The sequence below is a fragment of the Phoca vitulina genome, unplaced genomic scaffold (genome assembly GCF_004348235.1).
Source record: "Phoca vitulina isolate PV1807 unplaced genomic scaffold, GSC_HSeal_1.0 scaffold24, whole genome shotgun sequence".
Lineage (NCBI taxonomy): Eukaryota > Metazoa > Chordata > Mammalia > Carnivora > Phocidae > Phoca > Phoca vitulina.
Window position 1 is genome coordinate 18,595,665 of NW_022589727.1, and position 52,687 is coordinate 18,648,351.

Consider the following 52,687-nt stretch of genomic DNA (forward strand, 5'->3'; position numbering starts at 1 on the left):
TGCTCCCCCTGCTTGTTCTCTCTCGCTCCGTCACGTAAATAAATAAAATCTTCAAAAAAAAAAAATGTGATCAGAAAAAAACTGATAAAAGACAAGAAAACTAAAAGGACCAATGTGGACAATCCATCTCCTTACAACTCAATTAAAAAAAAAAGTTAATCCAAATATTCAGTTAGAGTTTAGAAACTGATACTGAAAATCAACTGATTTCAGAGAAAGTGTTGCTGCGTCTTGTAAGGGGCTTTCCAAAACTTTTAGTAACGAATACCGACAGAAGGAAATCAGATTCTGCCTCTTCCCAACAGCTTTCACTCTACCAATGACGACGGTGACTACTTATAAAGGCAAAAAGGCCAAACGGTGCTCCAACTTTGAACGTCTGTTCCTAGGAGGTCAAGCATTCAAAGATGCAAGAAGTGAGTAAATGGAGCTATTCCAGGTAAAGCTAATTCACCAAGTTGCCAAGAATGCACCTCACATAATCTATGCTGCTAGCTACCAATCAATACAAAAAATGCCTCAGGCTCCAAATACTTAAAAAAAAATTTTTTTAAGTCAAAAATGACAAACTAAGGTCACGAGTATTTATCCCTTGAAATGTCTTTCTCCAAGAATTCCAAAGGCTTCAAATACAACAGAACCATAACTTTCATGGCATTAAAATAATAAAGGTCCTTTAACGCTGTTTTTTTGCAATTCATTCTCTTCTAAACATACTTCTAATGTCCTTTTCCTTATGCTATCTTTAAAGATAGGTCCTGGGGCACCTTGCTGGTTCATTTGAAAGAGCATGTGACTCTTGATGGGGGGGGTCATGGCTTCGAGCCCCACGTTGTGTGTAGAGAGATTGCTTAAATAAATAAAACTTGAAATAAATAAAGATATGTCTTACCACAGTCTTTGAGGTCCTCTGGACAGCCAATATCTTATTTTCTAAGGAAAACTTAATGCACTTCACTTCTCCTTTGTCTTCCATTCTTTAAGGAAAAAAAAAGTATCTTATGAGTTAAAGTTAATAACCGAATACTAGCATCTAGCATTTTGTGAGAAAAGTTATATACTCAGGAAGCAGCAAATCTTAGTTGAAAATTATGTTTCTGAAACTATCAGGACTTCTTTTCAAACAACAAAATCCAACTGGCAACAAGTTGCTGATGAAATTTACAGTTTTGTGGTTAACAAGTGACTGACGAATTAAGAACACGTGCATTTTCCCTTGAGAATCATCTTAGACATAAATAAGTAATACCCACACAGCAACCTTCTCCAGAAACTACCCTCTTTCCTCCCCATCGCTCTCACAGCAGAGTGTGTGAAGGAGTGTAAGCTTTCCTGTTTACTTCCCAATCTACAGGACCTCCAACAGACGTTACAAACGGAAGTCAAGGGATGGATTACAGGGCAGCACCAGCAAACTTTTGATTGTGGTGACGGTTAACACATGTCAAAACTCATCAACTGTATGTTAAATATATGCCGTTCATTCCACCACGATAAAACTTAAAAATACACAAAATTGCTAAAATTTTTACCAATAAAATTAAAATTTAAAAGAGGGTAAATCCAGTATCTTCCTCCTCAAGGCCTACTAAGCCCCCAAATCTGGATCATCACGGGCTCACTCTCATTTTCCACGCCCAAATGACCACCAAAACTTACCCAAGACCTTCCTAGGCACCTCCTGAGTGCCTGTGGGATAGCAGTCTACTCCGCCTTCGGGCTGCCCTTTAGTACGCCTGGCTCGGACTATCGCAATCACCGCTCACTGGTATCCCTGACGTTGATATGCTCCCAACTAACGCAGCTTCAATGGGGTGAACAGCATGATCTTTCCAAGCACTGATAAGATCATGCCATGCCCCATCTTACCAATTTTCAATAAGAAGATAAAACCCTAATTCCATCGTAGAATACATAAGGTTCAAGCTGACTCCTGCCTGTGGCCAGACCACCACCACCTCCCCTTCCCCGCAAGGACACCTGATGTCAGTTACACAGACCTGGAATTCCCCCAAACACCATGCTTGCTCGCCTTTACACTCGGTGTTCTCTCCATCTGAAAGGCCTGCTCTCTTCCCCATGTAGAATCATCCCATTCAAGCTTTAAAGTTTTGCTCAAAGGTTCCCTCCTCTCGCAGGCCTTCCCCATCCTGGGCAGTGGTGTTTCCTGGCCTACCCCAGGATAAATGTCTCAGCTCTTTTGTCTGCCCAAACTCTGAAGAGAGGGTTATTACAGCACTTTTCGCAATCAACAGAATGTGTCCACACACTTGTCTCCCACACTAAATTTATGAGTTCTGCAGAAGGGTGCCCGGCTGATTCATAACCTTCCCATGCCTGGTGCCTAGCACAGGGGCTACAATCAGAGTTTGTCCAACAAATGAGTGATTTGTTTTCTACTTCAAAAACTGTTTTCTATTAGCACAGGACACCTGCAAAAAAACTTAAGTCACCACTGAACTGAGGGCCCACATTGTACTTTCCCCTTCTGTAATCACAGGAGTTAAAGACCAGATAATTTATCAACCAAACTGAGATACTTCTGAAAGTGAAAGGAAGGGCTATTCATAATTATACTGGTTCAACTTGCATAAACTGGGATATCCAGTCACCTTTAGTGGAAGCTGGGATTTTCTTAAAATACATTATTATATAGGAAACACTAACCAGAAATCTTCACCTACCACACAGCCTGAAAAAACCAGGGCCAGATGAGGAAATGAAGGCCCTCCTCAGTCAAGATGCCAAAAATGGGCACATCAGTAAACTGACTCGCTAATTTCAAGTGCCAGGAAGTGGGTTCCCTATATCTGAGCATTTGATTCCCAAATCGAGAGAGAACGACTCTACACATTTCACTCTGACACTAAGTACTGATCCGTGCCACAACACCGCGCAGCAGGTGTCCGCTTCCCTCTCCCTACACACAGGGATTGGCAAGTGAGTATACACTTCAGGCCTCTTACAGCCAAAGGACAAACCTTTAAAACCACCTTCTGAATGAGAAACAGAAACACATCATTTTATTTACATGTGACAATTACTCTGGGAACGTCAATAGTTACCGAAATGAGATGGGATTCCTATCATCGGGGCCTTTAACTACCACCCCGGTAGCTCCACCTGAGCGAACTGCAAAAACCTGGGACGGAAAAGAAGCAACGTTAATGGTCTGAACTTTGAAAGACTTTAGACACATAGACCAGCCTACAAGCGATTATTTCTACTACACCCCACTCCTGGTTCAGCTGAACTAACGCGGCATCTAGCAATCTGCAGATGCTTGGTGTGCACATCAATTTTAAGGGACAAAAGCGTAGAGACCAAAAAGATTGCTATTCCGGGCGCAGCCCACTGGGCAAGACCCGGCCGGGGTCCCCGCGGCTACACATTTTAATCCGGTACGGCAAAGGCGCCCCTGATGCACTTGAGCACACCCTGCTACTCCGCACACTGCTTTTCCCCCCTTTCCAAAATCCCGAGAGTAAGGGCAGTCTCAACGTCTAATTCCTCGACTGCAAGGGTAACTAATGACAAAGACAACAAAGGCGCCGGGAAAGGGCTGGCGAGCTAACAGCTGACCACACCGGCCAAAGGGCGCTGCTGGGTGGGCGGCGCAGGTTCGGGGTCCACCTAGCTGTCACTTTGGAGAAGAAAGCCCCCGCCGAGGTGGCTCCCGGTCCCTCGGCCCACCCAAGAGCCCGGAGCTGCCGCCACTCCGGCGCCGGGACCGGAGGGGAGGCCCCAGGCCTGCCCCCCCCCGGCCGGCACCCGGCCTGGGTGCGCGCGGGACGCCCCTGGGGCGCCGGGGACGGCGGGCGTGGCGCGTCCGGCCGCGCGGGGGAGGAGGGCGCGGACCGGCCCGGACCTGCTTGTTGGCCTCATCGAAGAAGACGCAGTTGACCGGGTTCGCCTTCTCGAAGTGCACCGGCCGGTCGCACAGCTCCAGGTAGTAGTCCTCCTCACCCATAGCGGGCGCCGCCGCTGCGGCGGGGAGTCCGGGGGCGGCCGCCAGCGTGGAGCGGGGCGAGCGGCGCCCGGCACAGGGACGCTACGAGTCGGGCCGGGCGGTGGCGACGGCGATCCGACCGGGCGCGGAGGCCGCTTCCTGGTGCCACGCCCCCACCCCGTCCGGCACGTGACCCGCCGGCCTCCGCGCTTAAACCGGCGACGGCCGACCGGCCGCGGTGGGGCCTAGCGACCGCGACCGCACCCTGGTTGGCGCGAGAGGCTCCGCCCCTTTCTTGGAGGGCGGAGTCCCAGCACGGCTCGCGGGGCGAGGGCGTGCCCCGGAAGCCGCGCGGAGCCGAGGGCGGGTGTTGGTACCGCCCCTCCCGCCTGCGCCTTCCCCGGCAAGTGCAGGTCCTGGCTCCCAGTCCGTCCCGGGAGGTTTACGCCCGGCGCGCGCCTGTCTGGGGCAGGGCTGCCCCCGGTCTAGGAAAGGCTTACGCTGTCTCTCCCGCGGGTTTATTGAGCCTGTCTCTGGGAACTTAGTAAGTAAGGGAGGGGAGAGCTGTGGCCAGCGCCTGGATGCGTGAGCATGTAACAGGGAAACCCAGTTTAGATTGCAATCAGAAAGCCTGTTTTGAATGGCTTTGACATTTGAGGGAGGGTGGGGGAAACTCCTCATTCAACGGAGATGGAAGGGAGGAAGGAAGGGATCACGGATGACCCCGAGTTGAGCACCGTTCTCTAAGATAAAGAGGCTTGAGAAGTTTGGCAGGGAAGTGGTGAAGATCAAGAGTTGCGTTTTGGACATGTGAATCCGAGGAGAAATGACATCTACATAGATGGATATGTGGGGCTGAAGCTCACCAAGAGTGACAAGGCTGGAGATAGTAATCAGTGTCGGAATACTGATGGTATTTGAAGCCGTGGCATTGGATGGCATTGCCTCACACAGAGCCATAAAGTGAAAACACCGACCTGCAGAGGCTGAGAAGAGCCATCAGTAAAGGACAACAAGCAGAGCTGGCCAGAGAAGTACACAGAAACCTAGGGGTGGGGGAGGCCTCTGGGGCTGAGTGAAGAACTGTTTCAGGAGATGGGGTAAGTCCACTTTGACAAAGGCTGCTGAGAAGTCAGAGAGAGTGCTGAAAAGTGTCCCCCACTTTTACCCCAAGGAAGACACTGATACTTGCATGGGGGGACCATCACTGCAGGGACTGGGAGGCAGAGCCACAGGGCAGGCAGCGGGTTGGAAGTGAGAATGGGAAGTGAGGAAGAGGTGATAGGCAGCAGATCCCTAGTAACCGATCTGGAGAAGCTTGTCCCTGAGAGGAGCGGAGGAATGGACATGGAGGTGGCCCAGGGTGGGAGGAAGTAGGAATGAGTTAGGTTTTTCAAACGAAAGCAGCAGCAAGGCCGAGCATACTGTACTGAGCATAAGAACATTCCGAGTCTCTTGTGGAGCCCAGGAATCTGTAGAGGCCAGGGACCTCTGAGACAGAGTTGGAGGATTATATTTATGAACAGCGGACTGCGGCATCTTTGTGTGAGTGAGAATGGTTTAGCAGAGAGATAACGATGGAATATACAGAGAAGACGAGATATCCAAGTGAGGTGAGATGGGGCAGGACCCAGAGTGCATATGGAGCAGTTGGTCGTTTCTGTAAGCACAGGATAGAAGGAGGCTGGGAGATTTATGGGTGGGAAAATGAAGGCCTTCCTCTCCTTTCTTTGGTAAAAAGAAAGAAAGAATGGGGAGGGAGGAAGGAAGGAAGGAAGATGAAAACGAAGAAAAAAACCTATTCCTGTAAGGCTCCTACCATTGACCATACCTGTCCTTATCTCTGTCATCTACTAACCAGGATCACAGAATCCTTCCACCCACGTCCTGCCGTCACCTATCAGCATACCTGCGGAAGACCCATCCCACCCCGTGCTGTCCCCCCAGCTGCTCCCCTGCGACCATTCTTCACCACCTCCAGGACCCTCCTTTGTCCTACCTTTTCTGCCCAGTCTATTGCCCCCTCCTTCCCTTCCCTCCTCGTCCAGCTGCAATTCCGTGTTCCTCCATGCCAGTACTGGTTTTGCCGTTACCCTCAGCATCCGTGCTCCTCGGTCCTTGTCACACTCGCCTGGCAGAGCCTGAGCCCAGACGCGCTCCACCTGCGTTCCCTGCACCTGCCCCTGCAGGAGGGGCCACACAGCCAGGCAGCGGCGCCGGAGCGCCCAATGGCCCTCGGTCCTGCCTGGCTCTCCTCCACTCCCTGCGAAGACACTGCCAGGCCTTCTCCGCTCTCCTCAGCCTGCCTGCAGCCCTGCCCAGACACCTGCCTGGCCTCTGCTTATGGAGGAAAGTGAAGTCGTCAGATGGTAACGCATGGTCCAGCCCACCATTGCTGCCCCTCCGCCCTTCCTAGCCTCCATGGAGCCAGAAAAATGCCTGTCCTGCCCAAGAAAGTCTTCAGATCCCATTTCGCACTGTCTCGGAAAACTTAAGGTGTTGATTATCACACCTCTCCTCACAACCTGGCTCCTAGAAATGGTCTTTCACTTTGCTGCTCTCTTTCTTCTTAAAAACACAACTGAGCTGAAGACAAACACAAAAAAACTTTCCTGAAACCCTTATGTGTCTCCAGCTATGACCCCCTTTCTCTCCTTCACAGCACACTTCTCCGAAGAGCTGTGATGCTCTGCCCCCACTTCCCCAACCTTACCCCACTCCAGTTTGCCTTCGGCCCCATCACTGGAAACAAAAGAGCTCTCATGAAGGTCCCCAGGGAGCTCCATGTCACTATGTTCATGACAATTTTTCAGTCATTTTATGGACTCCATACCTTTTAATCACTCCCTCATTCTCATGAAACTTTGTTGATATTTATGTTGGTCATTACTTGAGTAAATCTGTTCCTGTTGTACACGAGATCCACGAGGGGAGGGCTGTGTGTCTGTACTGCGGTCTGTCCCTCGGCCCTTACATCCAGTTGCCTACTTCTTCTCACCTCCACTAGGGTGCCTCAGAGCACTTGGAAACCAGCATCTCTAAACCAACCCTCCTGACCTTCGCCACCAGGGTCCTCTCTCAGGGTCCCATATCCCCGTCAGTGGTACCTCCGCCCACGCAAGTGCACAAATCAAGAAGCTGGAGTCATCCTGGACACTTCTCACCCTCTTACCATCCCCCATGCCCAAAGGCCAATAGACCATCGATAAGGAAAGTCTGGAGATTGAGGAACCCCCATGGTTCACTACTCCAACCTTCCCTACAGAAGAGCCTATTTGGAACAAGAGCCCCACAAGAATGTTGGCCAAGAGCAGGGAGGAAGTAGTGCAGTTGGGGGCGGGGAGGGGACGAGGTGCTCAGAAAAGACTTGCCTTCCTTCGATGCTGGGCATCTTATCCCTCTTCCCAGAGGGTTAGATTCAGTCAGCTATGGCAGAGTTTTGTTCCCAACAGAGCCAGGCTTAATTTTTGTGCACCTCACCGTGGGTCTGCAAGCAGCACTGAGAAGTGCCTGGTGATGGGTGAGAGGTCCCCGAACACAGTGGTCTTGACAGTGGCTGTGGCCCAGGAAATGCAGAGCATCTGGGAAGCCACTGCAGGCCACGCAGAATCCAGACGATCTGGAACTACCTTGGCAAACCAAATCTTTGCCTCTCCATGGTCCATTTCTTTCAGTCACAAACGTATTTGTTTCTCTATAGTTGAGCATTAAAGACATTGATTGTTTGCCTCATGCCCATATAGAATTCCTTATTCTTCCCAGATTTAAAAAATTATCTTTTCCTTGGTAAACATTAAGACTCTGAAACTAGCCCATAAAAGTAGATCAACAGTCATTTCTAGAATTTTGAGTTTGCAGATATTACCAGGACTCAAATTCGTAAGTGCCTGATACCAGCTTGGGAATCACCATAAATGACAGACCAGAATTAGAATTAGGTGAGAATATTCTTTCCATTGTATCCCCATCCAGTCTGATAATTCTTTCATTTATCAGAAGGTTCTTTCTGTGGGTTTCCTTTGTTACTTAGGCAGATGTTTCCTTCCTCATTTCAGTTATTTCCATTCATAGTTCCTATTTCTGCTCCTTCTTTAAACATTAAATTGACAAAAGGTTGCAAAGCCATATCTCTGTTTTAGTGTCTTTTTATTGCTGCCACACTTTTTGTCAGCTCTAGATCTGATTTTCAGAGACAAAAATTTATATGCAAACCAGAGTAATGCAAATGTTTTATATTCAAAATTCACTTTTATTGGGAATAAAAAGTTTCATTTTTTAAGTGATTCATTAAACAATCTCAAAACATTGTTCTTTTAACTGAATTTCGTTGTTTTGGAAGATAATTTGAGCAAAATTTTTCTAAAAGCCTGTTTTTACATTGAAACCCGTGGAAAGACCAGTAGGCAACTTGCCCATCCCTTCCCATGACTACATTGGAGTAAAAGTTCACAGGGGTGTTTGAACTCAGACATTTCCCAAGATTCAATGGCTCCACAAACCAGTTGGTTGTCAGAATCAAAAGGTTTTATTTTATTTTTTTTTAAAGATTTTATTTATTTGACAGAGACACAGCGAGAGAGGGAACACAAGCAGGGGGAGTGGGAGAGGGAGAAGCAGGCTTCCCGGTGAGCAGGGAGCCTGATATGGGGAGAAGCAGACTCCCTGACGTGGGGCTCGATCCCAGGACCCCGGGATCATGACCTGAGCCGAAGGCAGACGTTCAATGACTGAGCCACCCAGGCGCCCCAGAATCAAAGGGTTTTTTTGTTTTTTTGTTTTTTGTTTTTTTTTTTTAAGATTTTATTTATTTGACAGAGACACAGCGAGAGAGGGAACACAAGCAGAGGGACTGGTAGAGGGAGAAGCAGGCTTCCCACGGAGCAGGAGCCCAATGCGGGGCTCGATACCAGGACCGTGGGATCATGACCTGAACCAAAGGCAGATGCTTAACGACTGAGCCACCCAGGCGCCCCTCAAAAGGTTTTAAAAATAAAAACATACTATATTGTAATTATGAAAACAATGCACACATGGAAATCAATATAATTTCAATAGTACAGGAAGATATCAAGTGCAAAAAAGCTCTCTTCTCCCTCCTCCCCCAAAATGCTCAAGGCCATAACCCAGAGAAAGCCACAGTTACCAAGTTCTATTTTTAGCTGTGACGATAACACTATAACTCATATACTCACCTCATTTTATGAGCTTCAGGTAGTACATGTTACTCTGCTATGAAAAGATAAGGAATTTAGCACACTGATCTGCCTCTCACCTCCCTTGCCCAATACTTCTCAATTTTTGTTGCTTTTATTATTTTTAGTTCTTCTAGTATTTACTCACATAACTTCATATGATACACCCAGACCTCCATTTTTGATCCATCAATGTTAAGAAGTTTCCAGGGACTCTACACTATGTAAGATGGGGAGGGGCACCTGGGTGGCTCAGTAGTCAAGTGTCCTGGGGATTGGCTCAGGTCATGATCCTGGGGTCCTGGGATTGGGCCCCACATGCGGCTCCCTGCTCAGCAGGGAACCTGCTTCTCCCTCTCCCACTCCCCCTGCTTGTGTTCCCTCTCTCGCTGTGTCTCTGTCAGATAAATAAAATCTTAAAAAAAAAAAAAGATGGGGAGATGAGGGCGCTTATACCAACCCCTCTCCTCTGCTTCCCCCTCCCTAGTCCAAACTTATATTGTCAAGGTTTGGGGCATTAACATTCTATAAATATAAATTCAGTTCCTTGTCTATGGATTATATCTAAATGTTGAAAAGTAATAGTATTAAAATACTACCATTATTTCTTAAAATATTATGATATGCACCATAGAACCATGTGGAATTATTGGAAAAGTAAATGTTATTGTTGGTCCCTACACTTGACCACTTAAAAAGAATGTCCCGGGGGCGCCTGGGTGGCTCAGTCGGTTAAACATTTGCCTTTGGCTCTAGTCATGATCCCGGGGTCCTGGGATCGAGCTCCACGTCAGGGAGTCTGCTTCTCCCTCTGACCTCCCCCATGCTCATGCTCTCTCTCTAATGAATAAATAAAAAATCTTTAAAAAAAAAATAATGTCCCAAATATCAAGGTCAAAATTCTCCACCATTTGCTCAAAAAATCATGGCATGTTTTTGTTTACTTCAACAAAAGTTGACTTTGTTTTATGTTTTTTCCGGAGCTTTTACTTGCTTTTCTTTTTGTTGTTGTTGACAGAGGAGAGTGTGTTCATTGTATCTTTTAGCTCTCCCTGGCTTTTGTTCATTATCCGGTTTGTGTGATGGACTCCATGTTGTTCTTTCACAGGTCCTACATGGAGCCCTCTCATTTCTTATTCTGTTGTAATTGTATAACTATTGTATCAGTTGGAATTGCATTTGCCCAAGTAACAGAAAACCCAACTTATAGTAGCTTACCCAAATAGGACTTGAATTTTTCTTAAGGAATAAGAAATCTGGAAGTAAGCCATTCAGGCCTGGTACTAGGGTTCCATGATGGTTCAGAGAGCCACATTCCTTCTTTTTCTCACGTAGCCATTCATCCTCAGTGTGTGGCTTTCATCCTCATGCTCATCACCTGATAGCTGCAGGATGGATGCTTACTTCTAACACAGGGTCTACAGTTCCCAGGCAGGAAGAAGGGGAAAGGCAGAAGGCAAAGAGCTGGTGCTGGCTGAGTTTGATCAACTTTTAAGAGTTTTCCCAGAGGTGGGGCGCCTGGGTGGCTCAGTCAGTTGGGCATCCAACTCTTGATTTCGGCTAGGGTGGTGATCTCAGGGTTGTGAGATTGGGCCCCGAGTCAGGTTCTGTGCTCATTGTGGAGTCTGCTTGGGATTCTCTCTCTCTCCCTCTCCCTCTGCCCCTCCCCTCCCCGGCTTGTTCTCTCTCTCTCAAATAAATTAATAAAATCTTTAAAAAAAAAAAAAAAGTTTTCCCAGAGGATCACACCCAGCGACCTCTACTTATAGCCTATCGGTCAAAGTTGTCTGATAGCCACTCTAGCGGCAAGTCTGGGAAATGTAGTTTGTAGCTGGGTACATTGTGCCCTGTAGAAAACAAGTTTTTAGGGGCGCCTGGGTGGATCAGTCATTAAGTGTCTGCCTTCAGCTCAGGTCATGATCCCAGGGTCCTGGGATTGAGCCCCGCATCGGGCTCCCTGCTCGCTCCACGGGAAGCCTGCTTCTCCCTCTCCCACTCCTCCTGCTTGTGTTCCCTCTCTTCTGTGTCTCTGTCAAATAAATAAATACAATCTTAGAAAAAGAAAAAAAGAAAAGAAAATACGTTTTTAGTAAGGGAGATGTAAATAGATACTGGATTAGCAACTAGCAATGAGCTTTTTTTCATTGCATTTCAAAGTTAGTTGTGCAGTTTCTTAAAATTTGGATTCCCAGGTCCTATCATTCCCACCCCGCATCCCCTTCCTTGGAAATGTTACTCTGCTCTTAGTAAACTCCTCAAATGAACATTTGCATGCAGATTTTCACCTGTTCACAAACATGTGGGGACCACTGTTTAGTTGTGAAGGTCAAAGCTGTATATGAACTCTTTTTTCCCTGTAGGGATTATTTAATCATCACATATTTCTAAAGCTCCCACTTTGTATCAGCATTTCCTTAAGCTCTTTGGAGAACATGAACATGTCAAGTATTTATTACCCTGGCTCCAAAAAGTGCATTATAATGCCACATACGTGATACACAAAAATCTAAGGAATATAATATTGTAATAGAGCTAAGAAGGGCTACAGGGGCTTATTGGCCTCGCCGTGCTTTGAAGACTGGTGTGGTCAAACACGGGAGGGGGCCAGTTGGAGGATGCAGAGGCAAGGTGAAGAAGGCAGGAAGAACGTGTGGCAACAGGTACACCATAACACTAGGGGCAGAAGAAACAGGCTACCCGATGCAACAGTTTAGAGTAACACCATACGATTTAGGGGTAATGGGAAAGGACGGCTACGTTATTACCATGTCATAACTTTTTGTGACTTAAAAGCTTTGCATAAAGTAGTATCTGATCTCTTCAGAGCTAACATTTGAGTCAAAATTTTCTTATATTAAAACTGCTATGGGTGTCCAATAGCATTTTAAAAATAAAATACCGGGGGGCATCTGGGTGGCTCAGTCGGTTAAGGGTCTGCCTTTGGCTCAGGTCATGATGCTCAGGTCATGATCCTGGGGGCCTGCTCAACGGGGTGTCTGCCTCTCCCTCTGCCCCTCCCCCACTCATGCTCTCTCAAATAAATAAAATCTAAATAAACTAAAATAAAATAGTGGGAGCAAGTTGTGCCCTAGAATTCACTCGGTTTTAAAGTGTTTAGGTAAAGTAACGCTTGCGTGCTTGTTGTTTTTATTAATGTGACATATTGGGTGATGGCTGGGCCTGGCAGCTCTCTCAGTGTGTGTAAGATTTGTATAAGAGCAAACTTAGAAAACTGCAGATCCCGGGTGGACGGGAACCCTCCTTGGCTATTTTCTGCATGTCATAGATAAAAGAGCTACTGCACAGTCAGGCTGTTTTCGCAATGTGTGTGCCACTTCTAGAACGTCCCACAGCTGAGTCATGTGTGCTCTTAGGAGGCAGAGGACAATGAGGGTGTCAGTTGGTCATGCTGTGTAGACGCGGCGGCAGAGCCTGCCACATGGCCCCCTCGGTTAACACAGGAAGATCAAGTCATGCATGGTATTGCTGTCTGAATACGAACTCTTAACAAATTGTTAAAGATTTTCTTATGGTTCCTCAACAATTTTTGGTTCATCTAGAAACTGGAAACACTAAAAATTGGAACAATTAGCAAAAAAAAAAAAAAAGATCTTTGTTTTCATTACTTTGTGAAAGTAGTTTTTATACCTTTCATTAAAGTGCTGGCGAGCTACCAAGGCAGCTGGAACTGGAGAAGCCTCGATCCTCAAGAGCAGGGAAGGCCCAGAGAACAAAGTCTGACATTCGCTGTCACTTTGTTCCACAATGAATTTGCTGCTTTGAAAGCGATGGCTGAGGAGATGAGGCACTGAGCCGAAAAGGGAAAGATCAGAGACGCTGAAAAGCTGAGCAAAATGTCTGTTTAGATCACTCAGGGCTGCTGTGGGAGAGCAGTCCTGGTAACCACCAGGCCATCAGGGGTTCCTTAAGGGCACCCCTACTGGGAGTAGGTAAACTAAAAAAGGAAGTGCGGCCTCCAGCCAGTCAGCCCTGACTGCCCCTGGCTGTTAGGGAGTCAGTAGTAAGTTCATTAATTGGTTTGTTTTCTTCTTTCTTGTTTGATTATGGACCTGTATTTTCCAGAGCCACCAAAGCTCAGGGTAACTCCTGGTGTTTTAGATAAGCAACTTCACGGGCGTGTTTTCCTCCTACAGTGGCTGAAAAAGTGTTTCTGGCAGTTTCTAAAACCTAAGCACAACACACAGGCTTTTCTGGTTTTCTCTCTCTCTCTCTCTCTGTGTGTGTGTGTGTGTGTGTGTGTGTGTGTGTGTGTTTTAATTCCTTTTCAGACTTTATAACATGTCTGGAAGGACAGGTACCAACATTTTTTTAGTGGCTCTCACTGGTTGGCAGGTTTTCATGTGACTTTCACTTTCTTCTTTGAACTTTTAAAATTCCTTTTGGTTTTTAAAATGGATCAATACTCCTCTCCTTTTAGAAGTCAGCCACTTGGTCCTAAATCTTTTCTAGGCCAAGCAAGCACCTTCAAATTCTTTGGCTAATCCACATACAACGTGATTTCGAGTCCAATTCTAATTGCTTTCCTTTAAATACATTCTCGTGCCTGTATGAGGTAGAGCAGTAGTTCTCTAAGTTTTGGGCCTCAGGACACCTTTTCACTATCAAAAATTATTGAGGACCTCAATGAGCTTCTGTTTATGGGTTTTATTGGTATTTACCATATTAAAAATTAAAACAAAAAATTTTGGTCACTTACAAATAACAAAACCCATTACAAGTTAATATAAAGAACATTTGTAAGTGAAAAATAACTATTTTCCAAAACCTCAGTGAGAAAAATGGCATTTTTATATTTTTGCAAATCTCTTTATAATGTCTGACTTAAGACAGCTGAATTCTCGTATCTGCTTCTGTATTCTCTGTGTTGGGATATCTTGTTTTAGTTGAAGTATATGGGGAAGGCTGGCCTCATATAGGTAGGTAATTGGAGAAGGGAAGAGTGTATGAATCGCCTTTGCAGATAATGTAGATTAGATATTTTTTTATTAGATATTCTTTATTTTTTTTAATTTTATTGTTATGTTAGTCACCATACAATACATCATTGGTTTTTACTAGATATTCTTTAATACTACACTAGTACTCGACAAGTGGTAGTTTCTTTCTTTTTTTTTTTTTTAAGATTTTATTTATTTGCCAGAGAAAGAGAGTGCGAGTGAGCACAAGCAGGGGGAGCGGCAGGCAGAGGGAGAGGGAGAAGCAGGCTCCATACCAGCAGGACCTAAGCTGAAGGCAGACGCTTAACTGACTTATGCACCCAGGCGCCCCCAAGTGGTAGTTTCTTAAAGGTTAGTTGCAATGTGGCGTCTGAAACTATCAATAAATTTTTTGTACCCTGTTACAGTAAAATCCATTAGTCTTTCTCGAGCTTTGAATGGATCTCTTATTTGTTATCTATTGCCCTAATACAAATTACCGCCCCCCAACTTAATGGCTTAAAATCACAAACATTTCTTTTTTAACAGTTTCTGTGCGTCAGAATGTGAGCATCACTTCCCTGGGTAGTTTTGATTCAGGGTCTCTCATGAGCTGCTGTTATGATGTCACTGGCCAGCGCTGCCATTCTCTGAAGGTTTGAAGACAGAGGATCTGCCTCTAACCTCATTCATATGGCTGTTGTCAGGCCTTCATTCCCCATATGAACGAGTCTCTCCATAGGCTTCTTGAGTGTCCTCAACACATGGCAGCTGGCTTCCCCCAGAGCCAGGGATCCCAGAGAGAACAAGGCAGAGCCACAATGTCTTTTATGAACTAAACAGAAGTCACACACCACCACTTCTGCTACATTCTATTCATTAGATTCACTGAATAGAGTCCACATTCAAGGGTGAAGGGAATTAGCTTCCATCTTTTGAAAGAGAGGTATCAAAGAATTTGTGGACATATTTTAAAACCAGAATACTCATAATTGTGTAACATCATGCATTGGTCATTGGGAAAATACTTGTTCACTAAATTATAAGGATCTTTTAAATGTTGATAATTTCATTGTGTTTTTCAAAAAAACCACGTCAATATTACTACTGATCTCATTAGGTATCACTACACACCTATTAGAATGGCTAAAATTAAAAGAAAAACAGTGATTATACAAAATGCTGGAGAGAATGTGGAGAAACTCATACATTGAAGGTGGGAGGGTAAAATGATATGACCACTCTAGAAAACAGTTTGAGTTTCTTATAAAACTAAACATGCATTTAGCATACAACCCAGCAATTGCACTATTTTCTTCATGCAAAACCGTGTAAACAGATGTTCATGGCAGCTTTATTCATAACAACCTGATACTAGAAACCACCACCCAAATGTCTTTCAATGGGTGAATGGTCGAACAAACTCTGGCGTAGTTCACTCACAGATTCCTGTCATTTCACAAATCTGATAACTGGATCCTTTATATCATCAATGAAGTCATTGTCAAAAACACTGAAAAAAGTAGGGTTGATAGGAACATCTTGAGTCTCCTGAATCTGCTTTGACAATGATTGGCTACTAGGTTGCTCAACAGCTAATCTTAACGAAAGTTACCCCAATTGTCTACATTCTTCTAGTTTATTGGGTGGGGGTTGCATGTGTCCAAAATCCTACCTCTTATATTTCCCTATTCTTAATAAGCCTGCTTAATAGGTTTTTAGAAATTCATGCATGCTCAAGCGATAGTAACATTTTAATAATTAATTCTATATGTGCAACTCACTATATCTTCTTCCTTTTAAAGGGGTCCTGGAGTGGCTCCTGCAGATTTCCAGTAGCTTCCCATTCTCCATCATTCCTCCTCGATCATGGGCAATGTTCCCACAATCTCACCTGCAATTTTCCTAAATTGGGAATATTTATTGTCCAAGCAAAATTCTTACATCAGTTGAAGAAGTAGGATGCCCACCAAAAAAATCTTTTTATCTACCTTAGGTTTGTATCAGCCTATTTGCACTATCATAACAAAATACTGTCACAGACTGGATGATTTCAAAAACAGAAATGAATTTTCTCACAGTTCTGGAGGATGGAAATCCAAGACCAAAGTGCCAGCACAGGGGGTGTCTGATGAGGCTTCTCTCCTTGGGGTGCAGACAGCTGCCTTCTCAGTGTCCTCACATGGCTTTTCTTCTGTTCTTGTATAGGGAGAAATCTCTGGTGCCTCTCCCTTTTTCTAAGGAGACCAGTCCTATAGGATTAAAGCCCCACCCTGATGACTTCACTTAACTGTTATTAAAAGCCTCCTTAAACCTCCTCACTCAATCTCCTGAAAAGCCCTATTTCTAAATACAGTTGTCACATTAGGGGTTAAGGAGGCAACATATGAACTGGGGGGTAGGGAAGGCTTCAATTCCTCTGTCCAATGCTTGTTTTACCATTTTCCAAATATGATACAATTTAAAAAAAATGAAATTGATGAGTTGCTTTTGTTACTTAATAACAATATACTAATACTACGAGCAATGGACTTGTTTCTTCTTCAAATTCAACTTTCAAACCCTTTTTGATGTTTTCTAGATTTTTCATAAATTTTTACTCATTTGACGCTTTACCCAGATACTGTTCTTGATTTTGTCAAGAATTCTATTTGATTATGTGTTCTTTCTGTCCCAGAAGGCATTAGAAAGATAAAGTTCAGAGCTATAAGTAGTAGCTCATTCTTTATTCTGTGATGAATACCCCACCTTCCCCTCCATCTGCTACTTTCTTACCTTTCTACTATATTTGATCTTAACTCCCAAAAAGCTACCTATGTTTGGGGAAAAGTTGTAAAGCCTAGGACAGCAAAAGTAATGCTGTTCTCAATGTACCCTTTTAATATTTCTGCATTGAGAAATAGGAAATCAAAAAATAAAAACAAGGGATGCCTGGGTGGTTCAGTTGGTTAAGCATCTGCCTTCGGCTCAGGTCATGATCCCGGGGTCCTGGGACAGAGTCCCACATCGGGCTCCTTGCTCAGTGGGGAGCCTGCTTTTCCCTCTCCCCTGCTTGTGCACTCTCTCTCTGGCAAATATTTTTTTAAAAATTAAAAATAAATAAAAAATAAAAACAAGAGGCTTTCAAATGAATAAACTGAGGTTTCCAAGCATAAAATAAACTTTGAAAACTTAAATCATTCTTTAATTTTTATGTAATCCATACAAAGCTCCAATAGAGAAATAGCTATCCTCAAAATATAAGTATTGAGGTGAAAATACAATTAGATGAGGTTTCACCCCCAATTTTTTAAAGTTTATTTAAGCAATCTATTTGTTAAAGAACTCACAACCTGGAGATTAAGGGCTGCATGCTCTACCAACTGAGCCAGCCAGGTGCTCCTCACCCCTAATTTCTAAAGTGCTGGAAAACTGCTCAGAATCTCAGAAGGTACAGATACCAATCTCTTCTGATGCCTGTAGCCTAAATGAGCAGCAAAAAATATCCTGCCTCTAACATATCTTAGGGACTGCATGTCCTTCATCTTCCTTAGAGGTCTACCATGACCAACATTTCACCAAAAGCTGCCTCACTGCATCCTGCTTTCTGTTTAGATATTTTAAAATAATAACATATACTGAAGGAGAAAAAATTGGCAGGGATGCATGCCACACTATAAACAATGGTTTCTGGAATACAAGGGACTTTTACTTTAGCATTTCTGAATTCCTGTAATATTTAAATTCAAATGAGCATGCATGTCTTTTTTTTTTTAGCAACTTTAAAAAGTTGATTTTTTATAAGGAAATGCGAAGACTTATTTTGTTGATATAAAAATCCTCTACAGGGGCACCTGGGTGGCTCAGTCGTTAAGCGTCCGCCTTCGGCTCAGGTCATGATCCCAGGGTCCTGGGATCGAGCCCCACATCAGGTTCCCTGCTCAGCAGGAAGCCTGCTTCTCCCTCTCCCACTCCCCCTGCTTGTGATGCCTCTCTCGCTATGTCTCTGTCAAATAAATAAATAAAATCTTTAAAAAAATAAAAATCCTCTACAATCATCCTTATTTCTGTAACTTAAGAGATATTCATGTATCTACTTCCAGTGAAGTGAAACAAAATATCCTTGTTTCCAAATTGTGGTTTTGTGTCATTCCTATTTGAGTCTTTACTTAGCAAACCAACATCTCCCACTTCCTTTTTCCCTTAAATGAAATATTTACTCTCTGATACACAAGAGAAAAACCTATTTGTAATGTGAAGTAGGTCATTTATTGAAATATAAATGTGAGAAGCTGAATGGGGAAAAAAATTGCTTAACTACTTAATTTTATACAGAAGGGGTAACTTGGTGCCAGGACATAAGTTAACATAAAGAACAGTAAGAAACCACACAAAGAATGCTCTCTTCATATTTAATATTTTAAAAAGCATGTTCACAGCACACTCCAAAAATGCCACACAGCAATGGTTTGCTGCTCTTTGTCAGAGTATGTCAGAAAACAAAACAATTTTTAAATGGCTCATGGTTTTTAAAATTAGTTCTCTGAAATTTCTGTAAAGCCAATAATCACCAGTCATCTAAATCCTTGTTTCAGAGTAGTAAACATTTCAGAAATGTAACGAGTATCTATCCAAAATCACATTTCTCTGAAATGCAGTTAAAAGCTATTGTTATAACAGAAACAAAAATAAATATTTTTCTAGAAAGAATGTATTTGGCATTTTAAAATAATGTTAAAGAAGCTTTCAAGTGTAAATGATGTTTAGATTGTTACTTTCCAGTAAGGAGGAATGATTACATTGTTGTTAATGAACTTCAACCCTAATAAAGCCAATGTACTTTTCCACTATAGTACTTGCTTTATTTAAGAACTGACATCCAGCCAGTACTAAAAATTATGGAAGGAGGCCAGTAGTTCAAATTACTTGGTTAATTTGGTACCAAGTTGTTTTATATATACTTTTCATCATGTGATTATTTAATATTTCTAATTAGCTTGCTCTATTTCTCTCAAAATCAATTATGTATATAGTTTGAATGAAATGTAAACTGAACTTTGTTTCACCGACTTCATTAAAATATGTCAAACATGGTTAATTATTATATTCCACCCTTCAGATAATTTACATTTTCATTATAAATGCAAAGCAGCTGCACCATGAGTTCTATCCTAACCACTTCACCTGAATGCAGAAAAACTGAAAGTTAAATTTAAAGACTTTGAATAGTTAAGAAGTTCTTATGCATTTTTCTCTTTCAGAGATCTGTGATGCCCTGTCTTGGATATGAGTATGGAAAAGAAAAATTCAGTTCATATTCATGACGTACCAATAACCTTCTATTTCTATCAGTTATTTTAAAACCAAATTTCCATTTATGTCACCTACTAAAGAGAAGCTAGATTTTCCTTTAGAATCATGGTCACAATCTGAAAAAAAACTAAAAAGGGCTAATTTTAGGCCAATAAAATATTTGAGGAAAGATGTAACACAAAACAGGGAGGTGAAAAAAAGCAAGTATATTGTAATAAAAGCCTTCCTTGTAAACACACCTGTCCTTTCCTCCCATGTTTGGAAATGTTACCTAAGTTTTAAAAATTCTCATCAAAACGTTTTATACCACGAATCCTGTAAAATCAGGTTGATTTCAGCTAGATAACCTATAGCTGTTAAAGAATTACATTATCCTGTTCATAAGACGAGAGGTAGTGACATTTTATTCTCCCAATGCTGAGCTACAATCCCGCACACCTGGCACATGGGTTACAAGGGGAAAGCACAGAAGCACCATCTTACACTCCTTATGTTTTGGTATTTCAAGCCACCCATAACTTCATTGGCCATTGGCAGCTGACAATCACCACCGTGTTAACAACGAAAGCAGTGGGTGTTGGTGCTATTCATCATATAGGACTGGCGGACCTCCATCATCTTTCAAAAATGAAGCAGCTTTCCTTCCATTCTTCTGAACATGATCTTCATTCATTTTCTCCAAAGCTTCTATCTACAAAATTAATACATTGAATCCATTTGTCAAAATCTTACTTCACAAAAACCACACTTTAGATTGAACCAGCATTTTTACTCTCTTAAAACTAGGTCATTCCTAAGGACACTGGCCTTGAATTACAGTGTGTGACACACATTACAGTGTCTCACAGACCTGCATTACAGGGTGACGCACACGTGTCTGTTTTTTACTTGACTGTATTATCAAAGTCAACATTTAGTGTCTTTATCAATCTAGCAACTAGGATCACATGTCTTACTGTGTACTCCATAAAGCTTTCAGGAAACAAGAAAAAGGAGATTCTAATGTTGGTTCAACAACCATAGTAACACCTACTTACTGAGCAACTGTACTGTGCTAGAGGTCAGATTTACCATCTTCCTGTGACTTCTCCTCTGCCCTTAGGTTCCACCACAGCCTGGCCAAATTCAAATCACACTGAGGAGTTCTGGAACAGACTCTATACATTCTCTGCTTTGGTATACTGTTGGAATAATTAGCTGCTATTTCACTTTTTGGTTTTTGTTCAATTTTAAGAGAACTTTTCTGTTGGAAGATTTTTTTTTTTTTTTATGGTTCTGCAGATCCATATTGTAATGACTAGGCATTTCTAAGGATGACCACGGCCAACTTTCTCTAGTCAGTTAAAGGCAGGGACCACGTGTGACTGCTCTCTGTATCACCCAGAGTGTGCACCAGCCCACCCTCATTCATAAATAGAGGCAACAGGAGTACACTGGTAGTGGTGTTATTTGTCCATCTTAGCCGAACTGTGAATTCCTTGAAGAAGTGTTTTGCTGTAAGTCTATCCTAGGTTTTAAGTCTGGAAAGGACCAAAAACATCTCAAGGAAAGAAAAATCTCTACTTTTGCTTTTGAGGGGATAAAAGGATAAAATGAGGGGTGCCCGGGTGGCTCAGCTGGTTAAGCATCCAACTCTGGGTTTTAGCTCAGGTCATGATCTCAGAGTCATGGGATCGAGCCCCGCATCAGGCTCTGCGCTGGGTGTGGAGTCTGCTAGAGATTCTCTCTCTCCCTCTCCCTCTGCCTCACCCCACCACTTGCACTTTCTCTCTCTCTAAAAAAAATTAAATCCATCCATCCATCCATACATACATAAATAAATAAATAAATAAATAAAACAAAACCTTAAAAGAAGACGAAGAAAATGAGCTCTGGGTTTCCGCTATCTACTCCATCCAGCTCTCTATTAGCAGGGTGAAAAACAGGCACACAGAATTACCTCAGCTAAGAAATCAGCCTCATTATCTGCTGAAATGTTTAAGCCTGAAACAGCATTAAAGAGTTCTCGTTCACCAAGGGCTTCTTTTACTCCTCCTTTCTGGAAAAACTAGTAAAGAAATATAAGTCAGTAGAAGATATTATAGCAAGGGTCTCTTGAAAACAAAAAACAGAGAATAGTATATAAGATACCCTATATCTTATAATATAGTATATATTATATATATGTATATGTATAATAGTATATAAGATATACTGTATCTTATGAGATACACCATATCTTATAAGACACCAGTGAATTCCTTCCATAATTTTTAAACCACAGATTTTCTCGTTTCAAATTTAACTATGCTGCTCAGGTTCTACTTGCTATTTGTCCTCTTGAACACATCCGTGCTGCCTTCTGGATTTGTCACAATGCACCTTCTATAGCTATAAATGAGTGGTATATATAAAATTGGGTGGCACTGCTTTGAATGTGTAGACAAAATATGCACTAAATCCCGTGAATTACAATCTTTAAGTAGGTTCAGAAATTATTTCCAATACGAAGTTGTTTGATCATTTAGAAAGACCATTCTTACCTGAATCTATTGCTAACAATTAATTTCCTTTAGAAATAGCAAATAAATGTGACCCAACTCTGTGACTATTGAGTTTTACCTTCCCTAATCTGTTTACTCCACCTCACAGAAATCAGTGATCAGACACAGTACCACTAAGAAGACTATTCTCCTTTTAATGGTAATAACAATGGCAGTAAGCACGGAGGCTTGCTAATACCAGCTTCACTCGAAGCACTGTGCATGTTAAATGTCTACCTGACTGCTTAAATATCTGCAGTCAAAATAAAAACTCACTCCCTTGCAAATTAAATTCAATAGCCCAAATGTGAGGCATGCAATCAAGTTATTGTTGAAAATGAAACCTGACAAATTGATCTCTGTATCTTTATCTCAAAAGCAGTTGATAACCTAACCCTTCCTTCAATTTCTAAGAATATGATCATCTTATTTTCCTTAGGGATGAGAAAAATATCTGAATCTGTTATATCCTATAAAACAGATGTATGAGCTTACATGCCCACCTGGGAGACATTCCTGCAGTCACGGAACAAGAACTCTAGGCCATGCGGATGGGTTGGCTCTACAGACTGACTGACGTCAATCAACCAGACCTATTTAAGGCAGAGCATACGTTCAGTACACATTCAGTAATTTACATCAAGTCATTTTGTGTGAACATTAACAAAAAGTGTGCTCCTCACCTTCCCGGCATGCCACAGCATGTTATACTCACTGAGGTCAGCATGGACAAGTGTACATTCATTATATAACTGCTGCATCAACTGTGAGGAGGCAAGGCAGACATTTAGGACATGAGCAACAATTCTAATTTACCTATGCAACTAAAATGTCTATGCCAACCAATACTTTCCAGAAAAAGCAAAACTAGGTTAAAGAACTTATTTCCTCTTTACTTTGTACAGTCGAACACTGAGCTTTTTTTGTCTTTTTGTTTTTAGGTAGGGCAGGGGAACACTGAGACAATGAAGGGAATGAGTATGACACTTTATTTCCTTGTCTATGTGACAGCAATGAGGTTAGGAGACCAAATGGCAGACCTGGTTCCCCACAGAGTAAGAAAGCAGCCATATTATGATCACTAACCAGAAGATCTAAAAGCCACTTCCCTTCAATAAAAGTGGGTGAAAGATTTTTTTCACCTTTTTATATAAGGTAAAAAGTACTTCCTGCCAGACATAGTGGGGAAGAGGTAGTCTTACAAATTAAGTGGCATTATATATTCATTATTGATTTCTTATGGCAAAACTCAGCATTAATGTTTTATTTCTCAGCCTTAACAGAATCAAGTAGGAAAAGCCTATCACTACTTCATCTCTTTCCCAGTTACCCCACCACCCAATGAAACCAGAAAAATGAACTTGATTTTCCTCTCAATGTTTTTTGGAAGCAGAGAAAGTTGGATTATCTCCCTAGCTCTGTCTTAAAAAATTATTTGGCTAACACTTTCATATTCACATAAGCTGCTGCAGGACGTGAACGCTTTATGCAGAGACCACGTAAAAAGCACAGAGGCTTCTCTGCTATTCAATCAAAACAACTACAGAGGCAGAGCGCCTGGCCAGCTTGCTTGGTAGAACGTGTGACCCTTGATCTTGGGGTCATGAGTTCAAGCCCCGTGTTGGGGGTACAGTTTACTTAACAAACAGAACAAAACAAAAACAAAACTAGAGAAGAATGACAGTTTTAGTAACATTTTCTTAAGCTGGAAGGATCTCAGATGGAATTCAGCTGCTGTCCCAAAGCATAAATGGCTTCAAGATTCCTGACGTGCTCTAAGACCTGTGCACATACGAGAGACCACTCCCTCCCATCTTCCCCTTTTATCATCACTCTTATAACGAGACTACATCTGCTCCCTGCCAACTTCCCAACGACAGGCATTTTCTTAGCTGTTAAGAGCTAGGACATTCAAGAAGGCATACAAACTAATGAGGCATGACATCTGTCTGCCAAATGTAGAAATGTCAACTTTTATTTAATAGATTGTTTTGTGAATAAGAGCTTTATGCTTCCATGTCACTAATGCTAACCAATGAGGCTTCATGAGCTCCTTAGCTCTGATTTTTCTTCAGTGACTCAAGACAGCAGCACATTGATTTAAAGACAATTCTTCAATGTTAATATTCCGTCACAAACTTCAGTTTGTCCTTGTTACATGAACATAAAATAGTATTATTTTAGGAAATTTTTTAAGGTTTAGACAAAATATTTTTTAAAAGTTGGTGTGTGAACTCTTTAAAAAGCACAACTTAGGGGCACCTGGGTGGCTCAGTCAGTTAAGCGTCTGCCTTCGGCTCAGGTCATGGTCTCAGGGTCCTGGGATCAAGCCCTGCATCGGGCTCCCTGCTTGGTGGGAAGCCTGCTTCTCCCTCTCCCACTCCCCCTGCTTGTGTTCCCTCTCTCGCTGTATCTCTCTCTGTCAAATAAATAAAATATTTAAAAATAAAAAAATAAAAAGCACAACTTACATGAACAGTTTGGTAGTAGGCTTCTTTCATTTCTTCACTACTGAGCTTTACTTCTTTTAATTTAGGGGCTGGAACTTGATCATGGCCAATAAAAGACATAACTAAAATGTGTTTCTTGAGTAGTACAACTGTTGGACAAGGAATTCCAGCTCTCTGCATTCTACACAGAAAGAAATAATTAAGAATGTAAAAAGGAGAGAATATTTCACTTATTCAACAAATATCTAACAAGGGCCTGCAATGAGCTGGCACTATGTTCTGCCCAGGGGCTGGGGGAGGCAGAGACGGTAAAATCCAGCCTCTGCCCTTACAGAGCCATGGGCTGCTGGCAGGCACAGATAGATGAGGAGACAAGGATGGTGTCGTGTGGCACACGGTGTGGGCAGGAGCTACGGGAGCACGCAGCATCAAGGAAGCCTTAGTATAAGAAGTGGGTGAACAGGAATTAGCCAAATTAAGACAGTGTGGGGAATCCTGGTCTAGGGCTGGAAGCAGCTTGTGGAAATGCACAGAGGCATTCAACAGTGTCCATTTGGGGAATGTGTGTCAATCAACATAGCTGGATCTTGAGTCGGAAGAAGGGCAATGTGGGTTGAGGTTACAGAGACAGGTGGGCTCCACACCAGAGAAGGCCTTTGAACTTTACACTAAAGACTACAGAAACTGTTGGAGAATTTTAAGAAAGGCAGGGATGAGATCTCAAAGGTATAGAAAAGAGATTGAAGGGCAGCAAGACCTTTTAGAAAATTATTCTACTTACAAGTCTTACTATTTAGAAGAATTTTGCAACTAATAAATATGGATAATTACATTTGAAAGCAAACATCTTCAGAACAAATAAAAATTAAGCATTTAATAGATTAAGATATGGAAGGTTTATTGAGAAAGATTATTACTATATTACTTGGTTGATAAATTCCTTGATAAATTCTGCTTAGAGAACTGAAAACCAAGTCTAATAAAGCAAAATACAATTTGACTGGTCAGACTGCCTCCACCAAATTAACAACATTAGATGTAATAAACATTTTCTGAAACAAAAAAAATCATTATTTATAATAAACCTAATTGAAAGCTGAACAATGACAGCATGTAGACATATACAAAATGTCTTAGGCAGAAAATGACTTTGCTTCCCTCAAACTTTACTGGGGAAAGAAAAAAGAAAATGACTTACTCATCCCAAAAGTATGAATTCAGGTTATACCCAGGAAATATTTTCTTACAGAAAGCCTCATTAAACACTAGAATTTTGAGGCCTTCCATAATTTCCACAAATGAATTTAAAAGAAAGCATGGATTTTTTTGCCTGGCTAGTAGGCCTAATACAAAAAAGTAATTACCCTAGATAACTTCTAGCACAATGGTTTTCTTTACCTTGTGAGATTGTGCATTTCTTTTTCTGCCCACATGCGGATGATCTTACGTGGATTTAGTTTACTGAAGCGATCTTTAAACCTGAAATCATCTTTAATATATTTGTCACGATTCTTAAACTCATTAAGGGTTGTTTTAAATACCTTGATGGCACATTCTGTAGGTATAACTTTACTATCTTCCTTTTCATCCTCCATGCTAAGTGGAAGGAAAAAAATTCAGTGTAAGTTGCCAGCTCATAAGTAAAACAATTTCAAAATAAAAATTCTATGATACAAAAGTAGATCTATCTTCTCTAAGAATGTCAAGCTTTGGTGGTTTTTTTTAAGCTTTTAAGTTTTGGGTCTTAATAAAACCTTAGGACTTGGTTTTTTATTTATTTATTTTTTAGGATTTGGCTTTTTAAATAAAACACTTTCAAATAAATTGTCAACCAGTTTTCAACAATCCATAATATAATCTTCACTTAATGACTATCAAATCAAACTTGAGGAACAATGAAGACATACAGGCTACAATTTACCTGGGATGGTTTATGGGCAAAATTCAGTAAAAGCAACAAAATAGAATAGCTTTTTAAAATGTCTCTTTCACTTCTAACAGATAAAAAGGTGAGTAAAGGGGTCCTTGCCCTATGGATATGCAAGGAGGGGCAGGAGAGAATAGAAGTACATGAATAGGACAGGTCCCTTTGGATTGGGAAGGCCGGACAAGGCTTCATGATATAGGTGGCAACTGAACCAGAACCACGAGTAGGCTATGAACAAGTACAGGCTCAGTATTAACAAAAGTAGAGTTGGAAACTACAGGACACATCTGAGGAATAAGAAACACTATAGTTGAGGCTTGGCTAGAAAGGGGAAATGAAAGAAATCAGAGCTGCGGGACAGGATGGAGGCAGATGTGTAAAGAGAAGCCTGGATGTATTCCTAAAGGTGGTAGGAATCATCAAGGGCTTGACAGACTTCACGAAGATCAAGTCAACGATAATATCAGGATAGAAGGGGGCAGAAGAGTCCAGAGGTGTGGAGCCTACTTAGGATGCTAATGTAATGTTCCCTCAATAGTGAGCCACTGAAAGGCCTGAAATATGGTGGTGGCAGTGTGAACAAGTATTTACCTTTAAATATGTGAAGGGATGTTAGTCTGGAAAAGAAAGGAACTCTATTTCCAGAAGATAGAATAGGACTCAAACTCCCGACCCCTTCCTTCTGTACCATATTTTCCCAGCTAATTCCTTTTCTGCCAGTTCATCTCAGGTTAGAGTAATCCAACCTATTCTCTTTCTGTCTTCTCTACCTGGGAAATTTCATTTAGCTCCAAGGCTTTATTTATTTACTTTTTTAAAAGAATTTATTTGAGAGAGAGAGATAGCAAGAAAGAGCACGAGAAGGTGGGGAGAGGGAGAAGCAGGCTCCCTGCTGAGCAAGGAGCCCAAAGTGGGGCTTGATCCCAGGACTCAGGGATCATGACCTGAGCTGAAGGCAGACACTCAACCAATTGAGCCCCCCAGGTGTCCCATAGTCCCACGGCTTTAAATATCTATATACCGGGGCGCCTGGGTGGCTCAGTCGGTTAAGTGTCTGCCTTCGGCTCAGGTCATGATCCCAGGGTTCTGGGATCGAGCCCTGCATTGGGCTCCCTGCTCAAGTGGGGAGACTGCTTCTCCCTCTCCCTCTGCTGCTCCCCTCACCCCCGACTCGTGCTCTCTCTGTGCTCTCTCTCTCAAATAAATAAAATCTTAAAAAAAAAAAATCATCTATATACAGATAACACCTACATTTCTACCCTCAGTCTCAATTCTCCAGAACTTCAGGCCCATTTACCTGATCCCTACTTGACATCACTTGGATGTCCAGCAGGCATCTCAAACTTAACATGTCCAAAACAAAATTCTTATTAATTGCACCCTAAACCTGCCTTTCTTCACACTCTCATCTCAGTAAATGGCACCACCCAGCTGCTCTAGCCAAGAATGTATCCTCTTACACCCATCCAATCCAACAGCACACACTGTTGATTCTTACCTTCAAAGCGCATCTCTATGGTCTCTTCTATTCTTCATTTTCACTACACCTCTTTAGTCCAAGCCACCGTTCTCTCTTATTTAAACTACTACAATAACTTTTTAACTGACCTTACTGCTGCTTCTCTTACCCCTCCTATAATTCATTTTTCACACAGCCGTCTTTGTAATCTTTCAAAACAAAAATCAAATCACAGCTTTGGTTCCCACTACAGTTAGAGCAGGCTCCTTACCCTGGCTAGGCTAACAGAGTCCTACCTGGTCTAAGCTCTGCTTACTTCTCCAGCTCCTCTCCCCCCTTCACAACTGTGCTCCCAGTGTACTGGCTTTCTCATAGGTTCTCAGGGATACCAAGTTTGTGCCTGTCTTAAAGCATTAACACTAGCTGTTCTCTAGTCGAGAATGTTCTTCCACCTGATCTTTACACAGTACCCTGTACTGTGTCATTCAAATCTTAGTTTAAATGTCACTTTCTCAGAGAAGTTTTCCTGACCTACTAATAAAAAGTAGTGAACCAGTTGCCATGACATCACCACATTTTAACTACCATAACACATATCTGATGTTTTTTGCTTATTTATTACTGTCTTGGAAGGGGGTTGGGGTGGGGAGGAAGTACATTCTATGAGCTCAGGGATAAAGCACAAGTTACTATTCCAATAATGGTTGATTACTTGGCCAACCTGAAAGTGATAGAAACCAGACAGCTTTATGGTGGGCAGAGTCCCAAGATGGCCCCTAAGATCCCATCCCTGGTGTACACACTCTGTACAGTTCCCTCCCCTCGAGTGCAGGGGGAGCAGACACTCTCGATTAGCTGACACTGTACGGCAAAGGTGATGGTATAGTCATTCCCAGGACTACGCTCCAATGTCTAAGACTCAGTCTTAGCAGACTGGAGGGAGAGATTCTCCTGCCAGCTTTGAAGAAGTGACCTGTTGTGTGAAAGGGCAGCATGACCAGCACCTGCAGGGCCCTCTGGAAGTTGAGAGCAGCGCCCCCCCAACAGCCAACAAGAAAGTAGAGACAGTCCTACAGTGGCAGTGAACTGAACCACAGGGAAGAGGACCCCAAGCTCCATAAGGAACGCAACCAAGCCGACACCCAGATGACAGCCGTGTGACCATGAGCCGAGAGCCAAGCTAAACCATGCCCGCTACAACTTCCGATCAACAGAAACTATGAAATAATAAGTGAGTGTTATTTTAAGCTGCTAAGTCTGTGGTAATTTGCTACATAGCATAGAAAACTAGCAAACTTTTAAAAGCATTTACTTTTAGAAAGCTTGTAGAAAACCTAATGCTCTCTAGTTTTGCTAAATTACAAATGCCCAACTACAGATTACAATACCAATTCCACCAGAAAGAAAGAGAGATCATTCATTATATCAAAGTATCATTAAGCATAATGGGAAACAGACAAAGGATAAACAAAGCAGTTGACAAGACAAAGGAATACAAATGGCCAATAAAGCACTTGGAAAAAATGTACAACCTTAATCACAAATAAATACACACCAAAATATCAAAATGGTACTTTTCATCTTTTACACTGACAAAAATATTAAGTTTGATAATACTAATAAGCATTAATGAGGATGAGGGAAACAGGTTCATACTGTTGCATAAATTAGTTAACCTTCTCACAGGGCAATCTGTCAGTATCTACTAACACTTACAGAACGTACAACCAACTGTAGATCTGACTAGCTCCTAGGGAAATTGCATTTGCCCTACTATTAAAATTAAAAGATAAACACAAATTAAAGATTTCTGACCTTTGGTGTGACATGTAAGAATTTTTTTTAATTTTTAATAAATAAAAGAAGGCAAGACATGCTGCTTGCTACAAAAGCCAGCTGGTACTCTCCATTCATTGAGGCCTTCCACTATTCAACAAAAAGGAAAAAGAGTGCATACAGTCTGTGCCCAGTAATTTCAAAGCTAGAATTCAGTTTAAGGATATATTCGCAAAAGCACACCAAAGTAGATGTACAAGGATATTCCTATAGATGTACAAGGATATTCCTATCTGTGTACTCTACTATGTAATTATCTTTTATCAACCATAACAGTTATTGCTATAATGTTCTCCTCCTGGCTATGCCATAAGCCCATTAACATAATGGAATGTGCTACTATAAAAATGGGATGCTATAAGCTTGGAAAGATCTATTAACTGAAAAACTAAGATCCTGAAAAGAGAGTATAATCTCTTTTGTATAAACAAATTTAGGGGTATGTGCATAAAAATTCCTGCGAGACTAAACTAAAAACTGTTAACAGTGGTTATCTTTGAAGAAAAGATCTGTGAGATGAGAGCTGATAAGATGATGGCTACTTTCCATTTCAATCCTTTCTATAGTTTTAATTTCTACCATGAGTAATCTCTCATGTTAATTTGTGCCACTGAGTTATATCTGCCTGGTCTTAGGGAACCCTTAAAGGAAATTTAGGAAGAGGGCAACAAAGCTTAAAGTAAGGAAAAAATAAATATTTATTAAGATTTCCTTATACCAGTCATTATCAAATATGATCTCATTTATCACCACAAAATCCTATGAGGTAATAAGGGTCAGTTTTTAAAAAAGGTTTAGTAAATTGCTCCAGATCACATAGCTTGAAAAATGTTGAGCTATTTTATCCTAACATTCATTTTTATCCTTTTCATTTTGAAACTTAACAGTATAATTCGATATATGATTACACACGTATGTCTCATACAGAAAGGGAGACTAATGGGGTGCCTGGGTGGCTCAGTCATTAAGTGTCTGCCTTCGGCATGATCCCAGGGTCCTGGGATTGAGCCCCGCATTGGGTTCCCTGCTCCGCAGGAGGCCTGCTTCTCCCTCTCCCACTCCCCCTGCTTGTGTTCCCTCTCTCACTGTGTCTGTCAAATAAATAAAATCTTTAAAAAAAAAAAAAAAGGAAAGAAAGAAAGAAAAGAAAGGGAGACTAGTTAAATAGTTGAGAAAACCAAAGGCAAAAAAAAAAAAAAAGAAAAGAAAAAGAAAACCAAAGGCAAGGACTTAACTAATAATTGTTTGAATCCCCTAAGTACACAGTAAATACCTTCTGAACCTAAAAAGAGCTAGAATAATTCTGGAATCTATTTTAACATTTTTGTCTGTAAACATTACTGAGGCAAAGGAATCTCTGAGGTAGTAAGCCTTGCTGGTTGACCTCAATAGTAAGTGACCAGATGATTTCACATTCCTGGCTTAAGCACGTTCTCTAAACAGGCTCCACTTTAAAAAATGTCTCCCTTCCTCATGCCATTCTTTACTCATCCAAGCCCTTTTAACAAAAGTGAAGCAGGTAAGATCTAAATAGCGTAAGATCTTTCCAAGATGTTTCCTTATGATGCAAGCATTATTTAGTTGGTATTTCTTAAAGAATCAGAGTTATAAGGGCAAGAATCAGTAACTGATCTAAGCATATCCCCCTCAACCTGGTGCTAAAGGACCCCATAGTTTAAAGACCATGGGTTTTGAGACAAACCCAACTGTAAATTTTGCTCTGTCACTTACAGCAGCCTGTATGATACAGTATTACAATAATGTAGAAAATAATATATACATAGAAAAAAAGACTGAAGGAGTCTACATAAATTGATTAATGGTTATCTCTAGATGGCGGGATTAGGATGATTATTTTTCTTTGTATGTCCTTATATTGTCTAGACTTTCTAGACACTTTTTAAACACTTTTTAAATTACTCTGCTTGCCAGGTAGCACTGATTTTGCATAAATCCATTTATATAGGGAGAAGGGGTTAAGATTTTATTGACACAACGGTACTGCATTTTGCTCATTTACCTCCCGCCATATGCATGAAAGACAACAGATTCCTTTCCTGTACTAATACAGCCAGTGATTGTCTCCAGCATTCCAGAGTTGATCATTTTATACATAAGTAAACGTGTCTTAGGATCAACTGCTTTTTCCTGAAAAAGATAAAGCACTATAAATGAAAATGACTGATTAATAACAAAACATTTTTTGAGCCATTTCTAGTATCTAGTATATTCAAAATATATGCTTCTTTTTACCTTTATGACTTAATTTACCTAGATGTATATATAACAGTCTCTTAAAAAAGAGTGCTGTCAAAATACATTTCATTTCCATAACTCCAATGCCTATGAAAGTGAATAGCTAAAAGAACTATTAAAAATCAGACTCTCGCTTAGTCAAAATCTTATCTTCAAAGTTTAAATAGCTCTGCTAGTGTAGTTACTATTCGTTTTTTTCTAAAGTTTTAAAAATTACTTTATTCTCAAGATATTAGATACTATCTTCACTAACGTAAGACATTAGAAATTAAATTATAAATGTCACAGTGTGACAAGAAACGATTTTTTAAAATCTCAAAACATTCATATTCTAATTAATTATGACCACTAAAATGTCAGTTTTGACATGAAGTTTAGTTTTGTTTCTTCCCCAAATATGAAGTTTTCTAATATGAACTTTCCATCAAAGAAAAAAATGTAAGAATACTAACTGCAGTAGAATGCTCCTTTTTCTCATGGAGGCGGGCACTTCGACGTTCTTCTGAGTAGGCATGTTGTTTTAAAGCATTGAAAACATGGTTTGATAGTTTTAAATCCATTCCAATTCCATCTCCTACCTGAAACTCAGGTGCAAACTGCCAAAAAAAAGAAAACAATTAACATCTGAGTACTTTAAAATGGGGATGGTAATAACAAAAAAACAAGATCAGTCTTTACTTGGAACAGGTTTCTTACTCAGTCGATGATTAGGCTACAAAAGCAGAACCCATAGGTATTACAGAGAAAAAAATAACTCACTAAAAACCCAACAGAAAGAAGAGGAAGGCTATTTACGGAAAGCACAGACAATACTGAATCACATCTAAAAACTAAGGTATTTCAGCATATGCTCTGCACCTTGCTTTTACATTAGACAAAGGACACACTATATTTTTAAGGCTACCCCAAATCTTACCAAAGAAATACAAACTTATAACTAATTATTTTCGAGGAGTGGGTTAATATAGCAAGCTATGCCCACACCATGACAATTATGTTCTAGAGATTACTGCCCAACATGGTAGCCACTAGCCACATGTAGGTATTTAAAGTTAAATAAATTAAAATTAAATTAAAAATTCAGCTCCTTGGTTGCATCATTCAAATTTCAAGTGCTCAATTGCCAAATACGGTTACTATTAGTTAATACGGATATAGGACATTTCTATTATCACACAAAGCTCTACTGGAGAGGGTTGTTCTAGAGTCAGATCTGGACTATTTCTAGAATTTAATAATAAGTTTACGGGGCGCCCGGCTGGCTCAGTCAGTGGAGCACATGACTCTTGATTGCGGGGTCATCAGTTCGAGCCCCACACTGGGTGCAGAGATTACTTTAAAAAATAAAGCATTGGGACGCCTGGGTGGCTCAGTCGGTTAAGAGACTGTCTTCAGCTCAGGTCATGATCCCAGAGTCCTGGGATTGAGTCCTGCATCAGGCTCCTTGTTCAGTTGGGAGCCTGCTTCTCCCTCTGCCTTCTGATCCCCCTGCTTGTGCTCTCTCTCTCTGACAAATAAATAAAATCTAAAATAAATAAATAAAGCATTAAAAAATTATAAATAAATAAGTTTACTTAAGTATTTGTGTTCTAAAGTCTAAATGTTTTCTATTAACCACAAGATTCATAAAGGAGGAAGAATGCTAATTTTTCTTTTTTAAATTTTTTTAAATTACATTTTATTTCTGATTTTGCAGGGGTAGTTGAGGCATAAGATTAAAAAATTCAACAAATATAAAAGGGTATTTCTCTCTCCCATCCCTAACCCCCAATCATCACTGGTCTCTGTTTCTTGGGTAGGGGTGCTATTGAAAAATAATATGCTGAAAAATAAATATTCTACTTTCATAAGAACTATTTCTTAATTTTAGAATCCATGCAAATCAAACCAGTTTTCTTAATATTGTTATAGAATTTTATTCTGAGGTACATTCTCATTAGTGGCTCAGTTTTCATGGTATTGCTATATTATCATCTACAACATCTTTAGATCCGTCCTTATGAAGTATATTTTTAGAAATTTAAGATACTGTATTTTTTTAATTAGTTGATTAATTTAAAAAAATTTTTATAGAAGTACAGTTGAAAACATATTGTATTTAGAATCCCATGTTTTTAACATACCAATAAAACTCTTGATTCAGTGATAATACTTCCTGTAACTTACATTTTCCATTCTGGCTGTATTCTTTCTCCCACATACTACTTCATCATGTTTGGTGGTGATGTCTTTTCCTTTTCCAATAAAACCCTTTTTGGGAGTAGGAACTGGTTTTGCTAAAGGCGATTAAGACAAGCCAAGTTTATGTAAAAGTAGCAAAGACTAAATTGTTGCATTCAATATTGTCTGAAAAGATACTTGAATCTAACAATAACTTACCAAATGAGATTCAAAGATAAATATAAAATACAAGGATCCATTGGAAAACTTAAGTCTTCCTCTGTCCCTGTCCTACCCCAAACCCCAGAAAATAAAAGTATTGATACCTGGTATGTAGGGATCATCACGAGTGTCTTGCCAGTCAACCTCATCCTCAGAGCTATCACTGTCTTCATAAGGATGCAATTTTCGATAATTTTCAAAGGAAATGGAAACTTAAAAGGCAAAAATAGGATTTACTTAGGAGCACGTTACAAGCATTTTCTGCCACCCAATGGAGGTGTTATAATAAGGTCACAGTACCTTTGCTATCTCCATTGAATTTTTTTTCTTCACGCCTAAGCTGTGCATCATATTCTCTGTCAAATTCCATCTGTAGCATCTGAGCCAGCATTAGGTCGCTGGAAGTGTCAATGTTTTCTCCAGTAATAAATGGTCCTTCAGTGACACTATTCAAAATAAGGCAACATAAACTAAAATAATGTGCTTGCATAAACAGATGCTACCTATCATGATAGAAGAGTGCCTTTTCACTGTTACAAATTGTACTGAAGAAGCAATGGGAAAAACTTGATCACATCATTTACCTTCTGTCCAGCTGCCCTCTGACCAATGTTAGGCACTTGTGAGAGCACCAACTAGGATTAAGAGAGCTGCAAGAGAAAGCTAAAGGGGCTACAATAAAATCTAAACCGAGACTCAAACCTCATTTGTTCTGTGTTCTGGAGAAAGAACATGGATGAAAAGATAAAATAAAAGCATTTGATCAAAACTGTATCCTACTTCACTATTTGCTAATTTGGAGATCATGTGGCTCAACTGCTGTAACAACTAAAACTCAGAGAAACAGAGTGGTTTGCCCAAGATAGTATTGACAACTAATCACAGAATCAGGATCAAAACTCAAATATCGGTGAACTCCCAGTATGGTACTCTTTCTACCACATTGCTTTTCAAAATGTGTTTCTTTTTTTTTTTAATCTTTTTTTTTTTTTTAAGATTTTATTTATTTATTTGACAGAGAGAGGCACAGCGAAAGAGGGAACACAAGCAGGGGGAGTGGAAGAGGGAGAAGCAGGTTTCCTGCCGAGCAGGGAGCCCGATGTGGGGCTCGATCCCAGGATCCTGAGATCATGACCTGAGCCGAAGGCAGACGCTTAACGACTGAGCCACCCAGGCGCCCCCAAAATGTGTTTCTTAATCATTGGCCAGGATGACCACTAATCAAATCCTAAAACTTTAATAAAAGGCTGCTAGACAATATAGATTCTTTATGAATTTTACTTACGCAACTTCAGGAAAAGCGGCAGCTTCTTCTTCTAACTGCAATTCTTTAGCCAGCTGTTCACTCATTACGTCAGCCAAGGAACAAGATATTGTATTTTGAGTGGTAGCCCATGGACACTATTTAAAGAAAAGGGAGGGGTTAATTCATAATCATGAAATTAAAGTACCTTCCAAACTTGAAAATAGGATTATCTTTTGAGAATTAAAAAAAATCAACCCAAAATAAATAATTACCTACTTAGAGAAATCATCTAAAAAGTAAAAATAATAGGGCGCCTGGGTAGCTCAGTCAGTTAAGCATGTGACTGGATTTTGGCTCGAATTGTGATCTTAGGGTCGTGGGATTGAGCCCCACATCAGGCTCTACGCTGAGCAGGGCAGTCTGCTTGAGATTTCTCTCCCTTTCCCTCTGCCCACCTCCCCCCGCCCCAGTTCACAGGGGTGCTCTCGTGCTCTCTCTCTCAAATAAATAAATCTCTAAAAAAGTAAAAATATCTCCCAGCTCAAATCTAATCAAAGATAAATGTAAACTAGATCTGTCAAAAGCACTTTCTAACCTGTTTGGTAGGTGTGTCCTTTTAGTTGAGGAAGAACATCAGGCTCCTGCATATATAGCATCACCCCACATACAGCATCACCCCACTACCTGGTGAGTTCATGCAACTACCCTGTTCTGATTCCATGCTCACAAAATAATCTGCTTTTAATCTGGCTTCCCATGTAGACTGTCTGTCTCCCTCTCTTTTTTTTTTTCAAATATTTTAAGTAATCTCTATACCCAAGATGGCACTGGAACTCACAACCCTGAGACCAAGAGTTGCATGCTCTACCAACTGAGCCAGCAAATGCCCCTGTAGATTCTCTTTTAGGACAGACTACACCAACTAGCACAATTCAAAACCCACTTAGAAGTTAGACCTCATTCTAATTTAAGGGGTAAATCTTCTACATGTGTAAAGTGTATGTCAGCCCCTTTCAAGACACCTGGGATATGTTAAAACAAAAATAACAATGACAATAAAAACTACATTTCTGAACTTTAGAAGCTGAGAAACAGTCTTGAAACAATGCCACTACAACAAAGCAATATTCTGTGAGATTCTTCTTGGACGATCAGCCAGTTAGCCTTCCTCAATGACATCACTATCTCAGCCCTTTTGAAATACAAACCGTTAAGTTTATTTCACAATTCCTAATTTTTGAGGGGGCAAGCTTTACTTAGCAGCAGCAAATGATTACATTTGATAGTCTAGTGATTAAGACCACTAATATTGAATAATATGTCTAAATCTCTCTTGAACTGACCCAGCTTTCTCTATCTCCCTTCTGAGATTCTACTCCAAGGTATCACCCTCCCATCACCAGGCTACTCTAATAAGAGAGTCCTAACTAATCTTTCTGTTTCCAGTCCTGCTTGTTTCCATTTTTCACACCATAGCACAACAGCTTTTCTAAAATGCAGATTTGATTAGTTCGGTTTCCTTACTTACAGCTCTTGATTGTTTTAAGGTTTTCCACTGCCTTTAGGATAAAGTTCAAACTCATTCCTTAACTACTGCTGAGTGTCTAATTTAGAATTTAGAATATAGCATATAATGATATCTGTTTTAGCCAAAAACTTTTAAGTCAAGTTTAGGTCCTCTAGCTGGCCTACCACCCTTGCTCAGGTTCCATAGCACTGAGGCTCAGCAATTTACTTGGTTCAGGTTGTTAGGATGAAGCTCTTAAGGGTGATAAATGATAACTGTATTTATGCCTAAGTGAATCAGAATCAAGTTTTATCTAGTCTCATCCTGAGATTAATGAGATGCACCCAGCACATACCTATACTAGCCTACTGCACAATTATTCCAGCCTCACATAAACCCAGATGTGGAGAAAACAAGGAAGGTTTTCTCAAGGTCTGGTGTGACTTTCATTCACTCAGATCTTCAAGTGCAATCGAGTACTCTCCTGGTGAGGCTTTTGAGGTCTAGAATCTTGAAGTTCTCTGTAATCTGGAGAATATAGCTATCTCTTGGCCAATGACTCCTGCTGACTTCCCTCTGAATCCTCTAGGTAGAATACATAATGCTGCCCCCTCGCCTAGAAATGTCTGGTCTGATCAGTTTCAAAGTCCAGGCTCCAAAAGGCAAATGGCTGTATTCTCTAACTCAGATCTGTCAACCACATTTTGCAATGACAATAGAATAACAGACAACACTAGAATATTCACTATATTTGAATCACTTGCCTAATATACATAATTTGCATAATTATTTGAGACCCACAACCACTGCGTAGTTACCATATCATCCCCACTTTATAGACTTAGAAACTGAAACACGGAAAGGTTTTTTAACTCAAGATAACACTGTAGATTTGAACCAAGACACTAGAACTTAAGGGGCTGCCCTCAGCATTTTGCTATACTGCATCCCTAATCACCTTGTCCTGGAATGTGAGAAGCAAACCTCTATACCGCCTGCACTATGAAATCCAAATTCCTCAACAATGAATGCCTTTCACAATTTGACCTACTTTTTTTTTTTTTTTTTTTTTAAGATTTTATTTATTTATTTGACAGAGAGAGACACAGCGAGAGAGGGAACACAAGCAGGGGGAGTGGGAGAGGGAGAAGCAGGCTTCCCGCTGAGCAGGGAGCCCGATGCGGGGCTCGATCCCAGGACCCTGGGATCATGACCTGAGCCGAAGGCAGATGCTCAACGACTGAGCCACCCAGGCGCCCCACAATTTGACCTACTTTATCTTTCCAGTCTCAGCCCTTACGTACCCTATGCTCTAATAACAAAAATTATATGCTAATAGTGGCATACTTTCACCCCCCCATGCCTTCACACATGCTCTTCTCTCAGTGGATTTTCTTCCTCCTCTATTTCCTCCAATTAAGTAAGCATCACCAACTCCATAAGGCTCTCTCAATTTCATCAGATGAAATCAGATCCTTGCCTTTGTGCTCCCATACCACTGTGCAAATACATTTAAGTGCAGGACCAGTGATTGTATTAGAGTTAATGTATCAGCCACAATACAACATAAGCCCCTTGAAGGTCAGGGTCTTCTCATTCTCAGAGCCCAGCATAGAGCTTCAGATGTAAAGAGGCACTCAAGTATTCACCGAATAACATGTGCCAAAAAGAAACACTGGAAATATTTCACGGAACTGCCAGGCTGTCCCCAAGCTGCAGAGATCTCATGCCTTTCTACACCCCTACTATTCCAACATCCCCTTCTCCATCTTGAAGTTGGCCCCTTTGGCCAGCCACTTCTGGTGCTTCTAGTTGTTTGCCAGCAGTCAATTAATTTTACTAAGATGTTAAATAAAGTATTAGCTGACAATTTCTCAGAAGAGGCAAAATTGACAAGCAGGGACTATTATTTTGAGGGAGAGACTGACCTAAATCCAAGATAGACTGAACCAGAAAGGGAAACACATAGAGACCACCAGAGAGCACCACGATATCCGAATCACCCGCTCCTACTGATCTTGCTTCTTGGAGCCTTGTACTCTAGAGCTGTACTTCCCCTCCTTTTACCTCTGCTGACCAGCTCAGCTGGGCAGACTCACACCGGGACAACTTGCATGGGTAAAGGTAAATAAGGTAACAAAGGCTGCCAACTTCCACACTCTTAAGTCAAATACAAATTCCTCAAACCAGCAGTCAAAAACCCTCCATAAAAATTTTTAGGCTGTATGAGAGACAGCTGCCAGACAGGGAGCAATCCGCCATGGGCACGAGGGGTTCACCATTTCAAGGGGGCCTCAGAAAATTTATTGGGAGCTCCTCCTATGAATGGGCACCAGAGGATATATATAGAGGAATCATCTGTCATCATCTTGTAACTCCTCAATAAATCAAAAACACTCTTTGTGAATAGAGAAACTTTATTAAATGTTAAAAATAATAATAAATTTAAGGAGATAGAGAAAAAAAGCCCTCCATAATCTTGCTCTGCCTTCACTATCTAATGTCACTTCCCACTATTCCCTTCATCAGCATAAACTCCCCACAGCATCAAGATCTGATGGGAAACCCCACACAATCATTCCCAGTTAGTTATCCTGCTTTAAATGACATCTATCAAGCCCATAACCAGCTCCCTGATTGTTTCATTCCTGTTTGCTTGAGACCTCTGAGACCTGACCTGTTTTCCTCTCCTCTGGAAAACCCACCACTGAACTCTGGTCCTTGGAGTTCTTTACTACTACCACGTTCTTCAACACCAGGGTGGCTGCAGATTAGAGGGAAATTATCTCCCTTTCCTTACATCTCCTAAAGATGCACACCTAGCTACTCATCCTGCAGACAACTGTGGGGAAGAATCAAGTAAATAAAAAACAGTAAATATGAAGGAGGCACATAATAACAAAAATTCAGTCCTCAACTTGAAGCAAGTCAAGAGAATCATAACCCACAGGAAGGTCTCTTTTCTGCCCATGCAACTAAAAGATATAATTTGGGTAGAATATTTAAGTGGGTAATTTTACTTCTCAAGACAAGGGTCTCTGGTAAACATCACTTGGGTCTATACAACACTAATCTTTTTTTTTTTTTTTTTAACTTTTAATGTTAGAGTAGTTTTAGAATTATAGAAAAATTGCAAAGATAGAGTTCCCAAATATCCCATACTCAGTTTCCCCTGTGGTGGTATTGTACATTTGCCATTAATTAATGAACCAATATTTGTATATTATTATTAACTAAAGTCCATACTTTATTCAGATTTCCTCAGTTTTTCTGTAATGTCCTTTCCCTACTTCTGGATCGTATCTATCCAGCATACCATATAACATTTAGTCATCATGCCACTTTAGGCCCCTTTTGGCTGTGAGTTTCTCAGACTTTGTTTTTGATGACCCTGACAGTTCTGAGGAGTACCATGAATTCATTTTTTACAGTTCTCTTTCCAACAGAGCTACACATTTCCTCACTTCTGCCTACAGTTTGCCAATCCTCCATTCTTGGAATATCCACTAAAATTCTTTGTCCATAATAGCAGTTTGGCATTTTATAACTGGCACCCCATGACCCTGGGGGAGGGGTCCCCAAAACCCTTTCAGGGTGTCTGTGAGATCAAAATTATTTTGTACTAAGACATTCTCTGTCTTTTCCAGTCTTATTCTCTCAAGACTGCACAGTGGAGTTTTCCAGTCTACAGCAGATCTGATAACAGCACTCTGATGGCTTGTGAAATATGTACTTGAATATTCTCGCATTTTCCAAAAATTTCTAAGGTAGTAAGTTTAGGATATAAATGTGCATTTTTAGAGATTAGTTCAGTTTGTTCTCAGTACATCTGCTATGCTTTTATTAGCCATCTTTGATTATATCGGCTATAATCCATGCATCTATGAGGATGGATTTTCTTCATATATTTCAAATAAAACATCCCACAACAGACTAAAAAAGGTCTTCTATTAAATCAGACATTAGGGGCACCTGGGTGGCTCAGTCGGTTAAGCGTTTGCCTTTGGCTCAGGTCATGATCCTGGGGTCCTGGGATGGAGCCCTGAGCCTGCTTCTCCCTCCCTCCCTGTCCCTCCCCAGCTCATGCTCACTATCGCTCTCTCTCTAGTCTCTCTAAAAAAAATAAATAAAATCTTTTAAAAAAATCAGACATTAAAGAGATTTGCAAAAATACAAAACAATACTACACCACTAATTTTTTTTGTTTTGGAAAATGGGGGGTTACATATAAAAATGTTATTTATATTAACACATAATGACTTTTAAATCACTTAATAAAAATTTTTCAATATCTCAGTTTTAATTTCTGATATGATAAATATCAACAGATGTAACCAATATAAACAATTTGGGGTCCTCAATGATTTTTTTAGAGTATAAATTAGTCCTGACCAAAAAGTTTTGAGAATCGCTTGTCTTTGACATTCTTTACATTTTTCAAGACCTTCCTCAAATCTCCACCTCATCCACGAAGCCTTTGATAATCAGGTCTTCCAAGAGGTTAGAGGAGGAAAGGATTAAGAGATACTTGTAGCATCTAACTGTTCGGGCTGTGAAAATGCTGTCTTCCTAGTAGAATATCAATAAACCCCAGTATTATTTTTTTGTTGAATGATGAAAATGAAATTTTATATTTCTGATGATGCATACTTAAATGAAAATATGACTGATAACAAATATTTTATTACTGAATTAGCTTTGTAAGTGAAATTTGTTCTGACATTAGGTATCCTGACCAATGTTTGTCTCATTTGACATTTTTATCAGCCTTTGGGTGCTTAACTGAAGGAATTTAACATGTAAAGCATACATTTATTAGTATCTGGCTACTGATTTTGTCTTTTTATGTCTACTGATATTGGCCTTGTAAACAAGGCTTAATAGATGAAGTAACACAAAATAACATGTAGATGTAACCACATTTGCCAAAGGATTATCTTAAATTCTCCCTACAGTTGTATGAGAACGTTCATAAAATTAACTTTAATTAAACTTTCATAAATTCCTTTTAATAGCCAATTATTTCTCTTTTCTCTTTAGGCCTAGCCTAAAGATCTAATAAAATGAGGGACCCTTTAAACGGAACAGATATTCCCTGACAGCATGTGAAAAACAATTAGGAAGCTATAAAAGTTGGATTCTTTCCAACCTTAATTTGAGGAACACAACATCCCAATTGAAGCACTCTTGCTTTCAAGCAAACCCTCAATACAGCGGCAGAGGAGTCTTTTCATCCTTCTGATGAAAGTATCATGCAAAGGAGCAGTCTGAAAACCAGAAACCAAATGTGAAATAAACCTAACAGTTGGTCATTACAGGAAAAAGCTTAAACATTAAAGCCCAAGCAGATGAGAATTCATAACCGTTTTTTACAGTGTGTAATGTACACCCGAGTATTAGCCTGGGGGAGGGAGATGCGCCTGGACTTACCTTTTACTCCTTCAAAAACAAGAAACGGTCTCGGTCGGATAACCGCATTTGTCAAGTTAAGGAAACAGCTGCCAAAATGACCTTTCCGTCGGGCTTTTTGTATGTTATTCGGCTGACTCACTTGGCCCGTGAAAAACAAGATCATGCTTGATATTCCTCAAACGTCAGAGTCTCTAAGCCAGCCCTGCCCAAATATCTGCCACGGAGGTTCAGAAATCAAGGCGCAGAACTAGCCAGAGAGCCCAAACCGCCGAGAGTGGCCGCTGGCAGCCGCGGCCGCCCTCCCCACCTCTCCCATCCCACCCCGGCAGCCCCGCCACCCGTCCCCACCTCCCGAGGTCGCCAGAGTCCCGCTCAGAACTTCCCGAGTCGCCTGCGGAGCCGCCTCGGTGCCTGCCACCTTCTCCGGGCCTCCCGGGTGACCAAGGCAGGTGCGTCAGCTCCGACCGCCACTCACCTTGCTGGGTCCCCAGGGTGCTGCGGACCCCGGCTCAGGCGCTGCCACTCCGACCAGATCCATGTTGGAAAAGAAGCCAGCGACGAGAACAAGGCAGACAGGTGGCAGGACCGGGAAGCAGCCTCCGCCGAGAAAATAGGCGGCGGTCCTGGGGCGACAGGCTGCTGGTGCCGGAGCTGAGGTGACAGATGGCGGCACGGCCGCGTCCGGAACTACATCTCTTCTCTTCCGCCCGCTCCGCTGGGACCGTCGCTTCTGATAGGCCGCCCGCCGGGGCCTCCGGGTTTTGCCTCCTTTCCCCGCCCCCGGCGGCCCGCACTTCCGGCCGCTGCCCGGGGCCGGGGCTGCCCGCGCTGCTGGCTCTGACTAGTGGTCGTGGTCGCCCGTGCGGGACGGAGCAGGCGCCGGGTGTGGCTTCCTCTGGCCAGGCTGTACCCTGTTGCCGCACCGCCTTCCCCTTTCTTCCCCACCTGGGGACCCGAGACACCATCTGGATCTAGTTAAACTGAATTAAGCTGCGTGCTAGTCAGTTCATAACACCAAACAAACGAGGCTGCTTCTGTTCACTATTTTCTGGGTTAATTCTGAACTGGGATGGTGTGGGGGACAGAAAATAGCTGATGTGGAGAGGTCGGATTTTGTTGTTACTGCAGTTTGTCGTTAGGAAGCGGGGCATAAAAAGTGAAAATGTGTAAAATGTGTTATAAAACACTGAGCAAAAATAGGACTGCATAATAAAAGTTGTGATTAGATGTTTTGTAGATTCTCGTAAAGTGACCAGGTAAAAATAGCCAAGCATTATATTTCACTTACTATATTCATGCATTGTCCAAAGTACTGTATTAACTCTCAGTGCTCAAAATAATCATGAGAGGTGCATTCTATTTCTAGCATGATCTCGATTTTACTGCTAATGGAATGTAGGCACACAGCTGAAGTAACATGCTGGAGGTCATAGAGCTAATGAGTGTCAAGGCTAAGGAGTGGTGAACCCAGGCATCCTGGGCTAGGGGACTGGCTCTACATGTGTACATGTTGACTTTTCAGACATTCTAGAAATAAACACTGAATAGCGATGTTCTCCTTAAATTGCAGTTCTGAGCCAGGATCCCTGACTGTCTATGCTTGAGATCCCTAGGATACCCACCTTGATGGTTTCCCTTAGCACACAATTTTTGTTATTCCAGGTCAGAACGTGTTCTGAATCTTCCAAAAACCCCAAATTAAAATAAGGCAAAATTATAACTATATGTTAGGATACAGACCTATGCTTGGCAAATGTTGCACATTTATGTGAATGTGTGTGGAAATCACATTCCCTCTTAAGGTTCAAAGGATTATAATTGGGGTATAGATAGTTGAGGGAAAATGGATGTAACCAGAAATTAAATGGATCTCTCAATTCAGGATAAGAAAGAAACAGGAGAGAGAATCAACCAAGAGAAGTTATTGGAGTTCCTATTAAATTAGCCAAGAATTTCTAGGGGTGCCTGGGTGGCTCAGTCAGTCAATCGACTGCCTTTGGCTCAGCTCATGGTCTCAGGGTCCTGGGATCGAGCTCCGCATCAGGCTCCCTGCTCGGCCGGAAGCCTGCTTCTCCCTTTCCCACTCCCCCTGCTTGTGTTCCCTCTCTCGCTGTCTCTCTCTGTCAAATAAATAAATAGAAAATCTTAAAAAAAAAAAAAAATTAGCCAAGAATTTCTAAAGAAAAAGATGAAAGGGAAAAGAGCATATCAGAAAGAAAGGCTGAGGCACAGTGCATGACAAAAATGTGCCAGTGAGGGGTGCCTGGGTGGCTCAGTCGTTAAGCGTCTGCCTTCGGCTCAGGTCTTGATCCCAGGGTCCTGGGATGGAGCCCCGCATCGGGCTCCCTGCTCACCGGGAAGCCTGCTTCTCCCTCTCCCACTCCCCCTGCTTGTGCTCCCTCTCTCGCTGTGTCTCTCTCTGTCAAATAAATAAAAATCTTTATAAAAAAAAAAAAAATGTGCCAGTCAGGGGCCTATTGGGGGACGTATAAGAAAAGGACAGGAAGTCAAAAGTAGAACTAAGAATCTGGATATTTGTTTTAGATCATTTTATTCAACACATTTTTATTGAGTGCTCTTTTTAGTACCCAACATTGATGTGACAAATATGAATAAAAATAGGTGCACATCCTTATGGACCTTGAAGTCATAAACACAGTACAATTAAGTTAAAGATGCTATGATAAAAGTATACGCAGGGATGACATAAAAGAAAGAGGTCAGATCTACTTAGATGTTCAGGAATGATTTCTTAGAGTTGATGACACTGAACTCAATCTTGAAAGATAAGCAGGCATCACTAAGATAGCCTGTAGGGCAAGTGGCGGCTTCCACAGAAGGGAAGGAGGAACTGTATACAACAAGCATTGGAAAAGGGCAAGTGGTTTGACATAGCCTGAAGCCAGAGTTCAAAAGGGACAAAGTAAAAGATTGGGTTGGAGAATGCAGGGAAGGGCCAGGTCTAAGAGATTTTAATGCTAAGAACTTCAGAGTTTAGACAATAGTCATTAAAAGATTTTAAATGGGAAGAATAATGTTTTTAGATTTGCTTACTAGGAAGATAATTCTGACTGCTCTCTGATGGGTGTACTGGGGAGAGGTGAAGCTGGAGACTGGAAAGCCTGCCAGGCAATTAATGACGAGGGTTGCCTGGACTTCCACTGACACATTCTTTAAATGTGTTTATATTTTGAGACTAATTTCAAGTCTCAGAAATTTCTTTTATTTCTGTAAGACGACTTTGAATATCCCAACTCTTATCTCATTTCTCTTATTTCCAAGATTTTATTTTTGGGTTTTGGTGCCTGATGTTTGCAGTTACCGAGTAGGGGTAGTGGTGGAATGGGAGGTAAGGCATCTCAATGAAGTTCAAAGAGCTGAAATAACTTCTGATTTTTCAACTGGTTGATTGGGTAGATGGTGGTATCTGAAGATCTGGTTTGGAGGGAAGATAATGTTAATTTTGGGTATGTTAAACTTAAGTTGCCTATGAAAATAGCAGCTATCAAAATGTATAAATACACATTTATTTGCCTATTTTCTTTTTACTCTCTGAGAGCAGGGACCGTGTTCATTCTGTTCACTGTTGAAATCAATGCCTAGTATGGTGCCTCAATAAATATCTGTGAATGGGGTGCCTGGGTGGCTCAGACGGTTAAGCATCTGCCTTCGGCTCGGGTCATGATCCTGGGGTCCTAGGATCGAACCCCACATCGGCTTCCCTGCTCAGCGGGGAGCCTGCTTCCCCTTCTCCCTCTGCTGCTCCCCCTGCTTGTACTTTCTCTCTGTCTAATAAAAAAATTTAAAAAATCTTTAAAAAAAAAAAAACATCTGTGAATGAATGAACTGAATGGATGCAGTTGAAAATGACCAATGGCAGCCTGGAGTTTATGAGAAAAAGTAAGGGCTAAAATTAGAAATCTGATAGTCACTATCATAGCTACCATTTAGTGAACGCTTACTATGTGTTGAACTAAACACTTCAAGCAGATTAGCTCATTTGGTTCTTTTTTTAATATATACTTATTTACTTGTTTGAGAGAGAGAGAGGGCACAGGTGGGGGAGGGGCAGAGGGAGAGAGGGAGAGAGAGAGAGAGAGAGAATCTCCAGCAGACTCCCCCTGCTGAGCATGGAGACCAACGCAGGCCTTGATCTCACGACCCGAACTGAAATCAAGAGTCAGACGCTTAACCGATGAGCCACCCAGGCACCCCATAGCTCATTTGGTTGTTCAGACAATTCTGAGGGATATTGTTATCCCCATTTTATAGATTGAAAAACTGACATTTGGAGAGTCAGTGTCACACATAATGAATTATGTTATTTATATTAGCTATGGAAAGAAATGAAAAAGGAGATAGCTTTTAGGGGGATGTAAGGAGTTAAGGGACAAGAGATTTTGATGAAGTTGAGTGAAGAAATTCAGTGGGAGAAAAGCCCTAACGGAGCTGAAGAGTGAAGAGGTAGTGAGCTCAATAGCAAAGAGTTGGTGAAGATGTGGAGAACCCTCCTACATGGCTGGTGGGAATGTAAAATGGTGCTGTTGCTGTGGAAAACAATTTGGCAGTTCCTCAAAAAGTTAAACATAGAATTATATGACCCAGCAATTCCACTCCTAGGTATGTACCCAGGAGAATTGAAAACAGGTACTAAACAAATACTTGTACCTGAATGTTCATGAAACCATTATTCACAATAGCCAAAAGGTGGAAACAAGCCAAATGTCCATCAGTGGATGAATGGATAAACAAAATATGGTATATACATTCAATAGAATATTATTCAGCCATGAAAAGCAACTTTTATGGATTGAATCATGTCCCCCAAAATTCATATATTGAAGTCTCAACCCCCAGTATCTCAGAATGTAAGAATATGCAGAGATAAGTTCTCACAGAGGTGACTAAGTTAAAATAATGATCCTAAGGTGGGGCCCTAATCTGGTATGACTGGTGTTCTTATAAGAAAAGAAAGAGACATCTAGGGCACCTGCTCACAGAGGGACATCCATGTGAAGGGGCAACAAGAGGGCAGCCATCTATAAGCCAAGAAGAGCAGCCTTTAAAGGAAACCAACTGGGTGCCTGGGTGGTTCACTCGGTTAGGCATCTGCCTTTGGCTCAGGTCATGATCCCGGAGAGATTCTCTCTCCCTCTGCCCCCCCGCCCCCACGCACTTGCTCTTTTTCTCTCTCTCTCCCTCTTTCTCTCTTCAAAATAAATAAGTGAATCTTAAAAAAATGAAATGGTTAATTTTATGTTATGTGAATTTCATCTCAGGGAAGGAGACAGAGAGCACAAGTGAGAGAGAGTGCTATTTTGAGTTTTAGAGGTAGAGCAGAGGCAGGTTATTCCCAAGTCAGAGGAAGTCATGGAGAAGCAATGGTGAGGATGAGGTTCGGAAGCTTAAGGGAACAGGATAAAAAGTCAGGATGTTGGATCCACATGGACCTTAAAATCATCCAGCAGGATGGCAGGGCTTGGGGTGGAGTGCAATGACTATGAGCAGGTGCCAGAGTCTTTCGAATATGTGCAGATTGTACCCCAGAGGTTTGTAGATGATGCTGGTAAGGAAGCTTAGAGTGAGAGAGGGATGGTCAGAGATGCCAGAGGAGAGCCATTTTCCTGAGGGGTTGGATGCAGGTTTAATGTTTTGGGAGTTGATCTGGAGATAGCAAAGAATGCTGACCCTTACTCCTTGCCCTGGACACCAGTGGGAGATAAACAGTCTCAGAGGGTGCTCAAGTTTTAGAGAAGGCAGGCTGTGGGAATAAGGGAAGTTCTTTCACCATAGGATGGAATTCCAGGTTAGAATAGAGCTTGTGGGTTAACAATTTTAATGATTTTAATGATTTAAGGTATATCCCTGATGCCACCAACCACATAATTCTTAAAAAGGAAGAGAATGAAATTTACAATATTGAAAAAGTTTACAGTTCACATTTAGAAATATTATTAATATAAAAAGTGTGGTTTACGAACAATGGCATATAGTCCTATGTAATTTAAGAGTGAGTCCTTGAATGATGTAATGGCCATGTCTCTGTGAAATGGAATAAGCACAATGTTTAAAGGATTTAGCTTCAGATTTATTCCCTATCACCTCTTGATAAACTCACTGGTGCTCAGCAGAGACAAAGCTATTCTAGAATTAGCACTGCCTAAACACATGGAATCAGCAGATTCTTGGTATCTAAAGAGAACAGGGGCATCTGTGGCTGGCTCATTTGGTAGAGCATGTGACTCTCAAGGTCATGAGTTCAAGCCCCACATTGGGCATGGAGCCTACTTAAAAAAAATAATTAAAAAAATAAAGAGAATAGATATAAAACTCTTTAGTCTTTAATACTGACACTAATTGAGTCTATTTCGCAAGTAGTTGTTTCAGGCAATCAACAAATATTTATTAACTGCCTAGGATACTCCTGAAGCCCTGTGGGAGAAACAAAGAACTATCAGATATAGTTGGAGAGATAATATATTCACACATTACATAATAACACACTTCTGTCTCAAAAGAGTGCATGATTAATTGCCAAAAACATCTATAAAGAGTGGATATTTCAGGATTCACTGTGGGTTAATGAGATGTGGAAAGGCTACATGGAGGAGGGAGGTGCCACCAAACTACGCCATGAAGGTTGGAGAGAAGCTATAAAGCTAGTTTCAGGAGGAAAGAATGCTGTAAGACAAGGCATAGGGACAGGAAAATCTGTGGTGTATTTAGCAACAACTCAGCATTTTCATAAGGTTACTTGGGGCACCTGACTGGCTCAGTCAGTAGAGCATGAGACTTGATCTAGGAGTTGTGAGTTTGAGCTCCACGTCAAGTACAGAGATTACTTAAAAATAAAATCTTAAAACAAAAATGTTGCTAGAGTGCAATGTTATGGATATGGTTCAGTTGGGTTCAATTGGGACTTAATGGTTCTGAACCCTATGCAACCCACTGCCACTTTTTAATAACAGGTATTTTGTTTTGCTTCCTTTACTGCACAATATATAAAAAATTGATATAATAATCTGGCTATAAAGGATAAATGAAAGGAGAATAATATTTAATAAAAAATATGTATTTGATTCTACTTACAAGAGGTATCTAAGGTAGTCAAACTTTTAGACCCAGAAAGTAGAATGGTGGTTGTTGGGGGCTAAGGGTAAACAGGGAAAGAGGAGTCATTCAATAGACCTAGAGTTTCAGGTTTAACTTGCTAAACCCCAGTTTAGCAAGATGTGAAGTTCTAGAGATATATGCACAACAATATGTATATACTTAACACTACTGTAGTATGCATTTAAAAATGGTTAAGATAGTGGGGTGTCTGGGTGGCACAGCTGGTTAAGCATCTGACTCTTGGTTTCGGCTCAGGAGCCCCCCGAGTCCGGCTCCACACTCAGCGAGGAGTCTGCTTGAGATTATCTCTCCCTCTCCCTCTGTCCCTCCCACTTGTGCTCTCTCTCTCTCTCAAATAAATAAGTGAATCTTTAAAAAAAAAAGTTAAGATAGTGAATTATGTTGTTTTTTTTACTATAATCAAAATATGAATTTAAATATGAAAATATGGCTAAGTGGATTTCTTTTCATGTAGTTTGCTCGGGATTTGTTGTCTGAACTATATCTGAAGGGGCACCTGGGTGACTCAGTCAGTTAGGCGTCTGCCTTCAGCTTGGGTCATGGTCCCAGGGTCCTGGGATCGAGCCCCTCGTCAGGCTTCCTGCTCAGCAGGAGCCTGCCTATCCCTCTCCCTGCTGCTCCCCCTGCTTGTGCTCTCTCTCTAATAAATAAATAAAATCTTTATAAACAAACAAACAAACAAACACACAAACTGTATCTGAAGATTCACTCTTTATTTTAGTTCTGGAAAAAATGCCTCTTTCACATTTTCTGTATTCTTTTTTTTTTTAAGATTTATTTATTTATTTATTTGACAGAGAGAGACACAGCGAGAGAGGGAACACAAGCAGGGGGAGCAGAAGAGGTAGAAGCAGACTCCCCGCCAAGCAGGGAGCCCGATGTGGGGCTTGATCCCAAGGTCCTGGAATCATGACCTGAGCTGAAGGCAGACGCTTAATGACTGAGCCACCCAGGTGCCCTTGTATTCTTTTTTGACAGAACTCATATTAAATGTGTATTAGACCATATCATCCTCAATGACTCTTTTTAAGATTTTATTTTTAAGTAATTTCTACACCCAACATAGGGCTCAAACTTAACAACGCCGAGATCGAGAGTAGCATGCCCCACCAACTGAGCCAGCCAGGTGTCCGAGGGGTTTTTATATTCAAAATCTTGTCATCTATAGTAGAGATAGTTTTTTGTTTCTTTGTGTGTGTGTTTTTTAAGATTTATTTATTTGAGAGAGAGTGTGCCTAGGGGTCAAAGGCAGAGGGAGAGGGAGAGACAGTCTTAAGCAGACTCCCCGCTGCTTGCGGAGCCCTACTTGGGGCTGATCTCAAGACCCTGAGATCATGACCTGAGCCAAAACCAAGAGTTGGATGTTTAATCAACTGAGCCACCCAGGCCCCTACGTTTCTTTGGGTTTTTGTTTGTTTGTTCATTTTTGCAATAGATCTCGCCTTTTATTTTATTTTCTTGCCTTATTGTCCTGGCTAGAACTTCCAATATTATGTAAAATAGAAGTGGCAAGAATGGTCATCCTTGTCTTGTTCCTGATTTTAGGGAGGAAAGCATTGTCTTTCACCATTAAGTATAATGCTAGCTGTGGGGTTTTCACAGATGCTTTCTATCATATTGAGGAAATTCCCTTCTATTCCTCATTTTGTTAAATGTTTTTAATCATAAAGAGGTGTTGAATTTTGTCAAATGCCTTATCTGTTTCTATTGCGATGATCATGTGGTTTTTGTTCTTTATTTTATTGATGTGGTGTATTACATGAATTGATTTTTGCATGTTAAACCCATCTTGCATTCCTGGGAAAAATCACACCTGGTCTTGGTGTGAATTCCTTTCACATGTTGCTGGATTCCTTTCCCTAGTGTTTTGTTGAGGATTTTTGTATCTATATTCATAAGAAATCTTGATGTTTGTTTTTAATTTAGTTATTATTTTTTTTAGAGAGGGAGAGAGAAAGAGAGAGAGGGCAGGGGGAGGGGCAGAGAGAACCTTAAACAGGCTCCACACCCAGCACTGAGCCCAATGCGGGGGCTCAATCCCACAACCCTGAGATCATGACCTGAGTTGAAATTAAGAGTCAGTCGCTCAACCAATTGAGCCACCTAGGTGGCTGCTTTTAAAGTGGGATTTATGGTGTTTCCAAAAGTATGCTGCTGCTTCTGCCATCTTTTGAGAATTTTCCATGTGTGCTGTCAAAAAAATTCATTATTAAAAAGATTTGTTGGGGGAAAACCCCCAAAGGCATTGTTTTATCTGAGCTCCCCTCTTTTTTTTTATTCAACAAACATTTATTGAGCACTTATGGATCCATTATCAAAAAAACAAATTAACTATGACCTTCGGTCTCAAAGATCTCAATTAACCATATGAGTAGTTAAATCTTTTTGTGTGTTTAGGTCTAACTCAATCTCGTATACGCCAGATTGTTTGACAATGTAAGACCTGATGATTTTATTTTCATTCAGTCTTAGTTTAGTTTGTTTTGTGAAACAATAATACAGCTTTGGAAAAATCGATGGCTCTGGCACGATCTATCAGCACTTTTGCTACAAATGTCAGCTTCTATTTGCATGGTTCTTTACTGTTCTTGTTGTTCCTGCTTGTTAAGCAAATTCTGTCAAAAAAATAAGTTAAGTAATAACTAGGAAATAACAGGGCCCAAACTTGTTCATGTACTAAAAGTGCTCAGAGAATATCAAGTAAGTACCAGCTATTGATTTCAAAGGAATTCTACTGGGCAAAACTTTTCTTTGTAAGGACTATTTAGCTCTGAAGTAGGTTTCCTAAAATAATGTCAAGGGAAAATTACTTTTTAGTTTATTTATCTTTTATGTAGAGACAATATATGTAGTGTTTGCTTGGATAATATAGTTTGATAAACAATTTTACACAGGGAATACAAATTTTAAAAAGTGAAGTTTTCCTGGTATGGGGGGCTTTTCCAAAATCTGTGTTTCTGCACTTGGGCAACACTTGTACCTCTAGTTCCTGACAAAGTCCATCAACATGCTTTGGGTATGTTAACTCCTATTTGCCAGAAGCCTAACTAGGTAAAATTTCCACCCTATATACTAGGAATAGGGGCAGTGCTTGAAACTCTACTTTTGGGAGGATTTCTCATTTTATGTAAATTTCAACACAGTGGAATGACTTAAGGGAAAAAAAAAACTACACTCATTCTAGCT

The 52,687-nt window shown here is 41.0% G+C and overlaps 2 protein-coding genes across 4 annotated transcripts in view; both read right to left on the reverse strand.

The window, feature by feature from the left end:
• The window catches only part of RMC1 (regulator of MON1-CCZ1), a 20,868-nt gene extending 16,644 nt beyond the window's left edge, over positions 1 to 4,224 (reverse strand). For both annotated transcript variants that reach the window (XM_032421236.1, XM_032421237.1), the window contains exons 1-3: positions 3,869 to 4,224; positions 3,066 to 3,142; positions 893 to 977 (exon numbers count right to left, since the gene is read on the reverse strand). In XM_032421236.1, coding sequence (XP_032277127.1) covers positions 893 to 977; positions 3,066 to 3,142; positions 3,869 to 3,970 — 264 coding nt within the window. In that variant the 5' untranslated portion in view covers positions 3,971 to 4,224. The remainder of the gene's footprint in view (positions 1 to 892; positions 978 to 3,065; positions 3,143 to 3,868) is intronic.
• Positions 4,225 to 18,453: 14,229 nt separating this feature from the next.
• RIOK3 (RIO kinase 3) lies at positions 18,454 to 43,133 on the reverse strand. Of its 2 annotated transcripts, XM_032421305.1 has the most exons (14): positions 42,843 to 43,077; positions 42,105 to 42,222; positions 35,488 to 35,603; positions 34,503 to 34,648; positions 34,307 to 34,414; positions 33,987 to 34,096; positions 32,273 to 32,416; positions 31,585 to 31,712; positions 25,741 to 25,938; positions 24,364 to 24,523; positions 22,576 to 22,656; positions 22,396 to 22,485; positions 21,310 to 21,417; positions 18,454 to 20,061 (listed from the first exon to the last, which is right to left on the reverse strand). In XM_032421305.1, exons 3-14 carry the CDS (start codon positions 35,550 to 35,552, stop codon positions 19,954 to 19,956), a joined length of 1,446 nt encoding a protein of 481 aa, XP_032277196.1. In that variant the 5' UTR covers positions 35,553 to 35,603; positions 42,105 to 42,222; positions 42,843 to 43,077; the 3' UTR covers positions 18,454 to 19,953. The 2 variants fall into 2 exon arrangements, with proteins under 2 accessions (XP_032277196.1, XP_032277194.1); XM_032421303.1 differs by lacking the exon at positions 42,105 to 42,222 and having other exon boundaries at positions 42,843 to 43,133.
• Positions 43,134 to 52,687: the final 9,554 nt, after the last annotated feature.

Bases quoted from the DNA above. Each gene is read 5' to 3' on its own strand.
- RIOK3 (XM_032421303.1), bottom strand. From the start codon at position 42,905: ATGGATCTGGTCGGAGTGGCAGCGCCTGAGCCGGGGTCCGCAGCACCC. The intron at 22,657-24,363 runs GTAAGTTGTGCT...GCCTCCTCACAG, and splicing joins CCTACTACCAAACTGTTCAT to TTGATGCAGCAGTTATATAA. The intron at 21,418-22,395 runs GTGGGCATGTAA...TTTCTTTACTAG, and splicing joins ACTGCAGGAATGTCTCCCAG to TTTTTCCAGAAAGGAGGAGT.